Source organism: Miscanthus floridulus, chromosome 8, assembly GCF_019320115.1.
Source record: "Miscanthus floridulus cultivar M001 chromosome 8, ASM1932011v1, whole genome shotgun sequence".
Taxonomy (NCBI): domain Eukaryota; kingdom Viridiplantae; phylum Streptophyta; class Magnoliopsida; order Poales; family Poaceae; genus Miscanthus; species Miscanthus floridulus.
In genome coordinates, this window is record NC_089587.1 from 12,430,633 (window position 1) to 12,502,721 (window position 72,089).

The window sequence follows — 72,089 nt, forward strand, 5'->3', positions numbered from 1 at the left end:
TTAAACACGGACGTAGCTCATAACTAGGTGTTATGATAGGCTCTAAGGATTCTGGTGGCTTTAGGCTTACGCTCGTGGGTTTAGCATATCGATAAATAGGAGTGGAATCCATGCTAAAAAATGTTAAGCTAGGCTTGAAGTTAATTCAACAATCGTTTCCTGACAACGGCACTAGAAAGCTTATTGGTATATTTTAACGCACACAGATAAATCTACAAGCATGTAGATACTACTGTAGCTTTTACCCAAAAATATTCTAAGTATCGTATCCATAGGGAAATGTGTGAGACTAACTATGGTCTAACTTAACGAGGGGTAGTGAACAGGTTAAGGGTTAATTTATCTAGGAGTAGCAACAAGGTTAGGATAAACAGAAGCATAGAGAGGACAACTGAGATTCTCTAGTTCTGACTTGGTAAGCTTATGTCTTCTACTGTTCAACTAGGGATATTACTAGGGAAAGACACCAGCAGAGGATGCTTTCCTTCACAACCACGTCCTACGTGCGCCTACAGATGGGAGGTGGATTATAAAGGATTCGACTAGGCTATAAGAGTCACCCTCACGAGTTACCATTGATCTGAAATGCAGGGTGCATCCACGATTAACCTAAGTCTAAGCACCACGCTTACACTTACAATTAATACTCTACTCCCTCTAGTACAGTAATAAAGCACTCAAAAGAGTCATGAACCTAAAGAACAATATAAACAAGATACTTACTTGAATCAGAAGTTGATTACTAGAGAAATCTCAGAAGCAAGCTCAATTAGAACTTGAATCCACTAAGGCACAAGCTGTAGAGAGAGCAAGACTGCCATCTCCTCCAAACTCTTCCCTCACTCACTATCTCACTATTTCTAATTATAAGACTAAATCTTATAGAGGACTAATCTTATTTTGATAGCTAGCTCTGATCCTTATGAGGAGAATATGAATTAGGGTTTCAGGATCTGATGAGGGAAGGGGATAGGGGCTGCTATATATAGGCCAGAGGTAGAGTAGCAGCCAAGGAATCAAGGTGGAGTAAGGGGTAAGGACTCTAGGAGGAGTAGGGGGCAAGGAATTGCTACGTCATCGATCCGCGTCAACTCTCCCGACCACTGTTGGATGAACCGACCTAAAACCACCTTAGAATCAAGGGTGTAGATCATAGGCAGAGTACACGGTGATGGAGGGTGATGGGCCACCCTCATGGGCTGGGTGGCCTCCCTAGTGGGCTAGCTAGCCCACTATGGTGCTAGGTGGGCTCCTCCTTCTAGTGGCGAGGCTTGGGCTCCGTCTTGGGTCGACTTTCATAGGTGTCGCGGGTAAAATCACTTATTATCGTTGGTTTGCTCGTTTGGAGTGTATGACAGTAGTCCTAGGAGCCGTTTTCTAGATAAATCCTTCTGCAGTCATGAAATCATCAAAGCTCATAGAATTCATTAGTTTAAACCCCTAAATCTTCATTGGTGATTACATTTATGCCCTTATACATGTTTAATTGACGGTTTATAATGGTTGTTAACTATCGTCAACACTAACTAATCGGTGCCCTGAGACCACCCAAGGTTATAACCTCGATAGTACTACACCATACATCCATGATCCACACTCCATACCATACATAATGCATCCATAATCTGTTATTGATTATCGATACATCCATTTAAACAAAATGATAGTCATAGTAATCCCAAATTTATAGGGGCCAAGTCCGACCATCAATCAATGAATTATAAAGTGCAAGACATAAGTCATACAAAACCAATATAAGTTTAAGGCCAACAACTTTGGCTCAGTAGGCTCATGAGCCAGCTCGAGCCAGCTTGACTCGTTAACTACATGAGCTAACCTAGACTTAGCTTGTTGAAAAATATAAACGAGCCGAGCCGAGTTGAGCCACTAACGAGTCAAGTTGAGCGAGCTATCGAGCAACGAGCTTTTCATCTAGCCCTACATGCGTATCATATCAGCCACATACATCATAGCGAGACTACAAATGGATAGAAAAATAGAAAGAAAGACAGAACAAATAAATTCTCCATGCTTTTATCACAATCCGACGGTCGTTCCAAATATAGTTGAAGAGCATGCATGAAGAAGACGTGTATCTGAACCATCTTTAACATCCTCGGTTGTCTCATCGAGGTAAAAGTGTTACTGAAGATTGAAGAAAAAGGCCTTGTCGACCCATGAGTTGGTGTGCCATAACTAGACCGTCAGCCCGTCCGCCCATGTCATCCACCTCGTCGACTTTAAGTGATGTGTGCTTCTCGATACAGGTGGTATCGGTGCATCTCAAAGCCCGCCCCACTCATGTCATTCGGCTCATCGATGCGAGTGGAGGAGAGCATATTATAGACTTGCATATGTGAGGACACTGGTTCCACTCTTATAGGAGAGTAGAACTAAGGAGGAGGAGGGCATAACACTATATCTCGTTTAAGAGGAAATGATGAAAAAAGCTAGGATTAGTATTTGTTGTAGAAGAACTTACAAAATAGTATAAAACCACCAAAAACAATGTCACCGATTTATATTTTGAGGAGTTAAAAAGCAAAACTATTTGTGCTTCAACGATTACCTATGTCTATTTTTGCTTGTTTTCTTGCTATAACATTGTTCATTTACTTCTATTATATCTTGAGACAAGACATATAACTGATTTAATATACAACCAATTTTTATGGGTATATACGTTGGATTTATTGATGTGTACCAAGATATGGAAAATTGTTAGGGATTTGCATATTGTATATTACAAAATAGGTATAACTAGATTGCATTAGTTTATTAGAACCAATGATGGAGACAGAGAGTCTAGTTGTGTTGTTGTGTTGCAATACCAAAGGGAAATATATAATACTTGAGGGAAGTTTCTAGACTATAGCAAATACCTAAACAACCTTGCACCGCTTAATAATACATATTACACCACTTCTACATTTAACACCCTTAAAAATCACCCCCCTCACTCAAATGCAATCCTTATGATTACTACTGATCTTTCATGAATTTTACATGAGAGAAACACATCCTTAGCTTGCGGAGTGAATATAAATTCTAGAAACAATATCCAAGTGGATGCTTGTAAATAAATATCTGGTCAACTTTGAAATAGAATAGGGAATGGCAAGTAATATCTACAATGCATGGTCAAACAACAATGGTCGTAAAGGAAAGATAGATGTCGCCTTTGTCAATGAAATGCTCTGTTATATATGACTTATGAGTGTTGTAGGGTCGAGATGACGGACTAGAGGGGGGTGAATAGTCATTTCTAAAATTAATCACGCCGGCTAACAGAAATAAATGCGAAATTAAATCTATCGGTCAAGCCAAGACTACACCCCTCTATCTAAGTTCTCAAGCACCTTATTAAGATCCTAATTAGGCAACAAAGGTGTCGGGCTAGCTAGAGCTCACCTAACAATTCTAGGTTGCAAGGTCACACAAACCTATGCAACTAGTACTTTGGTAACCGGGGAGCTCCTACACAATCTAGTAAGCAAAAACACAAAGCCACCTAAGCTCACTAGCAATGCTCAATAACAAAGCTACACAAGCCAAATTATAGAGCGTAAATTACTTAGCTACACAAACTAAGCAATACGACTAACAAGGTTACTCAAACCGAATTAGTCACGCAAGGGAGCTACTTCTATGCTACACAAGCAAGAAGCTAACTAATTACAAGAGCAACTACACAAGCACAAAGTATATAAATGTAAATACAAGCTTGTGTAACGAGGATGCAAACCAACGGGAAGACAAAGATGACACGGTGATTTTTATCCTGAAGTTCACGTGCTTGCCACTTGAAGGGTCGAGATGGCGACTAGAGGAGGGGTGAATAGTCTTTTCTAAAACTTAATCGTGTCGGCTAACCGATACAAATACGGAATTTAAACTAACGGTCTAGCCAAGACTACACCCCACTATATATGTTCACTAGCACCTTGCAAAGATAACAATTAAGCAACAAAGGTGCCGGGCTAGCTAGAGCTCTCCTAAACAATTCTAGGAGCAAGGTTACACAAACCTATGCCACTAGTACTTTAAGCGACAAGGGAGCTCCTACACATGCTAGTAAGCAAAAGCACAAAGCTAACTAAGCTCACTAACAATGCTCAATAACAAGGCAACCAATGCCTAATTAGAGAGCGGAAATACTTAGCTACACAAACTAAGCAATGTGACTAACAAGGTTACTAAAACCAAATTAGCCACGCAAGGGAGCTACTTCTATGCTACACAAGCAAGAAGGTAATTAGCAAGCTACGCAAGCTATCTAATTACAAGAGCAACAACACAAGCTTAATGTATATGAAAGTAAACACAAGCTTGTGTAACGGGGATGCAAACCAACGGGAAGAACAAGGTTGACACGATGATTTTTCTCCCGAGGTTCACGTGTTTGCCAACACGCTAGTCCCCGTTGTGTCGACCGCTCACTTGGTGGTTCGGCGGCTAATTAGCATCACCCGCTAAGCCCGCACGTTGGGCGCCGCAAGAACCTACCCCTTGAGTGAGGGTAGCTCAATGACACGCTTTACTAAAGTTGCTCTTCGCGACTCCCGCGGGGCGAGCACAATGCCCCTCACAAGCACTTCTCCGGAGCGCCGCACAAGCTTCTTGCGCGCTTCGACAGAGACCACCACCAAGCCATCTAGGAGGTGGCAACCTCCAAGAGTAACAAGCACCATCGGCTTGCAACTCGATCACCTAGTGCCACTCGATGCAACCTCACGATGCAATCGCACTAGAATCGCTCACTCACACAATCGAATGATCACTATCAAGTATATGTGTGATGGAGGTCTCCCAAGCACTCACAAGCATGGACACTAAGTCCCTTGAGGTGCTCCACACCAGCCATGGCCGAAGGCCACTTCTATTTATAGCCCTAGGGGCTAAACTAGCCGTTACCCCTTCACTGGGCAACGGTCGGGCCGACCGGACGCTCCGATCGAGTTGACCGGACGCTGGACCTCAGCGTCCGGTCGCTCACAGATGACCACGTGTCCCGATTCCAACGGTCACTGACTTGACCGGACGCAGCAGCTTCAACTGACCGGACACTGGACCCTCAGCGTCCGGTCGTTTCCAGTAAGCTTCCGAGCATGACCGGACGCGTCCGGTCGAACGCGATCGGACGCAGCCAGCGTCCGGTCACTCTCCAGCTACTGCTACACCCCATGTCAGCGTGACCGGACGTAGCCTGCCAGCGTCCGGTGCATTCAGATCCAGCGTCCGGTCAGTTTACCGACGCCAGCATCTTCTCCATTCTCTTCACCCTTGCTCAAGTGTGCTAACCACAAGAATTTGCATCCGGTGCAATAGAAAATAGGCATTCCATTTTCCTGAAAGCGCCGAATCCCGTCTAGATCACTCGAGTGGCACTAGATGACCGATATGCAAACAAGTTTGCCCCTCTTGATAGTACGGCCATCTATCCTAAACCCGGTCATAAACTTCTCTACACACCTATGACCGGTGAAATGAAATGCCCTAGGTTATACCTTTGCCTTGCGCATTCCATTCCATCTCCTTCAATGTCGATGCAACACATGCACCAACACGATCAACAATGATATGATCCACTTCATATTATCACATGATCATATTGGTTCATCGATCTTGACTCTACTTGCTCTTCACCGTTGCCATCGTCCATCGGCGCCAAGTCTTGCTCAAGCTTCACCGCCACGCGGTCCATCACTCCAAAGCCTTCGACTTGCCCTTCACGCTTGCAACCGGTCTATCAAGCCAAGTCTTATCTTGATCTTCTCCACCTTGATCACATGACTCAATGTCATGTCTCATGTGCATTTAAGCTCCTTCACCATCATATGTGTGAGCTTTGCAACATCTCCAAGCCATTTTCACCTTCATGGCATATGTTGCTCATACACATATAACTATGGACTAATCACCTGTGTATCTCACATAAACACAATTAGTCCACCTAGGTTGTCACTCAATTACCAAAACCAAACAAGGACCTTTTACCAACACACTAGTTCCCGTTGTGTCGACCGTCCACTTGGTGGTTCGGTGGCTAATTAGCACCATACCAAGCCCACACGTTGGGTGCCGCAAGAACCTCATGAACCAAGTGAGGTTAGCTCAATGACACGCTCTACTAGTGTTGCTCTTCGCGGCTCCCGTGGGGTGATCACGTTACCCCTCACAATCTCTTCTCCGGAGCACCGCACAAGCTTCTTGCGTGCTTCGACAGAGACTACCACCAAGCCATCCAGGAGGTGGCAACCTCCAAGAGTAATAATCACCACTGGCTTGCGACTCAATCACCTAGTGCCACTCGATGCACTCTCATAATGCAATCACACTAAAATCACACTCACACTCAATTGAATGATCACTATCAAGCGTATGTGAGTTAGAGGGCTCCCAAGCACACCTACACAAGCCAGCAAGGCTTAAGGGTGCTCAGCAACCAGCCCAAGGCCGAGCTCCACCTCTATTTATAGCCCCCAAGCCAAATAGAGCCGTTGGAGCAAAGTGACTAGTTTCTACGAGGGCACTGGACAAGGCGGTGCTCACCCCAACGGTCAAATCCCAATGGCTAATTTGAACTAGCCATTGAGCCCCTGGCACCGGACATAGGGTGGTGGTGCATCGCCCTAGGCGTGGCGGTGCCCCTGACCAAGTTCCCCCCTCTCTGGAAAAAAGTGGTGGTGCCACACCGCCATGGTCACCAGACAGTCTGGTGACCCTAACTTGCTCCAAATTGAAAACCATCACTTTAAGGCCGTAGAACTATTCGTTAGCTTTCCGAAAAGTGCTAGATCATCGAAATCAGAGTTCGGAGCTAGGAGTAATGTCCGAAATACGAAAGTGTGTTGTTGCTGTTTTTGGGCACCGCCCTAGGGGTGGTGGTGCCCACTTTTTGGCCACCGGAAAGGGTGGTGCCACCCTCTATAATGGCTATGATTTGGCTACGAGTTAGGTTGCAACTTTTGACCTCCGGACAACCATAACTTGCACTTTTCTTCTCCTTTTTCTCTCTCCAACTTGATCCGTTTCAACACCAACAACATCCCATTTGCAAATGTGCCAACACCACCAAGTGTTCACCATCTTATGCATGTGTGTTATGTTTTCACAAATATTTTCCAAAGGATTAGTCACTCAATTCACCACGTCACTCGATCCTAATAACGATGCAAACTTAGATCACTCGAGTGGCACTAGATGATCGATATGCAAACAAGTTTTGCCCCTCTTGATAGTACGGCCATCTATCCTAGATCCGGTCATAAACTTCTCTACACACCTATGACCGGTGAAATAAAATGCCCTACAAATATACCTTTGTCTTGCGCATTCTATTCCATCTCCTCCAATGTTAATGCAACACATACACCAACCTTGATCAACAAATGATATGATCCACTTCATATCATCATAGAACCGTATTGATTCATCGATCTGGACTTTACTTGCTCTTCACCATTGCCTTTGTCTATCGGTGTCAAGTCTTGCTCAAGCTTCACTGCCATGCGGTCCATTGCTCCAAAGCCTCCAACTTGCCCTTCACGCTTGCAACCGGTCCATCAACCCAAGTCTTGTCTTGATCTTCTCCACCTTAGTCATATGACTCCATGTCATGTCTCATATGCAATGAGCTCATTCATCACATGTGTGAACCTTGCAACATATCAAAGCCATTTTACCTCCATGGCATACGTTGCTCACACATGATGTACTTATTGACTAATCACCTGTGTATCTTACATTTAAGCACATTAGTCCACCTAGGTTGTCACTTAATTATTAAAACCAAACTAGGGACCTTTTCAAGTGTCCAAATATATCAAAATGCAGATGTCTCCTTTGATGATGAAATGTTACATGTGTCCAAATATATAGCAACCGCCTTTTCAAGATAGGCACCATTAGATGTGGAACCACTGAAATCTAACTCATATCTCATCATATGCGAAGTTGGCATACCTACATCAAGGAATGATGCCTTAGGTAAAGGAGAGACAAGAAATAACAAAATAAACTATTTATTTAGCATCCATATTACAAATAGTTATTCTCTTAATATATTTAATCTTTCCAAAGCAATGGCACTATCGATGTGCCAAAATTGTATTTACCCCACAAAAATACCATTGATGGACCTCCATAGCACTAATGTGAAGCTCTGCCACTAGACCTAAGTATCATACATCTAAATCATACAACAATTGGTGAAACTGAATAATAAGATTAAGTTCTTTTACCCCACTAATACCGACCTAAAATGAATTTTTTCTATATCTTTTTTAACGTTTTAAACTAGAGTTCATCTACCATGTAGGTTTCTATGATTAAAAAAAATTAATATAACTGGATTCATGAAAGTAGTTTTCAACAATCATGAGTCTTTAGCTATTGACAACATAGCTCTTTTTTTTAAAACACGGGCAACGGCAACAGCTCTGCCCGGTATTATATATTAAGAGAGGGGTAGTGGACACCATAATAAAACATACTACTTCTATTTCATGAAATGAGTCGCTTTTTTATTTTTCAACAAAATTTAATTGCCAATATCGAGTTTCATGGCTAGGACCAGGCACTGGAAAAGTCAGGAAACAGACTTGTAGCACCCCTTTCATCCCTTCTATTTCCTCACACTATACCATGAAAAGTCCTTAACAGCCACGGACATTGTCTTTTCCCTTGTCATCAGGAAACCCAGAAAATAAAAGGGATTTTCACTGTTTATGACCAAATTCCATAAAACGAGTTCTGGGCATACTTGCCTTCCCATCTTTTAAAGACTAGCATAGTAAAATTGCTAACCGCAACCATTGATATATATGCACATAATGTCAAGGCTAACCAGAAATATAGAAGAACAAATAAAGAATGCCACTTTTGCAGCTTCTGCTCCTCCATCTCCTCCTGACACAACAAGCTATCTCTCTAGCTGATTCGTAAAAAAAGATCACACTCTAGCTACCCCTACCCGAGGAGCCGAAGTTACTTTAAAAGAAGCATCACTAGTTTATAATTAGGACACTTAATTGGCTTAAGATGTTGAGTAAGTAGGTATTCATGATTAAATCTAGAACATAAATCATGGTAATCTCACGTGCTAGCATGCATAGCCCTAATATACTAGTTGCACAAAGCAACATGAACATTATCAAAGCGAACGACAACATGCTTATTTTGTAGACATAGATGCTGTCATTGGTGGTGGTACAAAGTCATCTATGAGCGGTGGAGAAAAAACTCGAAGCAGCTGGCGATGGAAGATGACCCATCGTGGAGGATGGGAGCAGCCGTGCGAAAAGTGCTTCCCAAAAACCATATTCGCCCTCATGATCACAGAGCGGATTTCCACAGATCATTTACACAGGTTCTGTGTGCCCCGCGAGGCGAGTAAGCATGCATGTGTGGGATCAGCTTACATGTAAATTTTGCATGATAGAAACTTAGAAAGGAAGCACTCATATTTGCTCTGTTTTAAGGTGTATTTATGTCAATGTGCTAGTCTTTTTTATGTTTGATCATTAGATATTCAGATGTACTTACTGTTTGACGATATGGCACAACTTATCAACATGACGTAGCCAATCTGTCCAGAAACAATAACGGGGTAGCTTCATTCAAGAGTGAACAATATTTTGTTAAGGAGTTATAAAAAAGAAGCTGGAAATGATGGTGGCTACTTCTTTTGCCTTATCTTGTGGTTCGGTGTTTTGTGAATAAAAAATGAATGAGACGGAGAAAAAGAGAGAGACGCAAACGCAAGTGCGTACTTTCTAAAAGGGGAGATGCAAATTTTAATCGGATGAAAACAATATGGTTTTTTTACCACACTTGCCTCTCCATATTTAGGTCGTCGTCTAAGCACTTCATCTTGGTTTCCTTCCCATCATTCTTCAATCTTTAACACACCCCACCTTGTCCCATTGCTCACTCCTACTCCGCGGGTCATCTTGGCGGTGAACCCTTTCCTACATCCAAACTTTATATAAGAGTAAGTTCCTTATGATGTTGATATTATGCATTAGTTTAGACCCCTTTTAGAATGTATGATCTTTTCTAGGAAATATAATCCAATTTCATAAAGAAAAATAGAATTAATAAAATATTGTGGTCCAAAGAGTCTTATTGTATATAAATAAAACTGGAAAACCTAAAGGATACAAGTCCATCTTCACCAATGAGCTGGAATTATACACAAACAAAATGTCGTCTTTATAGAAGCTTATAATTACGGGTTGTTCTTGGCACCACTCGTAGAGAACGAACTTAAAAAGTTTTTGTTTCTGAAAAAGTCCCAAATGAACTAATTTCTTTATCATATAAACGTCATATATAACTAAAAACAGAGGAGTAACAATTCAAAAATAAAAAAAGTACCTGTGGATTTAACACTAGCATGGGCCATTTCACAAGGTGAAAAGATGAAAATGGGTCATCCATATCGGCTCAAGGCTCGCGTTCGGGCGAAACAGAACCCAACCAAAGTTAACAGTTGCCTAACATTTACTCTGTTCGTTTGTTGGTTTCAGCAAGTCCAAATCAGCCAGCTAACAGTGTTTTTCTCTCACAACAAACCAACACCAACTAGTCCAAACCAGCCCATAAAACAACCAGCGAACGGGCCGATTCATCAGTGGCACCACCCGCCCGCAACAGCCGGGTCAACTCTGCATTCCGACGAGAGATTATAGGGCACCAAAGAGGAAAAGAAGTCTGCCGGCCCAGCCCATCGTAACGGGATTTTATCACAAAAGCCAATTTTCTCCCTGAACTTCTCCCCTACTGAGAAACAACCTCACCGGACCATTGCTTCCCTTCCTTCCAGAAGACCAGATCCCTCCTCTCCCCTCGCACTCCTCGATCTGACTGTAAAAAAAAAAAAAACTCGCTCGCTGGAAGAAAACCGGCCGGAACATTTTATCCTGTTGCAATTCCCCTCACGCGATCTCGCCGTCTCCACTTCTGTCACTACCTTGGGATCGGGTTGGGCTGGATTGGATTCGAACCGAATCCTGCGGGCTCGCCTCGCGCTGTCGCGTCGTCGTCGTCGTCGTCGTCTTCGCCGCGGCGGTGATGCGCTGTTGCCACTGCCGCTGCTGCTAGCGCCGGATCGGGGGCGATGAACATCGTCAAGGGCGTCGCCGATCTCCTCCGCAAGTCGGCGCCCGCCTCGCCGGGGGCCGGCGCCGGCGGGGGCGGCGGAGGCGGAGACCAAGGAGGCGTCGGGTCCCCCTCCCCGGACAGGGTCGCCGCCCCGCCGTCCCCAAGGGTCCGCTTCAGGTAACCCACACGTGCCTCGTTTGCCGTGGGCAATGCAACTTGCTTGTTTCAACCCTGGTGTTGGTCGCCGCCATTTGTTAGCGCGCGAGCCAGTGAGTTCGAGCTCGCTGTTGCATTTTCTACTTCGCTTCCGTGCTTTGCACCACCTTTTAGCTGTCGTTGGTGATTGTTGAAGCATCGTGGTGTTAACTCGTGCTGATGGATAGCTGCAATGGAATGGAATTAGATGAATATGTTGAATGCTAACTGGTTAAGCTGTAGACTAGTGAGACAAATCAGACAATTTAACTCGTCATACTTTTCTATGCCAGTGTGCGTGACAGTTGGACGATGAAGGGTAAAAATATCCTTTCTAGCATGTTATGGAGGGTGCGTTGAATCAGGCAATCCTATGGCCGAGTGGGTTACTCTGGCTGGCTATGCCTATGCACACCAATTACAAGCTAATGTTATGGAGGTTTTGGATTTGAGATAAATAACTAAGTTCTGTCGATACGTTTTGTGTCCATGTTTTTGCCCCTAAGGTTACATCATGGTGAACTGGAGTTTCAGTGCTCCTTGTATTGTTACAACACAATCTGATATGCTTATGTCTCTTCTCTCTCAATCGTGTGTTTTGTGATTCCAGTGACAGTGGTGAGGAAGGAGTCCTTAATGCACTTTGGCAGAAGTATGAGAGTGGCATTGACAAGGTACCTGGCTGACAATGTTGGTTTGCCTTCACAGACCTTTCCTTGGATTATATCGGATGTAATTGAAGAATCATTTGACTAATCAGTACTTATTGCATCGCATGCATCCTAGCATTAAAACTTTCAGCAGACATGGTCCTGATTTCAGTGTAACACTTATGACAACTAGTCAATGTATTCTGTCCTATCTTTCAACAATTCCCATAAGATAACTTGGTTGACTGAGTAATTTGACTAGCTTGCTCACGTGGTATCCTGTATGAGGACAGGAGGAAAAAGAATCCAAGACCGTGAATAGTATTAATTTGTCTTTAGACCATATAGTTTAGTTTAAGGATGGAAGTATAAGGATTTTTCACTTTTAGCATAAACATAGATACACTTGAAGGTACTAAGCTTCTGTGGCATTTTTATGGGAAGTACTTCTTTTCAAAGTGATCATGTTTCCTCATTTCATTGTTAACAATTTCATATAGACTGAAAAGAAGAAGTCCCTGCAAACATTTGTCATGCATTTTATAAAAGCATTTAAAGATTGGGAGCCAGGCCATATTGAGCAATCAGTCGATCATGAATCATTATCAGATGATACAGTTTTAGGATGCTCTACTGGTCATCCTTCTGAGGTCATCCTTATTCTCATTCAAGAGATTTCTCAAATAACTTCATCTATCACTGAAAGTAAGTGGATCTATCGAACAAAAAGTAGTTCTCGTTTCAACATTTCTTATATTATATCATACAACTTTTGAGGTCTGTACTTGACACTACAGCTGTACCTTTTCAAGCTGCCATTCATAAGTCTGTCAGGACTTCTTTTCATATTGTTCTAAGAAAGGCGCATAACATTTCCCCCAAAACTTTAGATATCATTAACTTTGGCAGCAATTTTATCCAGTAACTACATCAGTGTTATATACTCATACATTTAAAAATTAGATGTGTGCTTTTGGTGATGTTTGTGAATTCCCTCAAGCTGGCAGAACTTATATGAAGGGCTTGTTTTTGCTGAATATAGCACAGCCTTGTAATTTTCTGTAACCTTGGTTTTTGTATGTCTAATTACCATCCTGGCTGTTGATGTAGTCTAAATTTCTAAGGCACTAACATGCCAGTAAATAAACTTATCCAACTCTGGGTCTTTTTTTTGTTGATGATGAATCTATTCCTTCTGGTGAGGAGACACATCCTGGCATTCTGCTGAATTATTGATATTGGTTTAATAGCAGCTGCATTATTTGATGTGGCAACTAAAATGATAAATTTGGATCTTGTTTTTCCTGCATTGTTAGGCAGCAGCTGTCCAGAATCCTCCGCTAACATTTCGGAGTTATTGGGTGACCTGGGATTAAACACAGAAGGTTTGACAATTTTGGAGTGCTTGACAATTCTTACGCGCTCAGTGCATAACTGTAAAGTATTTAGTTATTATGGAGGCGTGCAGAAGGTCACTGCTCTTTTGAAAGGTACACTCTCTTTACTTGGCTATAAGTATTACTACTTCTAGATTTATTTCATTTCCTACTTCTAGATTCATTTAATTTCCTTTTTATTTTATTTCTTTGATAACAATTTCACTTTGTAGCAGAAGACTATGATAACTGATATATGTTTACTTTTGCTGTGGATATTGTCCTAACTGATTTTTCTCTCGTATATTCAGCCGCAGTTGTAAAGCTGAAGACCTTGACCAGCTTGCTTGCTGCAGATGAAGAACTGTCAAATAAAACTGTAGAGAACATGAGAACGATGCAAAAGGTTCTTGTGTACATTGTTACAATAATTTCAAACTTCATGGATCTGGAACCAAGTACAACAAGGATTTCACAGTTTATACTAAACAGCTCCAGGCATACCCTATCAAGCAACTATTTGGCCACAGTTGCTCCAAATACTTCCAAAAACATGGTTTCTGATAGAAATTGGCAGAAAAAGGCCATTGTTTCAGTTATGGAAGCTGGTGGTGTCAATTGGTTAGTAGGTAAAGTTATCTTCTCAGTGTTGGTATATGACACTATCATTGTAACACTTGTTATTGTTGAGTAACTCTTAAAGCATGGTATGAGTCTAGTTTGCTCAGTTGTCTAGTGATAGTTTCAAGTGCATTACATAATTTCTAGAAACGTACTCCCTCCGGTTCTTTTATCAGGTGTATTAGGATTTGGAGAAGTCTTTAAAGGTGTACTTTGACTACAAATTTCTTCAATAATAATATATTATCAACTGCTAAAAAACCAATTTCGTTTGTCGTGTTACAATATCATTGTCACGTCCGTGGGGGAGTAACCTGATGGGGTAGCTGTGGGAGCTCACCGGCCGTTCGGTGTTGAGGTAAGCAGCAGGGAGATGAGGAAACAGAGAAGGGAGATGAGAATGGGAATTGGCTGTAATTGCTTGTTTATTCCTTGATCACCACTTATTATAAAGGATTTACAAGCATAATCCTCTCCTAAATTCTTGCTTGCCTGAATTATGCCTTCCTGATTGATCCCTGGGACCACCTAATTAGCCCTTGTTACGGCGCCTGTAACTATTCCTGACCATAAGAATCATGTTGATGCAATTTTTGTACGGTACCCATGCATACAATTTGATTAACCGTTAGTCAACTTCAGTGAAGTTTAACTTCTCCAAATTCAGTATGCCCTATAAAAAGAAACAGAAATTTTAGGAATGAAATATCATAGGAAAGATGACAATTACATGTAGTTCCACTATGAAGCTAAGAGCGTGATAGAGAGTACTACACGGGATGCATGGTGCCAAGACTCTTGAATATAATCTGGGATCAAATAGTCTTAACCATGGGTTTGCTGGTGTGATTAAATTTTGTTTTGGTAAAAAGAACTGAGCCACTTGAGTGCCAACCCTGAATGTAGATGACTAATCTGAAAAAACTAGGACCTTTTCTACATTATATTTATTTTCTGTGCAGGAGGGTGAATCTGAATCACCTCTGTTTCATTTCCCAATCGGCTCAAAACCTGTACTGTGTTGCCTAGTCCATCATTTGTGTTCCTTTTACATTTGCCTAGCTACTAAAAGTTGGTTTGTTAATAAAACTTGTCAGGAGTAGATTTGTTTGTTCAGAGGTATTTCCCTCTATTTTGTCATCATATTTTTTTTTGGAGGTCAGATAGAGTAAGATGAGGAGAGAATAAGATGTACCTTTCCATCACCAGCAGCACTGGGTCTTCTCTTTGTTTATTTAAACAAAGAATGTTCTATGTACTATGTTATGCATTTATAGATATCTAAGTTGTACTGAAGACGTTGGTATATGTAATAAAAGGCAAGACTGTTTCTGATAACAAACACAATATATGTGTGAAACCGCTAATAAACGTGTCAGTATGTCTTATTGAACTTCTTAATTCTTAATGAAACGACACACAGCTCTCCTGCGTAGTTCAAGAAAAAAAACGCTCTTAATTAAATGTTGTAGTAAATAGATTCAGAGTAGTTTTCCATACCAAGGTATAACATGTTTTTTCTATATGCTTCAGTTGGCAGAGCATTCAAGGAAATTGTTCCAATGAATTGTCCTCTTGTTATATCATCTAACCACATTTTTACATCATCGTTATCTTACACATCTGTTTTTTTTTTCTTCTTGCAGAACTCCTAAGGGTTATTCGAAGATTGAATTTGAAAGAGCAGTGGACTGACTTGTCACTCCACTTTATAACTCTGTACTCTCTGAGATCAACTATATCTGAAAATACTCGTGCACAAAATCATTTCAGAAGTATAGGGGGACTGGAAGTTCTATTAGATGGACTGGGACTGCCATCAAGCAAATTTTCAGTCTCAAAGCAGTCTTTTGTTCCCATTGATGAAAGGTATGTGTTTCATTAGTGGCAAAACCAGACCTTTGATGTAGTAGGTTCTGAAGTTTGGAACAGAGAGCTGTAATTACATCTGAAGAAAAAAACTAAATAAGATATACTTATCTACACGAATGTATCTATCTCAAGGATTATAATGTCATCCCTCAAGTTGGTGGAAGATTTACCCGTCCAGTGCCTCCTTAGGAGAAAGGTTTTAGGAACTTTTATGATCTAGTTTAGTTTGTCCTAAAAGCTTAAGGGTTTGGATCCAAATTCCCTTTTCTAAACAGTGCCCTAGGAGGTATTTTAGTTCTGTCCCTTTGTTCACTGCATTCACATTGTTCTGGTTACAGTTTCATTTTTCCATTTTCATTCATTTTGCTGTTCTGCCAGACATCATGATTGATACATAATTACACATTCCATCTCTTCTCTACTGCTGTCATTTGACTGCTACTTCATCAGTCAGGACTCAGGACAGGATAACATTTTGTAATCTACAAGATTGCCAAAATGTACTTTGAACACTAACTTAGTTTGCCATGTGTATATATTTAGTACTCCCTCCGTTCCAAATTATAAGACGTTTTGGCTTTTCTAGATACATTGCTTTATGTATCTAGACATAGTGTATATCTAAGTGCATAGCAAAATCTATGTATCTAGAAAAGCCAAAACATCTTATAATTTGGAATGGAGGGAGTACTTATTTGGGAAAATATGCAGATATCATTTTCACATATCCAATCTGAATATCCATAAGAAAAGCAGCACTATTTTTGACCGCACATTCCGTATAGTTACTTGTTTTTATTGAAGGGAGTATCTTAGAGTAAGACACCTCCATTTCCTCTTTGATTTAATGACTATAACTTGACAATGATAATGATGACAGTATCTGGCAAGCTAACTATTGCAGGTGTTCAATAGGAGGCTTTTACCATTATAAGTTGATGGTGCACTGTAAAAAGAATCTGTCAGAGTTTACCAGCTAAATATACCAGATCCTATCTGTTTTGTTCTTTGATCATATATAGCATCCTTTTGCTTGCAGGAGTGGCATTCTTCAGCTCCAGATACTATCTTTGGAAATTCTGAGGGAAGCAGTGTATCCTTTTCCATCATTTTTAATTGCTGAAATTAGTGCAGTTGGTTATAGTAGTTTGTTATTTTTTTATTCTGGCATTTTGGAGCTATGATAGATGATCTACTCTGACATCCTGTATGACAAAAGAGCTTCATTGGATCATGGGTTAGAGAGTTTTTCTCTTGTAAAAAAATCGGTTGCATTGGCTGATTAGTCATTGACAAGTAGGTAAACAGTCAGGTGTGAGGTAGCGCCTTGAAATATTACACTACATGACGGTTAATCATCTGTGTTCATTTACTATTAGGCAACATCTTTCTGATTAATCTTCTGTCTTGTCTGGTTTACACTTTAATAGTCTATAATGCTGCTGAATGAATGCTCATATGCACTATGTGTTTCATATAGAAACTATATAATGAAAGGTTTGATTGATGATGAATTATATATCTTTCTATAATAGTGATTAGTAAGTGTTCATGACTATATGATCGTGTAACTTTCAATTAAATATGTTAGTTGGCCACATAACAATTAAATATTTGCCAATACCATCCTGTCTGACAAGTGTATACTGATAGGGCTAAATTTTACTTTTGATGTCACTATTTTGTTCAGAACTTCGTTTATTGTCAGAAAATTGTTGCCATATACTGTTTCATGATTTGTCTTTCTTGTGTCCTTGACTGTTGATTCAGCTTTGGTAATGTCAATAATCTGCAATTCTTGTGTGAAAACGGGCGGATACATAAATTTGCAAACAGTATCTGTTGGTCTGCATTTATGCTTCAGGAGTTTCATCAGCAAAAATTTCTTAATGCTCAGGCCATCCTGAAAGCTGATAAAGAAAGCACTGGCCCTTCACCAACATTGGAATCTTTCTCGAATCCTGTAGATATTTTTGATACATCAGAATGGAATGAGTATTCTGTAAAATTAAGCACAGCGCTTTGTTCATTTCTTCTTCCTCCCAAGGAGATTAAATACTGCCCTGCTCCAACCGATGTTACCCAAATTTCACTATCCATCTCATTGGCATACTGGGAGCAATGTGCAAGGTGGATTATAAAGGTTCTTTCAACAGTTTTCCCGTGCATCAAAGCTTGTGCTACTGAAACTGAATTGCCTAACCATATAAGGTCAATTCCTTCTCCTTTTGTTTGAATATGTCACTTTGTTGACTAGATGCATCTCTAACCTACCCTAACAACTTGCTTGGGAAAATGGCTTTGTTGTTGTTATTGATAAGCTATTGTTCTTTACACTCATTATGTCTAATCTATCAAGATAGTGTTTATTGGGTTTAATATAAGATATTTTCCATGCTAAGATGCATTGGTCAAACATCAAATCAAGGAAAATGAATATACTCAGTGGAATGCTCAACGAGTGTCAATTTAAATATCCTTCTAGATAATTTCCACCATTTGAGCCATCTTTCAAATAGTTTCTGGTTTTTTATTATCTGCTTTCTAATCTTTTTCACCTTTCCTAATTGTTCACTGTTCTGGCTATCATATTCTTTTTTTTGGGACAAGGTAACATCAGTCTCTATGTGAAATATTCTTTTTAGGTCTTTGCATGCTGAACATGTAGTATTTTAATGGGACCATTTTGTTACTAAATTTCTTTCGCTGATATTTTCTTTTTGTTGACAAATGCTCCAGGATTTTAGCAAATACCATGCAGCATTACATGCTTTGCACGTTTAGGAAGGTTCTCATTTCAGCACCAGCTCTACTTAAATCTTTTCGAGAGGAGGGTCTCTGGGATCTCATATTTTCAGAGAATTTTTTCTACTTTGGATCATCTTTGGACTACATTCAACAGAATGATCAACTTATTGATGCTCCCAAATCAATCGATTCCAAAAGCTTCAATGAAACTGATGTCAACGTTCTTCAAGCAGAAGCTATTTCCTTCTTGGAGTTTGCTGCAACACTCAATGAAAACTCAAATAACTTGGTATCCCAATTTTTCCCAGCTTTAGCTAAGATGTTACTCCTATTATGATAATTTGAACAGTGCCATTTTTTTTTGTTTGCCTCTAAAATTGCCTTGATTTGTTTGTAGCCAGAATGCTTAGCATTGGTAGGTGCACTTGAACATTGTACCTATGATCCTGGATTGGCCGGTGCTATTGTTAAGAGCTTTCACGTGATCCTACAACTTGCAACCGAACAAACTCTAGCTTCTTTCAAGTCAATCGATGTGCTCACTAGAGTCCTGAAGGTTGCATGCCTTCAAGCACAAGAAATAAGGAAGCTGTCCCAAGATGACTTAAATCAAAATGGTTTTCAATCCAGAAATGCTCAAATGACTTATTCAGATGAGAGAATTAAGAACACTGGTACATTTGTGAAACTGGCTTTCAACCTTTTCAAGGAGTATGCCACAATATCTGACATTGGAAGGATAGCACTTTTACACAATGCTAATTGCATCGAGTGTTTATTTGATTTGTTCCAAGAAGAATACCTCAGGAAACACATATTGGAGCAAGTACTTGCCTTATTTAGGGTAAGTCGTATTCACCCTCTTTCCTTTTATTGTTCTTTATACTAATGTCTGAGTCTTAAACCTCTCCTTTCTTTCTTACAATCAGTTACCTTCGTCATCAGCACAAGACCACGCAGCAAGGATGCAACTATGCTCCAAATATCTCGAGACTTTCACTCACGCAAAAGAAAAGGAAAAGGGTTTTGCAGAATTGTTGATTGATCTATTAGTCAATATGAGAGAGGTCATAATGATAGATCGTGTGGTATGTTTTTTGTTCTCTTGTAAAGATGGATTTGCACATGGTACTTACATATTTTTGGTATTTCTCTTCTCATCATAATCCACATTGTCCCTGACAGTTTTATTTATTTTTTCACTATTATACTTTTGGCAGTATTATCAAAATCTGTTTCGCGATGGGGAGTGCTTCTTGCATATAGTCTCTTTGCTGAATGGAACTTTTGATGAAGCAGTTGGGGAGCAATTGGTCCTTAATGTCCTTCAGACACTGACTGCTTTACTTGCTGAAAATAATGAGTCAAAGGTAATAAAATATTTGGCTGTAGTTCATGTATGTGTTACATAAACTGTACTAAGCAAGTACTTTGAAGGCTGCTGCTACCATTTTGGTTGTTCCTGGATAAGTATCTGTATCTTGTTTTTGGATCTCCTCCTGGGTTACCATTGGCAACTTAATCCCTGCAGTGCTGCATACCAGCAGCATTAGGTGCTGCACCAGCACCGTTCGCACGTTGGTGCTATTCACTTGGTACTTAAGCTGGCACGGACACTTGGTAAAGTTCATAGGCCTACACACATGGCACAACACTAGGTGGAAATTAGACTATTGGATAGGTCTAGTTATGGTCTTATGGGTGTGCACACAGCCCACCCAACCCACCTGTTCCACCCAACCAAAATCATGAAACAAACTGATGCATGGATTGGATCAAAAAGGGTTGGAAACTAATTAGACTCATGGGTCACCTCACTGCGCTGCCATCCCTGCATTTGTTGGCCTCTGTGATGTTTCTCTTCTTTCCTCCTTGCGACACAGTTTGCAGCTCCTATTCCCAGTGGGCAGATGCATACATAGGAAGGATGGCTGAAACTGAACTGGTTCAGTGTTCACTCCTTGACCACCATAGGGCCTGTTCGAAACAGCCGGCTGTAGCTGCGGCTGCTGCTGCAGCAGCACAAGGAACACTGCTGTGCAGTTGTTCATTTGCAGCCGCAGCGGTAAGTAGTAGAAGCAAACAGGCCAGCACATACAAGCAAGCACCCCCCTGAGCTGGATTTTTTTTACAAGGGGGTAGTTAGTCTAAATATTGGTCTCTCCAGCTCTTTACTTGTGCTGTTATTTGCTTGATGTGATTTTAAAATTCTGGTTTGCCTTATCCAGGCTGCCTTCAGATTGCTGGTCGGTGCAGGTTATCAAACACTGCAAAGCTTGCTATTGGACTTTTGTAAGTGGATTCCAAGTCCTAAACTCCTGGATGCCCTACTTGACATGCTTGTTGATGGGACATTTGACATAAATGAAAAAACAACAATAAAGGTGAGGAATGCCATGTTTTTGGAACTAACGGAATCCTTGTATATATACTTGATTTGCGTCACTAAATTGTACCCCCTTCTATTACATTCTGCTACCTGATATTTGTTACCTGATTCTGCTATCCTTTTCATCAGAATGAAGATGTGATTATGCTATTACTAAATGTTCTGCAAAAGGTCCGTCTGTCCCTCCCTACTTCCCTCTGTGTTTGCGTGCGCGCATGCGCTGTGTTGATACTTATATGAGTATGTAACATTGGTGATTTTCAATTGGCAGAGCAGCACTTCACTCCAGCATTATGGGCTTATGGTCTTGCAGCAGTTGCTCAAGGGGTCCATTACAAATAGAACTTCTTGTTTCAGAGCAGGGTTGCTTAGTTTCCTTCTTGATTGGTTTAAAGTTGAGGAAGGGGATGATATTGTAATAAAAATTGCAGAAATAATTCAGATAATTGGTGGACACAGTATTTGTGGAAAGGATATTCGAAAAATTTTTGCCCTCCTTCGCGACGAGGAGATTATTGCAAAGCAGAAGCACAGTTCATTGCTTTTGACAAGTGTTAGTCACATGCTCAAGGAAAAGGGGCCTGAAGCTTTCTTTGAGTTTAGTGGTCATGACTCTGTGAGTATGTTGATCTTAATGTACTGTAAGCCGTTTTGGTAGTATTTTATTTCTGCTAATTTTAGAAGGATCATTTTTTCATCATATCTTTGTGTCTTATTTTGCTTTCCTTTGTATGATTCCTGAATCCTGATACTTTTATCCCTAACAGGGCATTGAAATTAAGTCACCAGTTCAATGGCCTTACAATAAAGGTTTATCTTTCTGTTGCTGGCTAAGGGTGGAAAGTTTCCCTGAGAAGGGTCTGATGGGCCTTTTCTCTTTCTTCACTGAAAATGGAAAAGGATGTTTAGCTATGCTTGGGAAAAATACTCTAATCTATGAGGTAACTCCTGCCTCCTGCCTACGTTCACTTTTTTATTAAATTTTGTCAGTGCTCCTTTTCTTTCATCAACTAAATTTATCCTCATAAAAAAATTCTTACGTAAGTGAAACAAATTTTAATCCAAGCAGCTAGAGGATTAATTTGATAGCCAGCTGGCAAGTGGCAATGAACAACAACAAAGCCTTTAAGTCCCAAACAAGTTGGGGTAGGCTAGAGTTGAAACCCAGCAGAAGCAATCAAGGTTCAGGCACGTAAATAGCTGTCTTCCAAGCACTCCTATCTAAGGCTAAGTCTTTGGGTATATTCCATCCTTTCAAGTCTCCTTTTATTGCCTCTACCCAAGTCAACTTCGGTCTTCCTCTGCCTCTCTTCACGTTACTATCCTGGCCTAGGATTCCACTACGCACCGGTGCCTCTGGAGGTCTCCGTTGGACATGTCCAAACCATCTCAACCGGTGTTGGACAAGCTTCTCTTCAATTGGTGCTACCCCTAATCTATCACGTATATCATCGTTCCGAACTCGATCCTTTCTTGTATGACCGCAAATCCAACGCAACATACGCATTTCCGCGACACTTATCTGTTGAACATGTCGTCTTTTCGTAGGCCAACATTCTGCACCATACAACATAGCAGGTCTAATCGCCGTCCTATAAAACTTGCCTTTTAGCTTCTGTGGTACCCTTTTGTCACATAGGACACCAGATGCTTGCCGCCACTTCATCCATCCTGCTTTGATTCTATGGCTAACATCTTCATCAATATCCCCGTCTCTCTGTAGCATTGATCCTAAATATCGAAAGATATCCTTCCTAGGCACTACTTGACCTTCCAAACTAATATCTTCCTCCTCCCGAATAGTAGTGCCGAAGTCACATCTCATATACTCAGTTTTAGTTCTACTGAGTCTAAAACCTTTGGACTCTAAAGTCTCCCGCCATAACTCTAGTTTCTGATTCACTCCTGTTCGGCTTTCATCAACTAGCACAACATCGTCCGCGAAAAGCATACACCAAGGGATGTCCCCTTGTATGTCCCTTGTGACCTCATCCATTACTAAGGCAAACAAATAAGGGCTCAAAGCTGACCCTTGATGTAGTCCTATCCTAATCGGGAAGTCATCCGTGTCTCCATCACTTGTTCGAACTCTAGTCACAACATTGTTGTACATGTCCTTAATGAGCCCGACGTACTTCGTTGGGACTTTATGTTTGTCCAAAGCCCACCACATAACATTCCTTGGTATTTTATCATAAGCCTTCTCCAAGTCAATAAAAACCATGTGTAGGTCCTTATTCTTCTCCCTATACCGCTCCATAACTTGTCTTATTAAGAAAATGGCTTCCATGGTTGACCTTCCGGGCATGAAACCAAATTGGTTCATAGAGACCCGCGTTATTGCTCTCAAGCGATGCTCGATAACTCTCTCCCATAGCTTCATAGTATGACTCATCAACTTAATTCCCCGGTAATTAGTACAACTTTGAATATCCCCTTTATTCTTGTAGATCGGTACCAATATACTTCTCATGAGATGCTGGTCGGTGAAATTCAACACAATGCCTCGCTTATTTTCTCATGACAGTCCTGTAAAAATGAATGCTGGTTGCACCTGAGATTAATAAATTTCTGACACAAACATGACTATGTTAGTGCTTCTGTTAGATGCTATGCTGCCTATTGATTAATCCTAGTTATTTAGCTGTGTTACCAATATGAGCTTCAGATTTCCAGCTCACAAGGACCTTTCTTTGCCATGGTTGCACATCTATGTATATATGGCATAAATTCTCTGCATGACTTGAACTGTGAAGTAAATAGAAACTTGATTTTGGTATTAACATATGTCAAATTACCTCCACATGCTTTGCAGTCTGTCAGTCCAAAGCATCAGTGTGTTTTGTTATCTCTAAGCCTCCCTACAAAGCAGTGGAAATTCCTTTGTGTTACTCATACAATTGGGAGAACCTTCTCTGGAGGGAGTCAACTGAGATGCTATGTAGATGGCGATCTAGTATCAAGTGAAAAGTGCAGGTATGTCAAATCCTCACGTCTTTGCTGCATGATTTGCATTTTGTGAGTCAATTTTATTCAATCATCAGATCTAAGTACTTACAATAATCTTCAAATACTTTCTTATTCACTAATCACAATAGCTGTTGTGTTTCTTCGTACATGGGGGTGTTCGGTATCTCCTGGAGGAAGATTAGACATTAACAACTTGGACTAATAACAGTAGTTTGCTCAAAACACCACATTTGAGATAGTATTCTGCCACTAACAGTGTCGAGATTGTAATCTCTATTAGTTCTCGCATGGTCGTAGAAGAATGGTATTACTGCTAAGGTGCTCAAACATTCAACGAAAAGACTAAAAAGTGCAGGGCATAATTGCATAAAAATTAGCTGTTGCATATCTTATATACTCATTTGGCTTTTATGATATCTATTTTTCAATAGTATCTTATCTTTCTTTTGCTACTTGCAGGTATGCAAAAGTAAATGAAATAATGACTCGCTGTAGTGTTGGTACAGAATTGATGCCCATCGGTGAAGAACCTTCTTCTCTTGGTTTTGAGAGCACTTTTGCTTTTACTGGTCAAATGGGCCCTGTTTACGCATTTTCCGATGCTCTCTCCCCTGAACAAATAAGGGGCATTTATAACCTAGGACCAAGTTACATGTACTCTTTCCTTGGTGATCAGAATTTGCTTACAAATGATGACTCATGGTACAAGGGAATACTTGATGCAAAGGATGGCATTTCATCGAAAATGATTTTTGGCTTGAATGCACAGGTTTGAGCCGGCCTCCAAGCATGATGTTCTATCTTTTTCAAGACAATGCTGGAATTATATAATTGAATACTTATCCTTTTCTTCTCTGCAGGCTAGTAACAATCGGACTTTGTTTAATGTATCATTTGCACTGGATGGTCTTGACAAGAGTAAGTTTGAGGCAACCACCATGGGTGGAACAAAGTTATGCTCTCGGCGCCTGCTGCAAGAAATAATCTATTGTGTTGGTGGCGTATCTGTATTTTTCCCTCTTCTGATCCACTTTGATGATGCTGTGGTTCAGAATGGAGAGTCTGCCGCCAGAGATCAATGTGCTGGTCAAGTTATTGAGCTTGTTGCATCTGTTCTAGATGGAAATATAGCAAATCAGCAACAGATGCATCTTCTTTCTGGATTCTCTATCTTAGGGTTCCTGTTCCAATCTGTTTCACCGCAGCTGCTAAATTCCAAGACTCTTTCAGCATTGAAATACATGTTTACTGTTTTGAAGACCTCTAGTGAGCTCTCTCTCCCTCTCCCTCTCTCATCTTCCTACTTGTTTGGAAGAGGTTATATCAGTAGCTTATCTGCTTTTTCAGGCATGTCAGAGATTCTATTGAGAGATGCTCTTTCACAGTTTTACTTGAATCCACATATCTGGGCATATGCAAGCTATCAAGTACAGAGAGAACTTTATTTGTTTCTGATACAATATTTTGAAGCTGATGGGAGATTTTTACCAGTATTATGTGCGCTCCCTAGGATCATTGATGTCGTAAGACAGTTCTACTCAGAAAAGCCAGATCCAAGGTCCTCTAAGCCTTTGCTGGTAAGCAAAAAGGTGACTGGGGAGAGACCAAGCATGGAAGAAATTCGCAAGATCCGACTTCTCCTGTTGAGTCTGGCAGAAATGAGCTTAAAGTAAATTACTTGCAACTGTTCGTCAAAGATTATCTTATGTGTTTTCTCTCCATAAGCAGTCCTAAATTTCTGTCCTTTTCATTTTCATTGTTGCGCTATACACAATTCTGAATCTTTTTTCCTTGGTTTGCATATGCTAATATTTTCATTCATATTATTTTGGACTTAATTGGTGATGTGATTATCTGTTTCAGGCTAAAGGTTTCTCAACATTATATCAGAGCTCTTGTTTCCTTTCTTGAAAGAAGTCAAGATGTTGCATGTATTGAGGATATACTTCATATGATTATCCGTGCCCTTTCACACAACTCGCTTCTACCATCTTTCTTGGAGCAAGTAAATTCACTTGGTGGTTGTTACATTTTCATAAATCTTCTTAAGAGGTAATTTTCTTTGATTTACTTACAGATTATTAAGTAAAAGCAAGCAAAGCTTTCACACTGTATAGTGTGAAATGAATCTACATCAATTCTCATGTTGACAGGGAGCTTTTGCTATCGTCGTTACTCATTAGGATTTATTAAATTGCAGCTCTTCTGGACTTAAAAAAAAACTGAACTTTCTCCAACTGGTCAACAATATTTTTCCTTTACTTCATGTCATCCTTTTTGTGATACCATTCATGCCAATAGATGCAAATGCAGTTTTTTTATGTCTGTTTTCTTTCTGTATCGTACTTTTCAGTTTATATATGAAGATGTGAATATTTACATCATTTGTTTGCCAGGGAATTTGAGCCAATCCGCCTATTGGGCCTTCAGCTTCTTGGAAAGCTTTTGGTTGGAGTTCCATCTGAGAAAAGAGGACCAAAAATTTTTGGCCTCCCTGTAGGACGACCTAGATCCATTGCTGAAGATATAAGGAAAGGGACAACAGCAGCATCTCAACTGTTTTTCTTTTCAATACCTGATAGACTTTTCAAATTTCCACTTTCAGATCATTTATGTGCTAGTCTTTTTGATGTTCTTCTTGGTGGAGCCAGTCCTAAGCAGGTAATCATCAAATTTCATACCAAGTGTAATACTATGGTATTTATCCTCTTATCTCTGACTTCCAGTGTTAACTAATGCCCACAATAAAGCAACTAATGCTTATATTTTCTGTCTAGGTTTTACAGAAACGTTCACAATCTGATGCTTTAAAAGATAGGAGCATGGCTCCTTTCTTTGTCCCTCAGATTCTGGTTTGCATTTTTAAATTTATTCAATCTTGTCAAGATGCTTCAGCGCGTACAAAGATTTTAAGTGATCTTCTTGATTTGCTGGATTCAAACCCTGCAAATGTTGAATCCCTTATGGTACTTTCTAATACTATTTCAGTGATTAGAAATCAGTTTTATATTGCTCATAAAAATGATCCTGTCAGGAGTATGGTTGGAGCTCTTGGCTTGAAACATCTGCGAAGCTTGATGTACTTAGGAACTACAAATCGAATTCTGTAGCCAAGGCTGACGGTTTGGAGACCAATGAGCTGATTCTTGTGAGGAACATGTATTCATTGGTCCTCTCCTATTGCATATTCTCTGTGAAAGGTGGCTGGCATCAGCTGGAAGATACAACAAATTTCCTTCTACTGAAAATTGAGCAGGTTGAGATTCTGTCATTGTAATTTCGTAACTTTTTCAATTTGTTGACACTTCAGATTGCTTAATTGATAATGCCTAATTTACAGGGTCAGTTGCCAAATTCCTCCCTGCTACGAGACATTTTTGAAGATCTCATTGGAAGCCTTCTTGAGACATCTTCTGAAGAAAGTGTTTTCAATTCTCAGCCATTCCGTGATAATATCTTGTATCTTTTGAATCTTAGTCATGAACTCTTTGTTGACCAAATTGGAATTAAACTCTTGGTATGTCTGAGTGATACTTTGTACCAAACTGATTTTTTTCCAGCTGTGGTCCTCATTCACTCATCCTACCCTTCTCTTTTGCAGTTTCCTTCACCTGACATGTCTGCACAATTGTCATCTGATGACATCAACTCGGCAGTTCTAGAAATTATGAATACTGAGGGCAATGGCCTACTTACAAGGTAATATGACAGTTCTGTAGCCACACACAAATTGCTACTTCTGATCAAAATATCTAGGTTTGCCCTAAGTCAATCTTTTTTAAACTTTGACCACTAGTATCTAAAATTTTATATGGATTGTTTTTTCTCTCTCTCGAACATGCAGCATATCTTTATGAATTAGAGAGAAAAAAGGGAGGGACTCTCATACAAAGCAATCTCTCCACCTCACTTAGGAGATAAGAGCAGGTTGCAAGATGAAACAAAAGAGGGATCACCCTAAAAACGAATAAGAAACGACCAAAAGATGGATTGACATCCTTTTTTCTTCTCGAACTACACAGGATAGCTGCGCGTCATTTCATTAAGGTAGAAAAAAGAGTACACGAGTCCAGAAGGACCCAAACCCGAGTACAGGAACAGCACACACACCAACACCCTAGGAATTAGATTACAGACGCGCCACAGGCGAAAAGAAAATTGACCAGCGACCTCAGGACTTAAGATCCAAGGGCCAGCAACCTGGGCAGGAGCTCTTGGAGCTTGGATATCACTGCTGAGCACCAGAGCCACCCTCCATGCTTACTGCCCTAAGCACAGCCTGAATACTCATCCTCATATTCTCAAACACACAATCATTTCGGTGTTTCGAGACCTCACACGCCACCAAGATTATCAAGGAATTGAGGCCCTTACACATTTATTTTTGGCACTGCTGTGATTAAATTCCTCCACCATCCAGAGAAATGACCCACTGAAGGTTCAGGTGCCAACTGCATTATGCCCAGGTGCTGAAAAATCAAGGCCCAGACTTGGCAAGAAAATAAACAGCCAACCAGAAGATGATTAATCGTCTCCTCGGCTTGTCACAGAAGGGGCAAACCTCCAGGTGGGGCAGACCCCGTTTTGCTAGGCGGTCAGCCATCCACCACCGATTATGTACCACCAGCCAGATGAAGAATTTGCAACACAAGGGAGGGGGGGGGGTTAACTTTTCCATATTCTTATCCATGGGCTGAACTTGATGGTTCCTACGAAGAAGGCTGTATAAGCAGACTTGCTTCTAGGAGCCCGACAGAGTCAACTTCCACTTATACTGGTCTGGCACATCCTGTTGCAAGGCTATGCCATCCACCAAATCCCAAAATTGAAGATATTCAACCAATACCTGTACTGTAAGAGCCCCTTTTATGTCGTCGACCCATCTTCTATTTTGGAGTGCTTGGGCTATGGTCCACCTCTTGGTTGTTCGTTTCGAAACTGTTTTGAACAGATTGGGGGCCACCTCTGCTATGGTATGGCCATCCAACCAACGATCTGTCCATAACAGTATTTTCTTCCCATTGCCAACTATGGCATCCACAGCAACATTAAAAAGGGCCTGGTCATTTCGTGGGACTTGGATTGGGAGGCCAGCCCATGGCCTTGAAGGGTTTGTCTTTTGTGCCCACAACCAACGGATTCTTAGTGCCTAGCCAAAAAGTTCAAGATTATGAAATCCAAGTCCTCCATACTCAAGAGGCTGCTGTACCCTTTCCCATGCGACCAAGCAATTGCCTCCATTTGCCTGCTCTTGCCCCTTCCAGAGGAACCCCGCCTCTTTAATACATAACTCGTTTTAAACTTAAGATAATATGTTTTTATAGATATTGGTAGTCAGTTAAAAAGGTTTGATTTACAAGAAATGTAGATGCACCTATTTGTGGTCAGAGGAAATATCAAGGAAAATACTATGAAACATATTTCTAACAGTTAGTCTGTATGCTTGAATTCTTCTAAATAAGGCATTAAAATATCAAATTGCTTGAAATCATGTGCCAAAAACATGTCTTGGTGTGTCCACATTATTGCTCTTTACTTTTTGAGAAAATCCTGTTTGTACCCCTGAATGACTCCCACTTTGCAATCTGCTACTGCATCGTTCCCGTGCTATGCCATCGTTTTCTATAATGAATCCCTTTCATACCTTCAGAGTTAGTTTAACCATCAAGTAGAGGTTTGAAAGGCCATTTTGCTCCTCTTCATGTTCCCAGGAATAAGATATTGAAATATCTGCTGTGGTGGGGCCCTGATTTATCTTTAGCATTAAATAGTAGAGGGTTGGTTGGAAGGCAACCAATAAGTGGAGACCATTGAATTTCTCAAATAAAAACTATGAATGTGTGGCATGGACACATGATGGCCATTTTACACTACTTCACTTTTTAAATTGATGGGATGGCATGGAGTGAATTGGTTTGGCAAAATGACTCGGTAGAGCAAGTTCTGCAGTGGCATTGAGATTTATTTATTTATTATTATTTTTTTGTTGCAGCCGGTTGCATCATGTATTAAACATTGCAGCAAACGACTTGGTTGCATCATGTACTTAGGATAGTTCAGTGTAGATGAATGACACCAAACTTCATGCACTTTCTGAAGTTAACACACTGATTTGCTTTTTATTTGGGGTTGGCTGTGTTAGTTGAATTAGTTTGATATTACCTTGCTGGCCTGTTAACTCATTGTTATATTGTTTTCACTGACTTGGTTTGTGGGCCATATATAGTAGTACTTATGAGCATTTTGTATTTATACCAATAGTAAATATTTCAATTTGCATTTTTGCAGTCTTCCTTGGAGTAATACATTGTTTATTGATGGAGAAAAGTTGAGCGATGACTGGTGGAGCTTTTTTGACAAGATATGGACGCTTCTGTGCTATTTGAATGGCAAAGGACAAACCAGATTAACACCAAAAGGTTCAAATACAGCTGGCCCATCTATCGGGCAAAGGGCCCGCGGATTGGTAGAATCCCTCAATATCCCGGCTGCAGAAATGGCTGCTGTAGTTGTAACGGGAGGCATCAGTAGCGCATTGGGTGGAAAGATTAACAAAATTGCTGACAAAGCTATGATGCTAAGAGGGGAGAGATTTCCAAGAATTATCTTCCACCTCATCATTATGTATCTCTGCAAAGCTGGCTTAGAAAACGCATCCAAGTGTGTTCAGCAATTTATATCACTTCTCCCTAATCTTATCTCTGAAGATGATCTGTGCAAAAACAGACTGCATTTTTTGATTTGGTAGGATTTGTACTCTTTAGTTATATATAATCATTCGCTTGATGATGGTTAATTTGACAGTTTAGTAACTTATTGCTGCAGGTCCTTACTAAGGGTAAGATCCCAGTATGGGCAACTTGATGATGGTGCGCGTTTCCATGTTATGTCCCACTTGATTCTTGAAACTGTGATATATGGAAAGTCTATGCTTGCAACTAGTATGGTAGGCAGAGATGATTCTACTGAAGCAAACAGCAACAAAGAGGCTGGGTTCATTCTTAATCTTGTACAGAAGGACCGGGTTCTCGCTGCGGTTTGTCCCTGTCTTCACGTTTAGTTCTATGCAGAAACTATTTTTTGTTTCTCAGAAATTTCTGAAGCATCTAACAGATTTAATAGCATGCATTGTTGCTTTGCTCAGCTGTGCTTTGTTTTTTTTTTAGCTGGAGGGAGAACTTTCAGTGGGCCCCTGAAGTCAATTTTTTTTGTTCAGTTTGCAATTGATTCTGAAACAAAGCTTGTTCTGACATGATCACTTTTCTGCTACCCAGGCTACTGATGAGATAAAGTACATGAAGGATGCAATGGTTGATCGCATGAAGCTGCTCCAGGAACTCCATTCTAAACTTGATGAGCGCTCAATTCAAGACGTTGAACAACTGCAGAGTTTTGAGGATGATATACAGTTTGCCAAGACTGCTGCTATAGCTGCGGACGACGGTAGAAAAGCAGCTTTCCAGCTAGCATTTGACGAGGATCAGCAAATTGTTGCAGTAAGTCGTGACTAGCCTCATTTTTATGGTTTTACCAAACATAATGTTTAGTAATTTAATATTCCATATATAAACTGATGTATGTTTCATACAGGACAAGTGGATTCATATTCTCCGTGCTCTGAGTGATGAGAGGGGGCCATGGTCTGCTGCTCCTTTTCCAAATAATATTGTGACATACTGGAAACTTGACAAAACCGAAGATAAATGGCGGCGCCGACTGAAGCTCAAGCGGAACTATAAGTTTGATGAGTGCCTTTGTCAGCCATCATCCATCAAATCTAGTAACGAGAATGCTGCCCCAACTGTTGACCCATCTGCTAATGCCAAGATAACAGAAAAAATGAAGCACTTATTTTTGAAAGGAGTGCGCGGAATTACAGGGGACATAAGTTCTGAATCATGTGAGGATAGCAACGACATGAGTGATCCTCCCCAGAATGTCCCGCCAGAGAACCACCCTGTTAGTGATACTACTGATTCTGCAGATTCCTCAGATTATCCTGCTGTTGTTCAAAATAGAAAAGAAAGTTCATCAACCAGTAGTGATAATGATTATATTGAGGTAAGCAGGTTCATTGTGTAGTTGCAGAATGTCTGGATGGGTATTTGTTGTTCTTCCTCACTCAATTTCTTTATTTCTTTCTCATTTCCCAGGTGCTATCATCAGTTCACTGTGTTCTTGTAACCCCCAAAAGAAAACTAGCTGGGCAATTGACTATCACACGAAATGCCCTTCATTTTTCTTTTGAATTTCTAGTTGAAGGGACTGGAGGATCATCTGTTTTCGACAGATTTCAAGATAAAAAAGATTCAGACTCCAAGAATGAGATGGGAGGTTTGGAAAAAGTGAAGGGCAATCTCGATGGAGGACGAGGCAATGCTGCTGAATCTAGTGACACTCAAATTAAAAATCAATCTGGTAAAATCAAACACCATAGAAGGTGGAAAATAACTAGGGTATGTCTGATTTTTCTATCTCGGAGTTTGTGCGATCTTGTGTTGGCTTGTCACAAATTTGAGTATTTGACTAATTTTTTTCTTGTTGACAGATAAAGGCAGTTCATTGGACACGTTACCTGCTACAATATACTGCCACAGAGATATTCTTTGATGATGCAAATGCACCAGTATTTCTTAATTTTTCCTCCCAAAATGATGCTAAAAGTGTTGGATCTCTCTTAGTTTCCCTGAGGAATGATGCTTTGTTCCCCAAAGGAACTACCAGAGACAAGAATAGTTTAATTTCCTTTGTTGACAGAAAGGTTGCCCTTGAAATGGCTGAGAGTGCTAGGGAAAGTTGGAGAAGAAGAGAAATAAGCAACTTTGAGTATCTTATGATTCTCAACACTCTTGCTGGACGATCTTACAACGATTTAACTCAATATCCTATATTTCCTTGGATATTGGCTGACTACTCTTCAGAAAAGCTTGATTTCAACAAATCATCTACATTCAGGGACCTGTCAAAACCAGTAGGTGCCTTGGATGCAAAGCGCTTTAAGGTAGGATCAATTCCTATGGAGCTCTCAGTCTCTCACTTCTGGTTAATCTGCTTTCTGACACTTTTGAATAAACTATATGTAATATACAGGCTTTTGAAGATAGATATCTTAATTTTGTTGATCCGGATATACCAAGGTTTGATCATTCTTTCGTTGTATTCCTTCAAACATTTCTCGTGTGCACCATCTTACCCTGATACCCATTAAGCAATTCTTTCTGTTTTTCCTCTTTTTTCTGGCAGTTTTTACTATGGATCCCACTACTCTAGCATGGGAATTGTTCTTTATTACCTTCTAAGGCTTGAGCCTTTTACTGCGCTGCACCGCAATCTTCAGGTTCTTTCATTATTCTTGTCTCCCTGTCCTGCCTTCATGTGTTCTTTTTGCTGTTGTTCTTAAATCTTTGCTATCTTATTTTTTTCTTATAAACTGAAAGAGTAGGATTTGAAATTTGTTGTTTTTCTATGATAGCATGTTTTTTTATCATCAGAGTTCCGAAAACACCAACTAATATGTTGTTTTACATGTTGCTTACAGGGTGGTAAGTTTGACCATGCAGATCGTCTATTTCAGAGCATTGAAAGCACATACAGGAACTGCCTATCAAATACAAGTGATGTCAAAGAGCTTATACCTGAATTCTTTTACATGCCTGAGTTTCTTGAGAATTCAAATTCATATCACCTTGGCATAAAGCAGGATGGTGAACCATTAGGTGATGTTGGTCTCCCTCCATGGGCAAAGGTAATCCATTATTTTGTTTGTGTTAGTATTATTATTTTGCTGAATAATACTGATAATATTCAATTGGCTCTAGTTCATGGAACAATCCAGTACTGGACAGTGTTATAGCTTTATTCATATTCTGCTCATGCAAAATTATTCAGTTTTTGTTCCTGATAGTTCTTTAGTGATGTCTTCATCTAGCTACATCACCACATTCAGCTGTAAGAACTCTGTTTCAAAAAGAATTTTAAGTAATGAACTTTTCTTAGTGTGCAATGATTTTGCATGATATTTCAGGTGGAATATGAATGTAGAAAATCTTATACTGCATCAAATCAGATAGTATTATGCATCCTACTGTGTTACCGTCCTCCATTTTAGCAAAATGTTTAAATAATGAACGGTAGTAACATTGCATCTTATGCCTTCTATCTTATCCATTTAATTTGCTAGTGGAAGAATTTTTATGTTTGCATTGGATACGTTCAACTTAAACGTGGAGCAATCTCGGTATTCAACAACCGCCAGGGTGCTAATATTTTATCACAAAATTATATAATTGTAAAAGTTGTAGAAATACACGATTGGGAAATTATTCAAGGAGATGCTATCATCCAAAGATACAAAAGTTTGGGCTTGCGCTTACCATGGCCACCAGCCCTTGCATCATATCATCCTAATGAAACATGTCTCATTGTTTAATTTTTGTGTGACACATTTAGGGTTCCCCAGAAGAATTTATTCATATCAGTCGAGAAGCCCTTGAAAGTGAATATGTAAGCTCTAATTTACATCATTGGATTGATCTCATATTTGGTTACAAGCAGCGTGGCAAGCCTGCAGTTGAGGTACGTATATCATATTTTGTTAAAAACTCATCACCCATGGGTCGATGGTTTCTCAGTGCTCAAACTTAACCATTTCTAAATTTCTATCTGTTATTTGGAGCAGGCAGCAAACATATTTTATTATTTGACATATGAGGGTGCAGTTGATTTGGAGAACATGGATGATATGTTACAAAAGTCTGCTATTGAGGACCAAATTGCAAATTTTGGACAGACACCAATTCAATTTTTTCGGAAGAAACACCCAAGGAGAGGTCCTCCTATACCAATTGTGCATCCACTATATTTTGCACCACAATCAATAACAGTGACTTCTGTTGTCCTGACCACAATCACCCCTTCATCTGTATTATTCATTGGCTTGTTGGACTCAAACATTGTTTTGATGAATGAGGGGCTCGTACTCTCCGTAAAGCTTTGGCTAACAACACAGTTGCAGTCTGGTGGAAACTTCACATTTTCTGGATCACTGGTATCTTTCTAATTGCAAATATCTCTGAGGTGGCATTGTTTTGTTTCATTTACTTCCTTTCACTTTTTATTCTTTTCTTGCAGGAACCTTTCTTCGGAATTGGTTCTGATGTTATTTCTCCGAGGAAAATTGGCACTTCTTTGGCTGAAAATGTTGAGTTTGGAAGACAATGCTTAGCAACTGTTCAAATTCATGGTGACAATTACTTAATTTTATGTGGTAATTGGGAGAATAGTTTCCAAATCATTTCTCTAAGTGATGGAAAAATTGTGCAGAGCATCCGTCAGCATAAAGATGTAGTTAGTTGTGTGGCAGGTAACATTTCTTCATTAAACTCCTAGAAGCTCCAGATTTAAGGAGTTGTTAACATAACTATTTTGTGCTGAGAGTTAGCAATGCTTCAATGGGAATATTATGCAGGGATGCAAGTGTTATAATTACTTTGGGTCATTGAGTCGACCCCAAAACTTTCTCAAATGAACTAGATTGGTACTTCACGTAATTTGAGTGAGGGGAGAAATGAACTAGAATGGCATTTGACCATAATTAGATAGTTGACCCAAAAAAACACCATTGGGTACCCACTTGCATCCTATTATGGGGATACATTACAAATATGGCTTGCAGACCTGTTGATTTATCTTATCCAATGTTTCTCACTTTTTTCACTGTTAGGAAACCAAGTATATTGAATATAACTTCTAAACTTGTGAACTAAATCATACTTGCATCTAGCACTAGAGTGCTCTACAATTCCTGTAGCTTCTTAGTCAATATTGCTTAGATATTATAATGTTGCTTAGTCCATATTACTATATCTGGCAACATAATTTTGTGCAGTTTCGTCTGATGGAAGTGTGATTGCAACTGGAAGCTATGACACAACTGTTATGATCTGGTATGCATTCCGAGGGAGATCAAATGACAAAAGATCTAGGAATGCAAATTATGACCTATCAACTAAGGATCATGTCATCATTGAAAGCCCTTCCCATATCTTATGTGGCCATGATGATATTATCACATGCTTATTTGTCAGCACGGAATTAGACATTGTTATCAGTGGGTCAAAGGACGGGACTTGTATGTTCCATACACTGCGTGAGGGGACATATGTTCGATCCATTCGACATCCGTCAGGTGCTGGTTTGTCAAAACTGGTAACATCACAGCATGGTAGGTTAGTGATATACTCTGATAGTGACCTTTCATTGCATATGTATTCCATAAATGGAAAGCATATTGCTTCTTCGGAATCCAATAGCCGTCTCAATTGCATGGAGCTAAGTTGCTGTGGAGAGTTTATGGTATGTGCTGGTGATCATGGCCAAATTGTTCTGCGCTCTATGCATTCTCTTGATGTTGTTTGGAGGTATGAGGGAGCTGGGAAAACAATAACTTCCTTAGTTGTAACTCCTGAGGAGTGCTTCTTGGCGGGAACAAAGGATGGTAGCTTGATTGTTTTTTCAATAGAAAACCCTTTGCTTCGTAAAAACGCCATGCAACGGCACAAGGCAAAACCTTCCATTGGTGGTTAGTGGTATATAGATGAAAACAGTACCAGAACTTCTTGCTGCATGTTTCAAATAGAGGTGAGTCATGTTCTCCTCTCCATTTGTTTTGTAGCTCTCCAATTTTGTATAGTGTTCATTGTGCATTTTTAGTTCTTATGAGTACTTCAGTAAGACAATGCTTAGCTAGTTCAAACTAGTACAGTTTTTATTGGAGAGATACAATTACTGTAGGTGGGTCGTCATTTTCCCCAAATGTAGGTATCATATATTAACAATGCACTGTTCTGACCTTTGACTATATTCAAATCCAGTGACTTGTGAAATGCTTAACTACCAGATATGACATACAAGTTTGGTTTCCGCAATGTTTACCAATTTCGCTGTGTGTATTGCTATCATACTATCTAATGCATTGATGTTTGTGGCCAAGAGCTTTGTTGTGGTGTGCATCGACATCTGTGGCTGTGGTTCAACTTCTTCTTTTCTTTTTTCTGGCTAGGAATATTGATCAGTCTTTATAAATTTCTGCAGGTTATCTACCGGCAATAATTGTAAAAGAGAAGATTCGATAACTCCTGTATAAATGTACATATGGCATCAGATTGAGTTTAGCATTCTGAAGAAGGCGTGTGCCGATCACAATCAAGAGGATATTTCTTCTAACTGCAAAACACATACTATGGAAACTAAAGGTTTATGTTCCATGTTCAAGACAAGAGCAAGGGCATAGGACCTTCATATGATACTCTTGAGATTTGTAGGGTGGTAGCTAGTTGGTAACGGGGGTGCATTTGGGTGTAATATAACCTTTTTTGTGGGGCATTCTTGCTAGATAAGAGCGAGCCACAGTTTTCCCAGATAGAATTTTTAGGTAAATAGGTTGTCACTGACCTGTAACTAATAATCTGAACATTGTAAATGGAACTGACGGGGGTTCATAATAGAAGGCGTGCAGCTTTGGAAAAGAGATAATCGTAAATCTTGTGAGCCGTCTGAATTTGTCACTGAAAAGCTACTATTGTGTTGTATGACTGCACAACTTGATGTTGATTTATCGTTCAAACATGGTAGGGTCAATTTCACAGGCCTACCAATATTTTGAGATAACAGTTACAAGCCTATAATAATTTTTTGCCTCTTTCCCAATCTCACCCCTACTTTGGGCTACTCCCTCTGTTAAAAAAACACTTGTGACTCCAAAAAAATTGAGACAAATTAGCATTGAACTCAAATTATCATGGTGCCCTTAGATATCTCTTATAAAAAGATAGGTTGTCAGATGGGTAATTGGCTTAGTTGATTTTGCAGGTAGCTTCCATATTAGATAAGGATTGGGTAATTAAAATAGAGGGGAAAAAAAGCGCCGGTTGAGTTTGATACATGTGGACCACATTGGCTGTCAAAGAACTTATGATAAGTCTTATAGGGAGATAAATTTTAGATCCTGTAATGACAAGTTTTTTTTGGGTGGAGAGAGCACGTTGTTGCGAAACAGCTTTCCTTTTTCGTGGTCATGAACTCATGACTAGCTGGCTAACATGCCAAATTTGATTATTTTTCATTGACACTTGGGCCTGGATTGTATTGAAATAGCCAAGTACTTCCCCGTTCCCAAAAAGTTTGACCAAGTCTACATGAAAAATTATCAATATTTATGTCTCTAATTAAGTTTACTACGAAAATACATTTCATAATTAATCTAATGATACTTATGTTACTAATTTTATTATAAATTTGATTAAATTTAAAATTGGTTGACCTCTCGAGAAGTAAGAATTGCAAAAATATTTTTGGAAAAAGGGGAATAGTCGTTTTATGAGAAGATGACTTAAAATAGTGGTGGATTGTGAATTGAGCATAAAGTATGTAGGCTTGTGAAGTTGTGACGACTATTGGTCTAAAATATTGGCATGTCTGTGAAATTTACTTGGCATGGTATTATTTCTCACCAGATTCCCATGGATTAGAATAAAAATGGTTCGTTGAGAAAATTTCTTATTTGACAAAAAAAACTTGTTGTTCTCTATTTAGCAATCAAGGTTGAAATCTTTATTTGACCTCACTGGAATTTTTCATTCCCGAAATGACACTACCGTAAGAATGGGCATGTAACGGTGTTAATTGAGACGCGAAAAGACGATTTTGATGGTAGTGTCATTTTTTCAAAAGCAGTTGCAGCAGGTGACTATGGCAGGTGTCCCAGTACAACATGTGCAACACTATATCTGTTTTTGCAACACCCAGATGAAACACTTGCAACATATATCAGAAACAACTGAAACACTTGCAACATACGTCTGAAAAACACACTTAAAAGCCTTAAACATATGCAACATCTAGATGAAACACTTGCAACATACGTATGAAACACCTTGCAACATAGGTCTGATATAGATAAAATATTTGGAACATACACCTGAAACATACGTGTGTAGCCATGGCAACATGTGCAACATCCGGATTTACTTTTGCAACATTCCCATCTACTTTTATAACATCAATATAAAACACTTGCATATGCCTCTGGAACACCTTAAACATACATTTACGACATGCTCTTTTAGCGCAAACATCTCCTTACTGCTTTTGCGAATGGAGGCTCGTCGGCGCGTGGAGGTCACCGGTTTGCTCGCCGGCAATGCGGAGCTGGGCGACACGGGCGGTGATGGCGCAGAGGACGGGTGGGTGGCACATGAAGGTCGCCGGCGCGGAGCTTGCCGGCAACGCGGAGCTGAGCGGCTGTGCACAAAGAGTGGGGTGGGTGCGGCACGAGCAGCGGTTGCACATAAAGGCGAGTGGGCACGACAGCGGTGGCACAGATGGTGGGTGGAGCGTCCGGACGGCCCAGCATTTCCGTTTTTCTATAAATTTGACCAAAACTAGAAACATAGAAGCAAGTACAAATATAGGAATGAGAAATTATGGGGACACATGCATTATCCTAGTCTGTTGGCTTGAGTTTATTCAAAACTAACAATATTTTAGCATAAGTGATGTGACCACAAGGTCGGTCACGCCACGTGCATCCGAAACTGCTGTATCTTTAGCGTGCCTGACTCGTGATGGGGGGGCACATGGCGTGAGTCGTGGGCTCGTGGCACATGCCGCCGCTCGCCTGCCTCTAAAGAGCGAGATATGTAAATGTATGTATAGCAGCATATACAGGTTCTGTTCGCTTTTGTTATAATCTATACTTTTTAGTTAGAATAATATTTTTCTCTGGTAATAAATCAGTTAAAATAGTGTTTGGGTTTGTTTTTTCAGCGAAGCGAATGAGAGCATCCCTACGATTCGAATCTTCGATGCTTCGTAGATACCGTGTGATTACGATCGCTCGGAAAGGTGGCCCGACGGCGGACGCTACGTACCAAAGCATCCTTAATCACGTGCGCGGCGCACACACTCGAGCGAAGGGGAAAGCCGGCCGAGCCGAATCCTTCACGGACACGCGGTCGGTCACACGGACGAGACGAATCACGCATCTCGTGCCATCTGGCCCACACATCAGCCTCGGAGAGGTTACTCTCAATCAAATCAGCCAGCCAAATAAAGTCCGTGTTAATCGAGCAATTTGCCAGGTGACAAGGACGTGTCATGGCGAGTGAAACCGTGCAAAAAACTGGACACCCCGCCCCGCCCCGCCCGGCCCAAAAAGCGCGCGCACACAGGATCCACCACTGCGTGCATGCGTGCGATGCGTGGCCCCATCGTCCCCACACACGACGACACGCTGACCTCCGCCGGCCGGCGCTGTATATTCAGCGGCGACCCACTCGAGGCGGGCTCCATCATCCATCTCCTGGTGTACCGCTATCTCTGCGTCCAGCTTCCGCCTCTTTGGGATTGTTGGTGACTGCTCCAGCTAGGGATAGAGACAGGAGTCGTATAGTAGCCTCGTCCATCAGCATGTTCGGTCGATCGGTTCGTATCGTTGCGGGTTGATAAAAAAATACTACTAACTGATTTATGTGAGAAAAAATACTGTTTTAACTAGAAATTTACGATCCTTTACGACGAGCCACAGCCAAACAGTCTGACGTCGTCGCCCGCGCTGCGACACGGAGACGTTGCTGAGCCTCGGCCGCCCCGCCCCCGCGCCGCCCCGGTGCCACGCGACGGGCGAGCTGAAGCAGAAGCAGGCGGCCGCCACGCGCTGCTGCTGCTGCTGCGGCGGCGGCCGCACCGCCACGGAGCTCCAGGTGCGTACGCAATCTCGCCGGCCATGTGTTTGCTTTGTTGTCGCGTCCTGTAGTACGCCAAGTAGCTACCGAGCTAGGAGTCGTTGTAGTTCAATCAATTGTGTCATGGATCGCGGATCGGTTTTACACTTTTACTGACCAGGAGTGATGTCTGCAGGCGATGGCGATCCTGCGTGTGGCGAGGCGAGCGGCGGCGGAGGAGGAAGGGGCGTCGGTTGACGGCGGCGCGGCGGGAGGTCGATGGAGTGGTTCCTGCAGCGGCGGCGGGAGGTGAGGCGCCAGCGCGGGGCCGCCGCCGACAGCGCCGCCGCCTCGCCTTCGTCGTCCTCGTCCTCCTGCTTGACTGACAGTAGCCGAATCTAGCTAGCTTCGATTCCGTTTTCATCAGCATGCAGATGCAGCTCAGTTCAATGCAGCGTTCGTTCGTTTTTAGAAGAACCGGACAAACCATTTTTTGGAAGAACATGAACAGCTCATATGCGCGTTAATTGTTGGAGCGAACGCGACGCCGCAGCAGCGCGTGGGCGCCGCGGCCAAACCAAACCTGCAGCTGCAGTTCGAAAACAAGAGTACCCGTGGGTCTTGCTCTCGCACCCCGCGCACGTGAGTTTTGCTAGGCAACTGCAACTTTCCCCCACCTAGCCAACGCCCTACGTCCCGAGCTCCCTACGAGCTAAGTAGGCTGGGCTGCGACCCTACCGCGCACGCGGCAGGCCGCCACCCGGCGGCGCCGTGCACGCCTACACACCAGTCTCTCTGGAGCTCTACAGCCTGTTCGCTTGCTCGTAAACGATCGTAAATTTTCAGCCAGCAATAGTGTTTTTCTCTCACACCAAACCAGCCAGCAGCAAATAATCCACGATCGTTTACGGCATCCCGAACAAGACGCTAGCCTCTACCCTGGTGGGTGGCTGTAAAATTCGGGGGTTGCTGTTTGTACATGGATTATCGAAAAAGACTTAACAATCAGTTAGTTTAGTTCACTTGTTCAGATGCCAAGACTAAACTTTAGGTCTAGTGATCCAAGCAGATCCTAAACTACTCGTCCTGGCACAAACAGCTTAAAGATTTACTCCGTATGTATTTTTGAAGAAGTTAGGGTTCTTTGACATTTTGTATTGGAAACCGCGAGGTTTGGAACATTGTTTCCTTTCCTTTGCAATTACTACTTTGGTACCTCCGGTTGTTGTGAGAGCTTAGTTTGTTCAGAATTCACAAAAAAAAAGCTTAGTTTGTTCTGTTCATCGTCGTTTGGATAGTAATTTGTTGGCAAGCATCTCCAAGAGATCATCTAAGTTGTTTTGTAAAGCTAAATATGGCTATTATCAAAAAAAAAAAAAAAACGTCTCCAACAGATTGGCTAAGCTGCTCTCCAAATCTAGTCGCTCGCCATCCCGAAAATCTCGCTTGCGATATTTGGATAGCCGGCATGGCTCGCCATCGCAGTTTCCCCGTGCTCGGCGGCTCCTTCCCGCGTGTGGCGTTCTCTTCCCGCACCTGCGGCTCCTTCCCGCGTGTCACGCCCTTGCCGGCGGCCAACGCCGATGATAACGCGCGCGTCTGCGATCTGGACGCCGCTCTCACAAAAGTAGGAAGGGAAGTCCCTCACGGCTTGCTCGGTCAGATTCTCGTGGAACATCTGGCGTGCGGCCGCCCGCGTGGATTACAACAGGGAGCAATGCCCCTCTGCACATCTCACCCAATTAATCCACGAATTCTCGTTCAGTGTGCATTGAACCTTGTTATCTGTAATCTGCAATGTGCTGCGATGAAGGCCAAACAAAGATTGGCTGCCGCCGCTGCCTCAATGGCAGCAACGAGGAGGCGGGTTGAGGAGGCATGCTGATGTGCTTGTGCCTGTGCCTCTGCTCGTGAGGAGAGTCATGGGCACCAAGGAATATGACTGCCCAGGAGGAGAGCTTAGAGGAGGTGCTGCTCCTGTGCGGGGGAGGTGGATGCCTTGCGGACATAAGTGCAGCGCCTGCTGTTCAACGACCTTCATCACCAACAGCATGCCAAGCTGCCGCTGTCATGCCCCCAAGGTGCGTGATGATAGAGCCTGTCTACTGTATAACCGTGTGTTTAAATAGAAGCTAGCACTCGGTTGTTGGCTGACTACAAAACACACGAATTCAAAACAGATAAAAAACCGTATGTTTTAGCACAAGCTAGCACTCGGTTGTTGGCTCCCTTGAAAATACACGATTTTCAACAGAGAAAAAACCATGTATTTTACAACAAACTAGCACACGGTTGTTGGCTGCCCGTAAAACAATTGATTTTTAAAGAAGGCCCACGAAGACAATATCTATTATAATTTCTGTGCAACTGAAGTGTAAAATAGTAAAGCCCAATAACTAAGATGAAAAAATAGCTCATTAAACATGTAGCAGCCCATAATAAAAAGCCCATTAAAACATAAATCCATAGGAATATAGTAGATAGATTTGGGAGAGAAGCAAAGCAAAAACAGATCTGCTGTGCGTGGGGAAAGCCTCTGCTCTGCTCACGCTCACACAGAGCAGGGGAAAGGGGGTAGAAATCAGATTACAAAGAAGAACAATAGGAAATTTCAAGAAGAAGCACTACAAAACTGATCCATACCTCATCAGCAAAGGTTATGGAGTGTTCGGCTGGCTGGTTGAATAAGCCAAAATATTATTTCAGCTGGGTTGTTGTGAGAGAAAAATACTGTTCTAATTGAAAGACATTGTTCATATAAACAGTGCCCACGTGAGTGGGCTGGCCAGCCCCAGCCGCAGCAACCAGCCAGCCGAACACACGCTTAGTATCCCAATCTTTTAAATATGTTTTTCTAAAAAAAACAACAAAAAACAATAGCACCTCATATCAAAGACTAGGAGAACTTGGATCATCCATGGAATATGTATTATGAGAACTATAAACGCATTCAGGATGGCAAAGATGACCTGCTTCTTGTGCTTGCTCCAACAACAAGGCGTGGCCCTGGTTACTCACTGTGCACAAGAAGCAGGTCCAACACTTGGGGGTTGTGATGTGGTCTAAAGGTAGAAACAGCCTACAGAAAGAAAAAGAAACCAAGATAAAAGTCTGTTAGCTTTTGCACCATCTTACAAAACCACCTATGTTGTACATAGAAATAAAGACAAACTGACACATAACCACACAAGCATGACGAAAAACCACCTATGCTGTTGGATCACAATTATCTATGCCAAATGCTTAATCACCATTTCCTACATATAATTGATGCTCCAACTTTATAGCTAGCAGAAATCACACACAATCGAATTTTCTGGGCCAATTTCTAAAAGTAATTTTGTAGCCACACTACTCAACAATCCTCAACTAAAATTTACAAATATATCAGTTATGCATTTGCTATATTCCTATTGTAAATAAATTATAAAACAAAAATATGGAAATTACATATTTGACATAGTGCAACTTGTACTTGCTGCTAATGCAATTATACTGTACATGTATATAATTTAAAGATCCGGCTCATGCAAGTATTACTACTTGTACCACTATCAAATTCAACTAACAGTTTTGATGCGGTGCAGGGACAGAGGTGGCTAGGAATGGCTATAATCTCGCATACTAATTCTTTATGATGCTTCAACTTTATCCTAATGATATATCATCATTTTTTACTAAATGCAGGTAAAGAATAGGACAAAATTAAGACTGGAGTAGGAAATATTACAGATCACTAAAACTATGGATGTCCATAACTTCCAGGTAATATAAATATCAATAATTAAATTTTGGTTTAGAAAAAATCTATTTTCCATGGACTTACTAGAAATACAGGTGAATCCTCCTAAATTTAACATTACTAAATGATGTACATCATCTACTGCAGGTACCATATACACATACAAGTGAAAACTCAGAACCAAACTTTGATCTCACAACATCAGATGGGACAAAGAAGTGGCAAGAAACACTATAATTCATGTACCAGACTTAAATAATCATTTACTCAGTGCAACTAGACATGTGTCAATAAGTATATATATGTTAAAATAGATGCAGGGTGGACATAATGCATTTGTAAATTCTATGTTGACAAATCTATCAGACATCAGTTACAATGACAGAGATGAGCACAGTAGAAACACCAATTATGACGCAGAAATACTTATTGGAACTGATGTCGGCCCTTCAAATACATACAGATACAAAAAGGTGAGCAAATCATTACTTCGATTCAAAAATGTCAAGATAAAAAGGTTGTTTTTTGAACTAAATTATATTTCAATGTAGGGAGGCTATACTAAACTTATGTTGGAACAAATCAGGAACTCACAGAAAGATGATCAGACTGACAGGAATAGGTAGGTAAAAATTATACTGTAAGTATACAGAAATTACAGTGGACACATGTGCAAATTATACCTATATATGCAATGTAAATTCAGCATAATAGGAGTGTAATTTTCAATGCTTCATTATAAACTATGCATCAACATGAAGGGATGCAAGGAACATTGCCACAGATGATAATTGGAAATGACATGAATAAGGTAAAAATTGTATATGCCTGTCAATCTAGTTGTGTTATATTTTTGGTAAATAATAACCATTGTCATTAACAAACAAATAACACATAATATGAGCCTTGATGATCTGGATGAAATCTTTAGACCACAAACTGAGTGGTCAATATCAGAGTCAAGAATGTCATATGAGGTAGATATAGACAGTTAAGCAATTTGATTACATTTATAAGCAATGCCAATATGTACTGGCATCAAAAGTAAACTTATCTTTGCAAAAACAGGATGGAGAAATGGCAAGCATGGCTGCTAATGATAGATCTGAAAGTGAACAATATAATTGGCAAACTGATGTATTCAATAATATGGAAATTGATGAGGTACATAAAAAATGATTTCTTCAACTATTTCAGTCTATAGTGAAAAAAATTATTTGTATTATCAATGTCATTACTCAGAAACTTAGACTGCTGCTAATATATTTACAGGCACAGTAAGAACATTAAGATGATCAAGTAATAATGGGAGAAAATGACTTGAGGATCATAGCAGCAAAACTGACAAGTTCAGATATTACATCAGCTGTAACATATGATAATGAGCATGTAAATGGTAGCCAGGAACTGACGGAGGAAGAGATTGAAGAATTCATAAAAAATGAGCAGGTTGCAGCATCTGAAGGCAATAATGCAGCAATCAACAGCAAGTACACCCCACAGCTATCAATGGAATTTAAGACTAGGCATGATGCTCACCATTTTATCAACTTCTATGCATTCCTAGCTGGATTTGAAGTTGTCATAACGCATACAACAAGAACTACAAGTAAGAAAAGAAATAATGAGATAGTGAAAGTGACAATGAGATGAAATCGTCAAGGAAAATAAAAGGCACCAAAGTCTTTAAAGCAAGAAGAAGCGGAAATAGACAAGGATATTGGAAAGCAACCGATAAGAAGGGAAACAAATGTGCGGCAGAAATCAGATTGCCCTTGTGTTATGATGGTGAAAGAAGGAGGAGTATGGAAGATTAAAACTCTTGATTTGGAACATAATCATTAGCTATGCCCTAGAGAGAGGGATCAACTATTTTCTGGTCACAAGTATATGACAAACATGAAAAATGACTTATCAAGACTCTAAACGATAATAATATCCCAACTAGGAAGATGGGTTCTATTCTATCATATCTAAGAGGTGGACTTACAGCTCTACCGATGAAAAAGAAAGATATCAACAACTATAGAACAAAGCTAAACAGAGAAGTTAAAGGTTCAGATATGACAAAAAGTACTGGATTATTTTAGAAAGAAACAAACTGAGGATCCTTCTTTCTTTTACAAGTTTGATTTAGATGAGGACAAGAGAGTTAGAAATTTATTTTGGATAGACTATTCTTCTATGAAATATTATGCAGATTATGGAGAATGTGTAAGTTTTGACACGACATATATGACCAATCGATACAACTTGCCTTTCGCACCATTTGTTGGGATAACAGGACATGGCCAAAGTTGCCTCTTCGGATGTGCTTTCCTGCATGATGAGACAGTTGAAACTTTTAAGTGGGTATTTCAAACTTTTCTTGAAGCAATGAGAGGAAAACACCCTCAAACGATCATCACAAACCAAGACATGGCGATGAAATCAGCAATAGAGCAAGTCTTCATAAACACAAAGCACACAAAATTGCTCATTCCACATAAAGACCAAATGCTACAATAAGAATGTCAAGGTGTTTGCAGCAAACGAAGGGCTATATGAAGACTTTGAAGATACAGTGAACAATAGTCTAATAGTGGAAGAATTTGAACAACTTTGAAAGAGAACGATTGAGGAAAGAAACCTTGAAGAGAATAAGTACTTTTCCAAAATGTGGGAAATGAGGAAAAGGTTTATCCCGGTCTACTACAAAAATGACTTCTTCCCTTTTATACAGACTACATCCAGAAGTGAGGCAACAAATCTGAGGTTCAAAGATAATGTAGGGCCAACTTATAGTATCATTAGCTTTCTGAAAGAGTACAATCGAATTGTTGATACCATAAATTGAGTAGAAAAGTTGGAGGACAGCTATAGCAAGTAGAAAAGGCCAAAGGAATTTATATTCGGCTATAGAATAGAGTAGCAGGTAGCTCAGCTATACAATAGAAACATATTCAAAAAGTTCCAGCTTCAACTGAAGGAAACATCAAGGCTAAACTATAGGGAAACTGAAGATGGAAAAACATTTGAGGTGTGGTACAAAAGTAACTAGATTCATGATGTTCATAGGTTTAGGATATATATAGTAAACACTGACCTAATAGAAGGCGAAGAAGAATTTACCTGCATATGTGTAAAATTCAGCAAAAATGGGATATTCTGCTCTCATATCCTAAAAATAGTCATTGAAAAGAAAATCAGCTTAATTCCAGAGAAGTACTTCTGAGACAGGTGGAGAAAAAAGGATATGAAGGTACATGTTGAAAGAAAAGAAGAAGAAATAGTTGCAACAAGCTCATTGTTGAGATTCAACATATTATCCAGGAAGTCAAAAATACTGATTTCAAAAAGATCAAAAAAATGAGGAAGCCATAGAATACCTTATGACAGAGTTCAACAAGATGGAAATCAATTTAGATAGAATATTATATGCTCAGCAAACAGGTGAAGCACAAAATGACCAGCAAGGGAATGAAGAAGGAGAAACTATAGGAGCAGAAACTAGAGATCCACAGACTGAAATAGATGATCTAGAAAGAATTTATAGAAAGAGAAGGCCACCTAAACCTATGAGAATGAAGACACATATAGAAGAAATAAAGAAGAAGATGGTGGCAGCAGAAAAGAAGAAAAATAAGAAAACAAATGACATAGACAGTGTAGGTAACAAAGAAGCAGAGAAAAAATTTTAGTACATACAAATACAATTTGAATCCAAATGCAAAAATTCTTATTTATGTGAACTAATAATGTCCTGTAGACTCCCCGGTGAAGCTAGAAAGAAAAAAGAGGAAGGAAACAACAAATGGTAGCATTGATCATCAAGCAACAAAACACTGAGGACATGGTAATCAAAGATGATCAATAGATGGAAGCAAAATTTATCAATCAGAAGGAGGGATGCAGTGAATTTTAGTGGCCAATTAATTTATGTAATTTGTTCAATGAACAGGATATTACAAGCTTAAATTAATTTATACCTAGAACTATACTTGCAAATGATGAGAACTATAATTGCAGTGCCCAATAGCCGTAATTTACATTGTTGGTGATTGCAATTGTGTAACTGAATGTTTTATTTTCTGGTTTTTGACAACAACAAATATTATTAATAATAGAACACTTGAAAATTAAGTAGTATATATTGTGGATGCATCGTATTTCTATAGTAACTAGAGCATATTTTCCAACCTAAGAGGTTTTGTGAACTCCAAATTGTGTATTTTGTATGTGAGAAAATTCTCTATCAAACAAAAAACAAGCAGTCAAGTGTTTAAGCACAAGATTACAAACCAATTGAACTTATAGTATGCAGGCATTAAGATCTCAAAAAGCATGCGAGCAAACACATACTTGAACAGGATTTTCTACAACAGCAAGCCGGCAACTCCGCCAAAGACAACACGACCATCTGGGCTCACAAGAATTAAGTGTAGTATTTATCATCGGCGTAAAATTAATATCTGCACCAGGTGGGATTGTTTACAAAGACATGCAGAGGTGGGACATTATAAGGAGGTCCATGAACCTCAGCAACTACATATGTCGAATTGAAATACCATCTCACCTTAAATTTTGCAACGGTCTCAAGTGTGCTTAAGAGAGCATACAGAGACTATGTAGGCAACTTAGCTGCTTCCTTGTATTTTGTTTGCACAAACAGTTCCTGGAACCTTTACACAACCTGCAGTACAAAGACAAAAATTAACATGATGATTACACTAATATATAGTACTGTAGTTTAATAAACCTATGTTTTTAAGAAAATGAGGGACGAAAGACAGTTTACTAAACCTATAGCTCACTAAAATACAGAAAAGCAGCAGTGACAACACACAATGTAGGGTGCTATCAGTGCTGCTTTTAGGCAAATGATAACTAGCAACAACATACCTCATATGCAACCACACCACCAGACTCTAAATCTTGGAGAAGGGTTGCTGTAGAAACAGCTCCAGTTGTTGAAATGATGCGCACTGCTATTGGGCCTTATTGTGAGAAGTCATTTATTCTGGCAGTAAGTTGGGTCATAGAAATTAAATTAGTTTATATGCATCCCAATACTAAATTTGACTTATGCCTATCACTATCCTACTAACCAACGAGTGCCATGCATAAATATGTATTAGTTGATAGAAAATTACAGTATGTAGCACAACAATTCAAAATAGGCTATAACAGCAATTTAAGAATCATATATGTTTTAATCCAAAATTTTATTTTTATCAATTTCAATTTGTAATAAATCAGGATGCATCAGGTTTAGGCCTTCATTGGTAACACCTAAAACACAATACCACATGACAAACTTAAAAACACACACCAATTGTATAGTTACAGTACCTAAACTCGCAGGAACACAAGAACAAAAACATATGCATGGTTGACAATAGCATTGGAAGTTGTAGCATAACAAGGAGTGACAAGCAAACCTAATACTTGAATCCATGGGAGAGCATCTCATCAGCTTCGTCCAACACAAACATCTTGATATTGTCAGGGCGGAGTGGCTGCCTACGCAACTGGTGTGCCCACAACAACATGCACACCACTAGCAAGAATCCTTTGGTCGTCACAGACAAATGTTCCACCAACACAGGCATGCACTTTGACAACCAAATAGTCCCCAAGAAGCATGCATAACCTTCTGAATTTGCTGAGCAACCTCATGGGTTGCACCAAGAACCAAGGCCTGGCACTCAAACAATCCATAATCAAGATGCTATAAGATTCTAGAACAGAAGATAGTTGTTTTTGCAGTTCTAGATTGGGCTTACTGAATCACATCAAGCCCCTCACAGAAGGGAACAATTTGCATTTGCTGAATAGCTAATGGCTTCTCAAAACCTAAAGAATGCAAATGCAAATTAAGTTATGCAATTGTAGGGCAGATCAAAACTTAATGCATAAAGGAATATCAGGAAGTAAAATGAGATTTGTATATACCATAGGCATAAAATGCCTCTCACAAGGTTCTCTTGTAGCCCCATGTTGTCAAAACTTTCAAAAACTTCATCATACAAAGTGAACAAGTCTTCAGTCCTGTACATTTCAAGCATGGTACAAAAGTTAAGTAAATGAAAACTTAGGGCAAGTGAAGAACTAAACATAGCATCAAAGTGACTAAGTAAACAAATATATGCATGAGGACTTACAGTAGCTCCTGCATTTTCTAGTCATATTGCTTGTCGTCAAACTAGGACCCTTCTGGTGCCAATCCTGCCATGGCTGTAATGGAGAAGGTAATCAATAAATCACAAAGTCAACACACTATGGATGAAAGACCAGACCAACTAACAAAATTGGCTAACCTTGAAAAGGGAGCAATAATTCCATTTGATAATGGACAAGATTGACAAGCACGGAACAAAGACGACACTGCACGGTCAAGTACACAAAATAAGTATCGGTAGAAACTATAGCTTATTTGGGCAACCATTCCTATGCTGGTTCAAATGTGCGTTAACTAAGAAAGGATCCACAAATGGCAGTCTTCGTTTCTAACATTTACCAATGTTGTCATTCTTGCAGAGTTTCATATGATTGTTGCACTAAAGGGATCTATTTTAGTATTCAGAATATTTAACAGAGATAAAAAAGTACATAGTGAGCTGATGCTCAAACATACACAAAATAGAGATGAAAATAAAAATTTGTGGGGTTTGTGTTGCCACAAAACACAATTAACATATTTCAAAGATATGCTAGCACAAATCACAAAAAAAAATCTATGAAAGGACAAGGATAAAAAGGAGGTGTGTGTTGGCACAAATCATAACAAAGATGTAGTCTTTGCTAGCACAAATCACAATAAACAAAGTTTAAACATGTGTTAACACAAATAACAAGAAACAAAAATTCTATGAAAGGACAAGGACAAAATGAGATGTGTATCGGCACAAAACCACAAGTAAAAAAATGTAGTGTGTGCTAGCATAATTTTTTCTATGAAAGGACAAGGACAAAAAAGATGTGTGGGCTGGCACAAATCACAATATACAAAGAAAAAGCTAAGCTAAAACAAATCACAAGATGGGGGCCGATACAAGCCAATGGTGGTCTTGGGGGAAAGAAGAAACTCACATTGTTGTCAGAAGTCCATAGGGTCAAGTTGTCACACAGAAGCTGCATGATCAACATGCTGTCATTGTAGGACTCCTCTATGAGGCTGTCTAGCTTAGAGATTGCCTCATCAAAAGCCTACAACAAACATTAGCAGCTCCAGTGCTGCTGTGAATGATGTTAAAACTAGCAGCCCTCGCACCCCTCCAGTCCTTAGCTGAGGGCCCATCAACATTTTTCTAGGTAGCTGCAAGGATCCACACTTGCCACATTAAAAAGACCATAAACAGATTGAAAAAATAGGTTTTCTATTTAACCTATTTTGCAAAAGCTTACCAGTGATGGCATGAACAATGGTCATCAGACCCTCAACAATACTGAACTTGTCATTGATAACCTACAACATAAATAAATAACCAATTTTAGATAATATAGGATCCCTAAGAGCAATTTATGTCAGCAGTAAAGGAACATAGGCACCTTAGCAAGAGGAGCAAGGCAGTTGGTTGTGCAGCTAGCATTGGAGACAATGTTCCACTGGTGAAGATGAATCACTATCAGAGGATAATGTTCCACCATAGCTTGAGGTTAGAACCACACAAAGCAATTCAAAGCCTTCAGAAACTCTAGACAACACCACCACCTTGGATTTATAGTTAGAAGTTGTAGCACCTTCACAAACTCTATCAAAATAGCCATCACCGTATGACCTTGCGAGAAGCAAGGTGTTGTGTGCTAACACAAATCACAATAAAAAGACAAGGACAAAAATCAAACACACCCTAATAAAAATCAAACACAAGTTAAGAACAAAAGATAAACTTGTGCCGAAACATTGGCTGATAACTACAGTAGGTTTATTTACCAATTTGTATATATGGAATTAACAGCCACCAGACTCAATGGCAAACACTAACTGGCTGGTCACCAACTGAATTCTCTATTGATTCCTCATAATTTTCAAGCACATCTTCAAAGCCAACCAAAGTAACCGTGGCCTGGATAGACTTCTTTCCACTAAGCATGATTGCAATAGATTTCTTCATCGACATGCTATCTGCAGCCTGTAAGATACACAATAATTGGTACTGATGAACTTAGCTCGGCATGTACAGAGAGAATATACAATCCAAATAGATGCTAAAAATGAGAATTAAAATAAAAATGCACTTACATATACAATCAAGTCCTTCTTTCTTTAAATGAAGAACCATATCATTTTCTAGAGCATGACCTTGACCTACCTTAAGAATCTACTGCATAACAAAAGTGAAAGAGAGTCAAGTTTAGATACTGCAACAAGAAAGCAAATGGGGGTGGTAGGGCTAATAAGGATCAAGAGCTCATAATGTGATAATGGACAAGGGATCACACCTGCTTTGATGATAATTATTTTTTGTTCTGTTGTCATGTCGAGGGAGAAAAAACTCTAATCAGAAACTGAACAACTTTTGGAGCAATCCGCCATGGACACTTTAGAAATAATTATCATCAGCACCTAAAGACAACTTGTAGGGAATCTCCTAATGTTTGTAGGCTAAAATCAAAATACAAATAATATAGCAAGCTTATACAACCAAATTGATTATACTTAGAACTACAATTACTCCCTGAAAGCATGTGTCATTAGAACATAGAGGACATTCAACAAAATATACCATGTTCAAACTAAAAAAAGGTAATGCAGGTAAGATCACTAACCGGATCAGACCGTCATTTTTAGAAGAACAAGAGGGACCTCCACAACCCTCAAGCTTGTCCTTGTCTTCGCTACCAAATGACAGCTATAAGTCTTGTCCTTATCTACTTAGAATAATTATCTAGAGTAGTTGGTGGCTGTGTCAGCCATTATCTTTATCCCTAGCATCTACTTTAGCATATCTAGAATATGTTGTAGTTTTCTTAAGGCTCAAGCAAGCTTTCTTAAGGCTCAAGCACGCTATCCTATATGTATCCTCAACCTGCCATAGTTGTGGAATGGCTAATAAAATCTAAAATTTAGCCCCAAACCTATGTTTTGGTTCTAACAAATGGTATCAGAGCCTAAGTTCATTTGGGTTCTACCATTACCCCATCCCAATCCATCGCCATGTCTCTCCACTCCTCATCCTCTTCCTCCAACCGTTCCACCACCTCCAGCATACATGTTGTAGCGGCTATAGCAGCCAGGCGTGAGGAGGCGATGGCCGAGCGTGCAGCAGCAGTGGCGCGGGTGGCTTGCATTGCCCAGATGGAGCTTGCTATGGCGCATGTGGCTAAAGCAGCCCACCAGGCAGTAGCAGAGGTGTGGGAGGCAGCAGCAGTGGTGGCTACGCTCCGCACGGAGGCGGACGCAGGTGAGCAGGAGGACTACGGTGCCTGAGTGGGTGCGTCGGATGTAGGAGCAGACGCCGAGCAGGCCTGGCCCAACGTGGGTGGCTTGGGCAGACGCTGTGGACATGAGGCTGGCGACCGCGATGGCTTCGACAACTGACGTGGATGCGACACGGGCCGCTTTGACGGACGACGCCATGACTTCGACTGGGACAAGCGGGCAGCATGTGACGCCAACGCCTGGCTAGAGTGGGAGGAGCGGTGCAAGGCATAGGACCTAGGTGGATGGGATGCTGGCACACGGAGCCCTCATAGGCAGTGCACCTCCCCTTCCCCAGATGGTGCCGTGGTCGCTATGGCTGGCCCGGCTCCCCTCACATCATGTAGACCATCATCAAAGACGTCAGCGGCGGATGGCCCATGCTCACCAAGACCAACTACGCCGAGTGGTCCATGGTGATGAAGGTGAAGATGCAGGCGCGACGCATGTGGGATGTAGTATGGTACAACGATGTTGACGTCGATGAGGATCGGTGGGCACTGGAGGTGCTTCTTGCTGCTATTTCGATGGAGATGCACTCTTCCCTTGTGAACAAGTGGACCACCAAGGATGCTTGGGACACCATCACAGTGACACGCATCAGCAGTGATTGCGTCCATAGGTCGATGCTTTAAAAGCTACGTCAGGAGTGGGAGAACTTGGCTTTCAAGCTGGGTGAGGATGTCGACGACTTCGCTCTCTGCCTCAACACCCTAATGCAGCAGTTGGTGCGGTACGGTGACAATGACATCGATGAGGAGAGAGTTGTCGAGAAGTTCCTCCATGTCGTCCCCTAGAAGTACTCGTAGGTCGCCATCGCGATCGAGATGTTGCTAGATTTATCTAAATTGTCGATCGAGGAGGTGACGGGTCACCTCAAGGCCATCGATAACCATGAGCAGATACCTCCCTCAGAGTCGGTCACCATTGATGGCAAGCTTCTCTTCACTAAGGAGCAGTGGCTCGCTCACCAGCGGGAGCGGAAGAAGAGGGAGGCCTTGGGTTCTTCGGCTTCGGGTTTGTCGAGCAGCCGCAAGCGTCGGCTGCACAAGCGGGACAAGGCGCGTGGTGGTGCTCCTAGCAAAGCTTGCCATGACAACACCTATAACAACTGTGGGAGGTCTAGCCACTGGGTCAAGGACTGCCAGTAGGCGAAGCACGGTGATCTGGCACACATCGTGCAAGCATAGGAGGGTGACAAGCTAGCTCTGTTCTTCATACATGGGAGCATCGAGTCACACTCCTCTCCTACACCGGCCACCGCCGCGCTCCTCCACCTCAACAAGCCATGGGCTCACGCCTTCCTTAACAACGAGTTTGGCGGTGACAAGATCGATGGGTGGTACCTCGACACTGGCGCCACCCACCACATGACTGGGCGATAGGAGTTCTTCTTTGAGCTCAAGTTCAGTGTTCGAGGCTCCATCAAGTTCGGGGATGCCTCCACCATGGAGATCAAGGGTGTCGGCTCCATCATCTTCACCGCCAAGACCGATGAGCACCGACTGCTCACCGGTGTCTACTACATCCCCATACTGAGGAACTCCATCATCAGCCTGGGATGGCTAGATGAGAATGGCTCACGTGTGGAGATCGCGCATGGGGTCTTACGTATCTAGGATCACCATCGTCGCCTTCTCATCAAGGTGAATAGAGGCCCCAACCACCTTTACATCCTCCACGTGCAGGTGGCACAACCCATGTGTCTTGCAGCCCACTGTGATGATGACTCCTGGCGATGGCACAAGCACTTTGGGCACCTCAACTTCGAGGACCTGAAGTAGCTTGGCAACAAGGAGATGGTGTAGGGCATGCCACGAGTCAAGCACGTGGTGCAATTCTATGACACCTGCATCATCACCAAGCAGTGGCGGCTTCCCTTTCCCCACTAGGCGAGCTTCCATGCCAAGGAGAAGCTAGAGCTCGTGCATGGTGACCTCTGTGGCCCCATGACACCAGCCACACCTAGAGGCCGGTGCTTCTTCCTACTCCTCATTAACAATGTGTCCCGCTACATGTGGGCGGTCCTGCTCGACACCAAGGTGGCTGTGGACGCCATCAAGCACCATCAAGCTACTACGGAGAAGGAGTGCATCCGCAAGCTTCAGGTGCTATGCACCGATAATGGTGGCGAGTTCATAGTGGCTGAGTTCACGGTGTACTACGCTGACAAGGGGATCTAGCGCCACTTCTCCTCACTATACACCCCATAGTAGAACGGTGTCATTGAGCGTCATAGCTAGATGGTGGTGGCCACCGCCTGTGCCCTCCTCAAGCAGAGAGGGCCATCCATCTACTGGGGGGAGGCGGTGATGACTACCGTCCATCTCCTTAACCGCTCACCCACCAAGGCCCTTGATGGCAAAACACTATATGAGGCCTGGCATGGGTGTAAGCTAGTGGTGAGCCACCTTCGTGTCTTCAGCTATCTCACCTTTGCTAAGGAGCTCAACCATGTTGGCAAGCTCGATGACTGGAGCACGCTAGGGGTCTTCATCGTCTACATGGAGGGCATCAAGGCCTACCACATCCTTGACCCTATAACACAGCGCGTCCACATCTCCCAGGATGTCGTGTTCGACGAAGGGTGAGGCTAGGCCTAGGACAAGGTGGTGGACGATGGCTGGACTTCGACTCTCAGAGACTTTGTCGTCGACTAGTCCACTTTGAGGGAGTCGGGGGAGCTAGTAGCGCATCTTCACCGAGCTCGTCTACCTCAGCACCTGGCTTGCTATCAGCTCTAGTGAGTACTCCACCACCTACACCACAAGCAAGTCCTCCACCACCTATACCATTGGCTATGCCCCACTCTCCTACACCGGCTCCCCAATCTCCTACATTGGTGCCCACACCTCTGAGATCAGCACCAGTAGCCTTGGTCCATGATGAGCAGCGCATGGTGGAGTTTGCCACTCCGCTATCCGACAATGAGGATCGCATTGATGCCTACCACGATGATGAGCCTCTGCACTACTGTACCTTGGACAACATCTTTGGTGATCAACTCATTCTTGGACTGGTGGTGCACTACTTCAAGGCAGAGCTGCACTTGGTGTAGGAGGATGGTGAGCCCTGCTTCTTCACTGAGGTGGAGGGAGACATGGCATGGCGCTCAGTGATGCAGCAGAAGATGGACATGGTTGAGTGGAACCAGACATGGGAGCTAGCAAATCTTCATGTCGGTCACTACGCCATCACCCTTAAGTGGGTCTACAAGCTCAATAAGGATGAGGCTAGGGCGGTGATCAAGCACAAGGCGTGTTTGGTGGCGCACAGGTTCATCCAGTAGGAGGGAGTCGACTTCGATGATGCCTTTGCGCCTGTTGCGTGGATGGAGTCTGTCCATCTCCTCCTCGTACTGGCAGCCCAGGAGGGTTGGTGTGTGCATGAGATGGACGTCAAGTCTACCTTCCTCAATGGTGACCTGAAGGAGGAGGTCTACATCCACAAGCCACTAGGATTCGTCATCCCCATCAAGGAGAACAAGGTTCTTCACCTACGCAAGGCCCTCTATGGCTTGTGGTAGGCACCCTGAGCTTGGAACACTAAGCTGGACTCCACTCTCAAGCAAATGGGGTTCCAGCAAAGTCCTCATGAGGCTATAGTCTATCGGCAGGACAAGAGAGGCAATGCCCTATTGGTAGGCGTCTATGTCGATGATTTGGTGATCACCGGCACCAAGGAGGCTGAGGTGGAGTCATTCAAGGATGAGATGAAGGTGACCTTCTAGATGAGCAACTTGGGCCTTCTCTCCTTCTACCTAGGGATCAAGGTCCACTAGGATACCTCTGGCATCTCCCTTCACCATACCATCTACGCCAAGCGCATCGTCGAGTTGGGTGGGCTCACCGGCTCCAACCTAGCATACACTCCCATGGAGAAGAGGCTAAAGCTGAGCCACGACAGCATGACAAAGGAGATCAATGCCATGTGGTACCAATGCATTATGGACAGCCTTCGCTACCTCGTCCACACATGGTCAGACCTGACATTCACCATTGGCTATGTTAGTCGGTTCATGTAGCGACCAACGATGGAGCACGAGCAAGCCATCAAGAGGATCCTCCGCTATGTCGCGGGCACTTCTAACTATGGCTTGCACTACCCGAGGTGTCCCGATGCGAGCACTTCATCGGGTACAGCAACAGCAACCTTATCGGTGACATCAACACAAGCAAGAGCACCAGCGGGATGCTATTCTTCCTCGACAAGTGTCTAATCAGCTGGTAGTCGGTCAAGCAGCAGTGGTGGCTCTATCTAGTTGCGAGGCAGAGTACATCGCTGCCACAACCACTTTGACTCAAGCTCTCTAGTTGGCTCGGCTGCTAGGTGATCTCCTAGGTAGAGACGCAGAAGCAGTGGAGCTTAGGGTGGATAGCAAGTCCGCCTTGGCCTTGGCGAAGAACCCCATCTTCCATGAGTGTAGCAAGCATATCTGAATCAAGTACCACTTCATTAGGAGCTGCTTGGATGAGGGGAGCATCAAGGCCGGCTATATCAACACCTAGGATCAGCTCGCTGACCTTCTCACCAAGTCCCTTGGGCGGGTCAAGTTTTAGGAGCTTCTTGCCAGGATTGGGATGGTTCAAATTCCCCAGAAGGCACCACACAAGACTTAGGGGAGAATGACAGCTATAAGTCTTGTCCTTATCTACTTAGGATAATTATCTAGAGTAGTTGGTGGCTGTGTTAGCCCTTATCTTTATCCCTACCATCTACTTTAGCATCTCTAGAATATGCAATAGTTTTCTTAAGGCTCAAGCAAACTTTCTTAAGGCTCAAGCAAGCTATCCTATATGTAACCCCAACCTGCCACAGTTGTGGAATGGCTAATGAAATCTAAAATTTAGCCCCAAACCTATGGTTTGGTTCTAACACCAAAGGTTACTACATTAACACATAGTGGACAAAAAAGACACACTAACAGAGAAAGACATAAACTTAGAATAATGGTAAACAAACAGTTCACATCAAGCATCCAAACAAACCATCCAACCAAATATTATCATCCACTTTAGTTTAGCCTTTTGACTGTAGATTAATATTTACAACCACTTTAGCACCAATTGTTCTCATCAACGTAGCTGCTTCTTTACAAAGTACCATGCACTCATAGCATGAATCTACACCCTACATGACATGAACCTAAACACAAGATCTAAACACAACAAGCAGGCCATGCTCTCTTGTAGTACTTTTCGTAGACCTGAGAAAAAATATTAGAAACAAATATCAATTGAGTACATGATGGAACAATACACAAAGTGATATTGCAACTAGTATTACCTCAGCATCATATTCCATCACTTTAGATCTACCATCAACAGAACAATTGTATTAATTGAAAATCATGTCATTGGCGTACTTGATATGAAGATGCCCAATATCAGCTTCATAAAACTTGTCCATCAAATAGACATTTAGGTCCCAAAGCTCTAGATTCTTCATTGCAAAGATACCACTATCATTGCTAAAGCTAAAACAAGATATGAGAAAGACAAGACAGAATATTATAAGCACCACACAAAATGATATGATCTAAAAATATCAAAAAAGGCTGTACTTAACCTAATTCTTAGTCTGCTGAGGTACATCTGCATAGATAACTTCATATCTATGGAACCCAAAGTCAATTTGAATAACTTCACTCCAGAGTGTGGTCAAGTTTGGTATCTAAAAGGAGGTAGAGAAAATAATTAGAGTGCAGATATATTTTTTTTCTTATTTGAACAAAATTTCACATTGCATTCAAATAAAAAGATGTGAATCCATGTGCTGCTGCTACTTACAAATTCATCACGGACAACTTTATCGAAATGTGAGTTTGCTCCAAAATATAGAGTACATGAATCCAAGATTACAATCAATCTTCGATTGAAATACACAACAACGACATACCACCGATCATGGAATAGAATTGAAAAATAAAGCTGACAAAATAACACATAATGAAAAAGAAGGGATTACTAGCACAACTGCATTGCACACAACATATGTGCTAAAGCTTAAAAAAATTTAAAAGGATGTGTTACTCACATATTGGTTGTATGCTAATGACCTTGCACGACAAGCACCCTTAAAGCATTTCACTGCATTCTCATATAGCTCCTTCTCCTTGCTATCATTAGGACTGTGATTTCCAATAAAATAGTCCTACAAAAATAGATTGGTCAATATTATTTTATTTGATATAGTTACCACATGTAATTGAGAAAAAAGAAATAAATGACACTTACACCAACTTTAAAGAAGAAATAATGCTTGTAAGAATTCTTAGGGTGTTTCCTATGGAATAACAATATGCACAAAGCATTCACTATAAAGTAATGGACCTTTCCTTGAGGCTTAAGAGAACTTGCAAGTGCACTTAATTTCACAACCACTTGCCCATAATCGATTACTGCAAGACTGAAACAAATGGAAACAATTCATAATTACTTGATTCAAGTGTACTCATGAGTGATGAAAATGCTGAGGAGGTTGTAAACATTTAAAACTTACTCAGAATGTTCAGTTTCTGTCATCTTCAAAACAACAACATACACATCAGCTTCTAGTCTGGACACTATCATCTTCGAATGAGGCATCATATAAGGGCTCAACTTCTATTTGCTTGGGATCACTGTCCTCCTAGGACGATGAACAGTCAACTTTGCACTAGAAGAGTACCAAGGACCTTGGTTTGAAAAGGACTCAGAGTCATCTGATAAACTATTACTTCCCATACTTTTTGTAGAAATAGAACTCCCACCTCGATGGGATGGAAGAGGTGTAGGTGCTTGCAAAATCAGGAAAAAAATATAAAGTTGTTCAAAAATCATAAAGTAAAAATTGGCATAACCAGGTTCATACTATTTCATTCTATTCTCTAACTACCTAACAAACAAGCACACAAATAAACATGATTGAGAGGTATAAAGAAGGGGCCAACAAAAATGCTTCTATTGCCTTTATTCTCAATATATACAGCACTAGTACCGCTAAGGTACACTAGAGTATGGACAATACTACAACTACTTGTACTAGCTATTACATGACTGAGAGCAGCCCCAACTACTAACAATTGTCCTTCCACTACCATGTGTAACACCCTCGGTGTTACGCCTTAATCAAAATACTAAACCATATCATGAGCATCATGTTTATGTATTATTGCATGTGGTAAATGAGAAATTAAATTTTATTGCACTAATTCTCAAATTGAGCTCTAATTTATTCCTTGTCCAAATTGTCCTTCCAGCACGTCATCTCTCTCCACGTGAGAGCTCCATAGCCACAAAGTCAAATGATAAATTATTGTCATTCACTAATTATTAGCATACCACTTGGCAAGATTTTTATCTCCATCAATCTCGCGACGCGCCACTGTCATCTCTCGTTGTTCTAATTATCCCGCCTTTACTTCGCTTGCTAATCACCTTGCAAAATTATCAGTGCATGACGCGCTGCCGCTGCCATAGTGTGTCGCACACGCTACGCATTAATCTCACTCACAAGTTTGGCTCACAGTGCACGCACCCTTTCCTCACGCACACTATAGCTGTGAAGAATTTCCTCACGCAGCAATGCAGCAGTGAAGTTTTTTCCATACGTCGGCTGTAGCAGTGCAGAAAACACTGTTCACGCGTGGAAAACACTGTTCAAGCATGGAAACACTGTACCTCCGCAGAAAACACTGTTCATCCGAGCAAGCACGTCATTCCCGCGGCGTTTTATTACCTTTAAGCAAGCTAGTTTAGCCACTAACCTTACAACGCGTCGCTGTCGCATCTTTGCTTCTCCATTCCTACATCTCCTGTCTTTAAAAGGATACACCGAGCTATTTCGCTCCGCTGCTCACTTGCTTCTCTCAAATCAAGTTTCTCTGTTTTTGCCCGTGAAAGCTACGTCTATCAATTTCTCCCCGAGCTATAATCAGCTGAGGTAGCTAGTTTACAATTGATTTTCTTATTCTCTAATGTTTCCTTGACCTGTGGTCTCCTCCTCCATTAATTCCTTGACCTACATGAATAAACCAGCACCCCACTGCCAGGCACATTTAGCCCAAAGCCCACTCCAGTCCTAACATGCTCGTAAGTCCAAGACCACTCAAAGTTCATCCTTGAATTAATTCTCTCATGACCAAAGACCACACCACCGCACATAGCACGGAGCCAGAGGACAACCCTGCCAACTCGTTCATGCTTCCTGACTACCTGGCTTGTCATGACCACCCACAACCAGTGCTATATATGGTTCTGCTCCGCTCCACGCAGGGCAAGCAATTGCTAAGCTCCCTGGTGTCTCTCCTCTTGCATTGCCTCCGCACATCGATCACCGTAGGTGGCACTTCATTCAATTCTGAGGTAGCTAGCCTGCAAGAACTCCTTCATTCTTCTTCTTATTTTCTTGACCTGTGGTCTCATCTAGTATTTCTAGACCACAGTTATGTGCAAGTCAACAAGTCCAATAGCGTGATTAGCCTCCTCCAATAATATCATTTTCTTCATCTCTAGAGCTCATTTGAATTTATTTATTGTGAAATAAATTTTGTTAGATTCATAAATTCATGATCTATCTGTTAGTGTAATTAGTTCGTATAGTTCAGTGATACCTTTAGGGTTACTTTATTATTTCAAGATGCGTATTATTATTATGGTTATTTAGAGGATGAATTTTTGTGATGCTTTGGTAGAAGTGCTAGCCCTAGAATTCTTTTACAGTAGGTTCATTGTATTATTATGTGCTCACTATAATTTTTGTGGCCTTAGAATAGGTTGATAAATATGGTAGCTAGTGCACCTTGTTTTATCATATATATAGTAAATTGATATCAGCAATAAGGATGCCTTTAGTTGCTAAGATAATACATGAAATGTTTCATACCTGTTTAGTGGGAATAATAGGTAACTTTGTGTATTAGTCATTAGAGTTAGCTTAGTAGCTTGGTAGATGTATTCTTATTTTAAGAGTTGCGGTTGCCTATATATTAATTATTGCATCATCATCACTGCATGCATATAGAGGATGAGCCACTAGAGATCGTGACCTTCAGCGAGCAGGAGTACGACGAAGTCGTCGAAGAGTATGAGGAGATCCTCGTGCAGGAGGACGTTCCGGAGCCACCCGTCACTGACTTTGCTGACATCACGCCTGCCCAAGGCAAGCCCCAATGCATAACCCCTATTTTTAAATGACCACTGAATATATTTATATGATATGCATTTACGTTACAGGCATTTTATGGAAGCTACATGCATAAATATATCCACCATGAGTCCTACTAGTATAGGTCGAGTAGCTGCTATGCTCAGGATGTCGGTAGCGTGAGTAACCTGTCGTTACTCGCAAATAGGTGATTAAACTATGATATCATGATGAAATAATGGAAAGGAAAATGGTGACCGGACAGGGATGTGGATTTGGTACTAGTGGGTGTGAGGGGTTGTGTCCTGCGGCCAATAGGGCATAGCCCGGTTACACTTTTTCCCTATTTGTGTCGATTAAGGACCGGTCGTTGCATATGACTCTAGGCAAGTCACAAATTATTGTCCCGAGCACATACTTGGGTATGGGCGCAGGAAAGGCTTACTGCTCTCTTGTCGTGGATCCGGTTCTTTCTGGACCGACTGATGGGAAGAGGAGGTGGTGGAGGTCCTTGCACTGTACTGAGTTCGGGACTCAGAGGCGGGGGCTTAGAGTCCAAGTTTGGACGGGGACCTGGACACCCAGGACAGGAGAGTGGTGGGTTAGTCCTGCTTGTGCCTGGGGTACAAGCGGGGCATGTGTCTTCGAGGCACCCAGCTGGGCACATTGATTCACGAATCGCCGGGTTATCCGGTACGGCTTGTCTGCGGTTTAGCACCGTAGTAAGAACTGGAAGTGGAAAAAAAAGAAGGAACAATATCGATTGCTCAACTCTTGCTTGAAAGTAGAACAGGTGCTTATATAGATTGACTAGATGAAAACTTAATATGGCTGATGATAATAATGTATCAATAAGGACTCACTATTAGTATTGCTTTTTGCTAAAAGAGAACCAGCAAACCATAAAGCCTAGCATATTCCTTGGAGTCGGGAAAGTATTCCCACTATCGGATAAGTCTTGCGAGTACATTATGTACTCAAGGTTTATTTACCCCTGTTGCAGGTGACGCTTGAGGAGTTCCTTGTGTGGAGGATCCATCTGGTGGGCTCAGACGAAATCCTCGTTATCTTATCGCTAGATGTTATCTTTTATTATTCCGCTGTTTATCATTCCACACTCTGTATTTGGTATTGTAATAATGTACTTTTCAAGAAACTCTAATGTATGAGATAGACTTGTGTTGTAACTCGTTTTCATTATTGGATCCTTGGAAAAAATGTGGATCTTTCGGGTTCTCCCTTGGGGTGTGCCCGACGGACACCGCTCGCTGTAGTTACTTTTGGGGTGCTTAGTGTCTGATGGAAGACGAGCGCCTTCGTAAGTATGCTATTTCGGGTGGTTCTGCCACACCATGGCTGCAGCAAAAGCAAAATCAGCAGGTTATCTCATAAGATAATTGTTCCAAATTGATAAAACTAGAAATGCCAATTTACAATGTCATGAACTAATTAAAAAGAACCAATTTTGTGCACTGAATCTAACTAGCAGGTGGGGACACAAACCAAAGAAAAACAAAGAGAAACCTAGTGGGATTCCTCATTACTAGGATGCTGCTTCTTAAGTGAATTAGCCTAGTACTGGTCGTCTAGTAGGATAAGACACCAGAGCACACTTTGCTGGTAGAAAAAAGCCGTCAATGAACACCCAGCAAAGTAGAAAAAAGGTAGAGAGAAAGTGTGGCCCAACAAAGTAAAAAATGGGCTATGCCCTACTGATCATTGAAGAACAAACATTTAAAAAATAGCAAATAGCAAAAACCCAAAAATAGCCAATACGTAACAACAGAAACATGCTGCAACCTACGACTATTTGATCATGGAATAGAACCGTAGCTACAAGAAACCCTTTTTATTGTTCTATGTGATAATCAATGATAGAGCACCAGCATATTGACTTAAAACAAAAAAAAAGAACCAGAAAACACAAAACTCACTTTTAGTTGGAGCTTCTAACGTGTAGTTGCAGCTTTAAAAGGTAACAATGTGGCTTCTCTCTAACGATTCTCATCTAAAGTACAAGTTGTACCAGATACTAGACCGACATGACGCCTCAGTTTAGGATCTTCAACATAATTACCTAAATCATCCTCAAAATCAAACATTCTAATGGATGGTATGCTAGGACTATTAAAGTAAGGAGCCTTCTTCTTCATATAAGGTTTCTCAACAGGTGCTTTCCCTGCATAATTAAATATGAAATTTGTAAAGAAGGTTGAAACTTACAGGTGATAAGAACAGATATTGCACATGTCAAATACCATAATTGTAGTATTTCAAATGTGTAATTTGCTGCTAATAAATGTGCAATCTAAAAATAGGTACTAACCAGTACGATCCAAAGCAGGAGCTACATTTTTAGCCAATTGAGTTTCTTCTGAATGGCATGGAATAGTTTTTGGGTCTGAAAACATTGTCTTCAGACTAGAAGCAGTTTGGATATTCTTCAATGCATCTAATTTCACATTGTCCTTGGACTAAAAACAATTAGAAAAAATGGGTGTCAACTAACACATGATCAGAACAAGATAGAATACTCATGGCAGAAATATAGGAGAACAAATACATATTGATTCTGGCTATTCATTCATTTATTTGCTAAAATCATGAAGCTATAGCAAAATGGCTCAAGGCACAGGTTGCTGCAGCTCTTCACTTTACTAAAGATAATGAAGTCCTTGTCTCTACTCTAAACAATAACAACATGCCACACTGGTGACTAAGGCCAAATGCCCAATGCTAGCAGACTACATAGCTCTCAACACAGAAGACCTATGAATACATGTGAACCAGCTTCTCAACACAGAGAGGTGATAAAGGAAAACACAAACCAAAAGCTCCAAAAACTCAATTGAAATTTCTCAACCTACTATTGAAGCATCACAAAGGAATGCCAAGCAAAATTGCTAATCAAAAGCTATTTCCCTACTTCCTCATGTCTGTGACACAACTCTAGAGAAAGATATGTGAGGGCTGCAACCTAATCATATACAAGAGAAATGGGTGATGCATGATTGAAGCTCATGAGATATTTGAGGGCTGCATGAGCAAAGAAACAACAGCTCTGAATGTTCATAGTAGATCATACAAGAGACAAAGGGAAGTTTAACTTACAATTTCATTTAATGACATAGATACGGTCTCATGTGGACATTCTGCATAATTGTCACTCTGATTCAGAGAATCATCAGCATTCCTTCTACTAGACACTTCTCCTGCACAAAGATCACACTGATACATTGTCCAGTTTGAATGATATATTTGTTAAACATTTTTTTCAAGAACAGGACAAACCTAGGGTCTTCACAATCTTATCCATTGAGGGTCCAGTAGCTCCACTACTACTTTCAACTGTCTAATCAATGACAAAATAGATGGGACAAGTCAAAATTCTTAATTACAAGTCAAAATATATAGAGGACATGAAAGTTGAGTGGTGTATAAATAATAATTGTTTCTTATGTTGTTTCGCATTATCACAATTGTTCAACAACAAATTAACTGTCCCTCTCCATACCAGATTGCAATTGTGATTCAAGCTATAATGTAATATTAAAGAAAAGCTCTACAACAAGTAGCAATAGATCAAAACAAACAAAAAGAGGTGGAAGATTAGAACCAACTAGAAGTTTGGTTTGCATTTGCTAAAAGAAAATAGAAAACTATGGCCATGTATGCTATGGATGTGCACAACAGAGTGCATGCATGCATTTGTTTCCTTTTCTCATGCATGTTCGAGAAAAAATTGTCAAACATGTAAGATCTCGAGGCCAGAATATTTACATCTTTCATATTGATGATGAACACAAAACTATAAAAGAATAGTATACTGCATAGGAGTATAGGGCAATCATGCCATGTTCAAGATCTAGTCACATATGATCCATTTTATAATCACACATGAGGTTCACAAAAAGAGGTGTATAACAAATCATTCAAGCATTCAACAGTTCAACATTCAACAATTTAGTTCAAGCCCTCAATTCCCTTGTGCCATTAGCATATTGTATCTTATGAAAATATTGATGCCAACAACACTATGTGTAAATTCCCCCATAAAATAAGTTTTCACACATGCACTACAATGAGTAGGTCCCTAATATAACCCCACAAATCCACAGCTGCCAACCCCACACCCTCGAACCCAAGCATTAAATTCCATGTTTAAGCATCATTTCTCCCTTGAAAACCTCACAACAATAAATACAAGCACAACCATGGGGGAATGAGACTTGTTTAGCACTCTATAGCTAGCTGTTGGCCCCTACTAGTAACTGGAATGGAGACTTTTACCCTACTGATCATTGAAGAATAGACATTCGAAGATAGCAAACAACACAAACCCAAAAAAAGCCAATACCAAACAGCAAAAACATGCTGCAACCTATGCCTATAAAGTATTTTGCAGCACTATCTACATATAGCAGTGAGGTGCACACATAAGAAAAAAAGAAACAGGCAAACATAGAAACTCACTTTTAGTTCGAGCTTCTGATGTTTACTTGCAACATTAGAAATTATGACCGGGGCTTCTTCAACAACTATAGGATTATCCTTTGCACCTCCAGTTCCAGTATGATCCAATACACTTGCCTAAAATTCAAAAATACATTATCTAGCGAAATAATTTTGTACTGAAATCACTATTCTAAACACAATAACATAATCAACAAAAGAAAATTTTGAATAGAGATGATCCATCAATTTAGAAAATACAAAACAGAAGGAAAATGAATAAGATGCAGGAACATTGACCTCATCATCATCATCTTTTCTGCAACTAAGAGGGGATTTTCTAAGATGTTGAGATAATCCATGTCGAGTCCTAGAAGCTACACTATCAGGACTCGAAGTTTGTGATGCATAGTTTTTCCTCTTCCTCTTCCTTGTACCTAAATCTGCACCTAAAAATATTTATAAGAGTATGAACAAGAGATACAAAGTTAACTCAATGCTGAAACAATGTTACAAAACACTTCATGTACCTTGAGTTGATGAGTTATTGGAAGAAATAATTACAGTTGCCTGAGAAACACCGCAATTGTCACTACCAAAACATTGTATGCAATCAACTTTTTTAGTCACAGAAACTTCATCATTAATTTTAGTAGCAGCAGCCATTGTAGGATCCACATCTTCCACATTAACTGCAGTAGCAGCAGCCAATGTGGTATCGAAAACATCTTCCACAATGGTATGAGTTGAACCAGCAGGCATTGGGGCTTCATATTCATGAGCCATTGCATCATTATCTTTCTCACTAACATTGGCTGGAGAAGGGATTCCGGCAGTAGAATTCTCAGGTAGTGGATCATCATCCACTGCATGACCATGACACTTTTTCATGTACTAGAACATTGAGATGACAAGTTTGTCGGGGCTCCTGAAACCATGTGTTGTGTGATGTTCTTGGAAAATACCACACAAAGCTTCATTGCCCTGTCATGTCAAATTAATAGTGCCATATGAATCTTGTAAAGTTCAATATAGAGGCTAGGTAACAAAAATTGTAGATTGTGCATATTAAAATAGCAATGAACTAAACCAGTAATTTCTTCACAAAAATTAAATGAAATACTCATGAATATACTAAATAAGGCACCTACTTGTTCATCGAAGAAATTACAATCAGTATACAGAGAATCCCTAAAAGAAGCACAAGCATCAATTGGTAACAAAGATTCAGCATAACAAGTTTCCTCAATAGATTTGACTACACAAAATATATTACAGTTAGCCAGTAATCTCAACAAGAACAAAACAAACATCACAACACTTATAAAACCTCAAACCAAGACTTATTGGACGCTTTCCAAACTTATCAGTAGAGACACAATCATATGAAGCATATTTTCTGATAATAGAACCTTTCCAGCATAGAATTCTTGGCAAATTTGGGGGAAGCTGGTGACGAGGTCCGAAGTTCAGGAAGTCTAGATAGTAAGCCCACAAGAAATTACAAAGTGGTCAGTAAATACATTACATATAGATGATAAAAAAGGAATTGATAGGAAAATAAGCAATGGAAAAAAGACATACCGCAAAGAAGTATATGCAGCCACCGATTGTCCTTCTTTGCTTTTTTCTGTATAATGACATTGAAGCAAACAACCATTCAAATACAAACTTAGACCAATCCCAATCTTCTATAGTCGAAAAACCAATCAAAGCACCTAGATACTTGGGGTTGGGAAGAGTACTTGAGTTTGGGCACAGGAAAGTTGATAATGCAACAACCATGAAGTATCAGAAGATGTCATCATCAGACAAAGTGCTGCCTACCAACTTCTTGGCAAAGGTCTTGATGAGGGGCAAAGAAGTCTCATTGATTTCTTTAAGAAAATTGGCCTTTGTAGACTCATCTTTCTGCTGCTTGATGTCTTCACCACCAATTGGAATCCCTAAAAAAAGGTGAACTATTTTTTTGCAGAAAAAGGGACTACTTTGCCTCCAACAAGTATATCACAACAGTTGATATAGACTTGATCCGCAATCCGTTGGACAAAGTTTCTAGGCACTGAACATCCATCATACTCAAGCAAGATCCCAAATCCATGATCCCTGATGATCTTTTTCTTACATTCATCCAATTATCTTATTTTCTATCCAAAATACTTGTTATTGTACCTGCTTCCTGCTTTAGCAAATGAACTCTCACCAGCAGTTGATTTTCCTTTAACATCTCTAAGATTCTGAAAAGCTAATGAAAAAATAAGTTTCTAGTTATGAAACTAATCATCAGTTCACTAAATATAGTGTCAAAAAAGCACATGCTACTGAATTTATCTTTCCAGCACGCTTCTGAACTCCAAAACGCTGTGATTTCCCTTTCTTCTCAATAGACTTAGAGAACTGAAAAAACAATATCAATAGTTAGTTCATAAAAAACATAGTGGCATGGACTGATTCCAGTAACTTAACTGCTGGAGAATAAGAACATAAAAGGTTGATATGTGCAAATGAGAGACAGACTGATGTCCTACTTCTATAACTATGACACAGTGAAGGTAATAGTCCAAAGAGATACAGAAATATGCATAGTTCATTCATAAAAGTTTTAGGACATACTCTAGAAAACACTCCTTTCAGATGCTTGAAAGCCTAGACTGCTCAGCAGGATCAATATCATCATCTGAGGAGTTTGAATCCTAAAAAGGCAACAAGATATATCATATTATATACACATGTGCATAAACAAACAAAATCAAGTAAACTTATTACCTCGCCAATATTCAATGAATCAGAGTTGTTGTCTTCTTCAGAGTTCATATCAAACTCATCATTACTCTCACCATTTATAGATTGAGCATCAGAACCCAACTCATCATCGTCCATGGCTATATAACAAAAAAGTTTAATCAACTACTGTTTTCTTAAAAAATATGCATGTCTATAATTTAGAAACAAGAATTATTAAAATCTGCATGTTGCTTCATTCTTCATGTATCTAAGCATGTATATATCTAACAAAGTACCGGTAAAACCCACAGCAACATATATACCTATCTATCCGTATATAGAAGAGATATTTTCATCCATCTTAATCATGAAGATATATGACACACACACATAACCAAATTTAATAAATAAATCAACAGTAGTCTGAAACACACATACAAAACCAAAGGGAGTAGTATTTGTAACCTTCTAGCCCAAATAAGCATTTACTATCAGGTCTAAATGTTTATATTGTGCAAAGGAATATATATTTCAGTTAAACAACTCAAAAAAGATTCAAAATTTTTATGAAAACACAGAACACACTACCACTCAGGCACTAATGCCACAAAAACCTGCACTGTTGCCACAACAACAAATTTATAAGAACCAAAGCAAGTTGTGGGTGAACATTCAGGTTGACAAGGAACAAGCACCACCTAAAGTCACAGTAGCAACATAGGAAGGACAAAGCTATAAAAAGTACACTAAGCACCAAGTAAAATCGGACTTCTAAAATCACTCACGCTAAGTGCCTCTGCCTCAAGTATATAATATTACAATAATATGATGTATGGATGATGAGCACCTTATAGCTAACAGAGTAACCAATGAAGCATTTTACCACTACTAGTTCAATGGATACAAACATTAATAAGAATCTAATTCACTGAGCTAACAACAAACTATATGCAGCCAGTTCACCTCTCATAAAAAAGTAGAATCTCAAATCTACCTTTAGTAATCATCTAGCAGGCTAGCACAACACTTAAACAAACCATGACCACAATATTCAAAACCTAGGGCAGCTAACCTAAAAAAATTAAAACCTTAATCGGCCATCGCTAACCAAAACGAGAATGCTCATAACCAAGTCAAATCACCTCGCCCTGCTCAGAACCAAGCCAATCACCTCGCCCCCTTAATGATGCCTCTGAGCGGCTTTAGATGCAACACTGATTGCATAACGAGACAGTGCTATAGCTACAAACAAATTGACCGATAATAAAATATGTATGTCTGGTTTAGTAGATCAATACTCACTAATCCAAACATAGCTTTCAACAAAATCAAACAGATCAATAGTCAATTTTCACACCCAATCCATCTTGGTGTACTTTCTGACAGGCCTCGTGTTCCATCTAGAAACTTTGTGAGATATAGCAGGACTCTAGATGTATCAAGACCAAACAGACTGCAGACCACAAGTAACTGCGATCTACTCACAATCAAAAATGGGAAAGGATAGATCATAAGAGCACATTTTTTTAACAGCTGAACAGACTTCAGGAAATGATTACTTGACCATCTGAACTTGAATATCCCAAGCAAACCATGATCAACATAGTTCTATCAAATCACAGTTTCATAGTAGGTAGATCAATAGATTTCTAGAACTAGACATTCAGAGAGCAAGCAACTACTATCACAAAGTGGACTTAATGTTCCAAGTAAACCACAATCAGTTGAGACACATATGAACTTAATGTACTGACAAGCAACTACTATCACAAATAGATTGCTAGAACTTAATCTGTCAAACACAAATGGGTAAATCAACACATTGCTAGCACTAACATTTAGAGACAACATATGCAATGCAGCAGAATCATTTGGTTGGTATTAGTGATAGAGGATAGATTGTTTCAGTTTTTTCATGCTCATCCATTGGTAAATTGTTATCCATGCTCATCCACTAGACACTGGTGATCTAAACGCCAAATCAGAGAGCACTC

At 40.6% G+C, this 72,089-nt stretch overlaps 1 protein-coding gene across 2 annotated transcripts; it reads left to right on the forward strand.

Moving 5' to 3' along the window:
- The first annotated feature begins 10,827 nt into the window (after window positions 1-10,827).
- On the forward strand, window positions 10,828-37,615 carry LOC136475738 (BEACH domain-containing protein B-like). Of its 2 annotated transcripts, XM_066473325.1 has the most exons (40): window positions 10,832-11,283; window positions 11,912-11,975; window positions 12,452-12,656; window positions 13,268-13,441; window positions 13,639-13,956; window positions 15,595-15,817; window positions 16,860-16,913; window positions 17,591-18,031; window positions 18,560-18,857; window positions 18,966-19,412; window positions 19,498-19,656; window positions 19,789-19,938; window positions 20,797-20,952; window positions 21,087-21,128; window positions 21,229-21,573; window positions 21,725-21,898; window positions 23,773-23,933; window positions 24,387-24,696; window positions 24,788-25,193; window positions 25,275-25,596; window positions 25,791-25,979; window positions 26,324-26,588; window positions 26,705-26,893; window positions 26,962-27,183; window positions 27,268-27,444; window positions 27,529-27,626; window positions 30,216-30,671; window positions 30,753-30,963; window positions 31,202-31,423; window positions 31,518-31,988; window positions 32,081-32,383; window positions 32,476-32,928; window positions 33,018-33,064; window positions 33,171-33,264; window positions 33,466-33,672; window positions 34,377-34,502; window positions 34,606-34,974; window positions 35,058-35,289; window positions 35,815-36,566; window positions 37,020-37,615. In XM_066473325.1, exons 1-39 carry the CDS (start codon window positions 11,123-11,125, stop codon window positions 36,510-36,512), a joined length of 9,639 nt encoding a protein of 3,212 aa, XP_066329422.1. In that variant the 5' UTR covers window positions 10,832-11,122; the 3' UTR covers window positions 36,513-36,566; window positions 37,020-37,615. The 2 variants fall into 2 exon arrangements, with proteins under 2 accessions (XP_066329423.1, XP_066329422.1); XM_066473326.1 differs by lacking the exons at window positions 35,058-35,289; window positions 35,815-36,566; window positions 37,020-37,615 and having other exon boundaries at window positions 10,828-11,283; window positions 34,387-34,502; window positions 34,606-34,742.
- The last annotated feature ends 34,474 nt before the right edge of the window (window positions 37,616-72,089 follow it).

Excerpts from the sequence above, each read along its gene's own strand:
- LOC136475738 (XM_066473325.1), top strand. The coding sequence starts at position 11,123 with ATGAACATCGTCAAGGGCGTCGCCGATCTCCTCCGCAAGTCGGCGCCC. Across the intron at positions 26,894-26,961 it reads CAAATGTTGAATCCCTTATG|GAGTATGGTTGGAGCTCTTG; the intron begins GTACTTTCTAAT and ends TGATCCTGTCAG. Across the intron at positions 34,503-34,605 it reads GTGGCAAGCCTGCAGTTGAG|GCAGCAAACATATTTTATTA; the intron begins GTACGTATATCA and ends TATTTGGAGCAG.